The following is a 60,213-nucleotide window of genomic DNA, read 5'->3' as shown; positions in this document are numbered from 1 at the left end:
CTGAGCAAGTGCGGGGCAGAGGCACCCCAGCGTCTGGGCTACTGACAGGGTGGCCGCTGCGCTGAGCAGGAGGGATGCCCCGCAGGGGACTCAGTCCCCACGAGATGGGATGTCTGGGACTTCGTCTGCACGCGGCCCTGCAGCAGCATCCGGGTCAGAGGTCTCTAATCCTGACAGCGTCTGCTTTTTGGAGCAAGGGCTCCGGGGGGCGGCGGGGGGGGCTGGAGGGTGGGACAGAGCTGTGGGCAGGATGGAAAAGGAGATGGGGGGGGAGGTAGGGAGGGGCAACTGCTGGAGGAAGGGGAGCCCAGCACCCGGGGCAGCCTGCGGAGGGCGTGGGCAACGACTTCCCGGCACTGGCGCCGCAAGAAGCTGGGGAACGTCCCCGGAAGTCAGCACTGGGAGGAGCTGGCCCTGGGCTGCTCCCCTTTGCAGGGCGGGGTGGGGGCGCGATGGGCTGCACGGGCGCCCGTCGAGGACCCAGCAGAACCTGGGCCCCCTGGCGCCTGCCCCCGGTACCGCCACCCCCAAGCCTGCAATGCAGCTGCCTCAGGCCGCTGTCCCGTCTCCTCCGTGATGGGGCGGCTCCCTCCAGAGCTCTCTGGGTTATCTTTGGGATCTTAATGCCCCGTGTGTTTTCCTGGGGCTGGGCACCCGCAGGGCAGGATCTGCACTGATTGCCACCGCCTGCCCTGCGCCAGCCCCTGCCAGCCCCTGCCAGCCGGCGGGCGGAGGCAGAGCCCCTGGGTGCAGCAAGTTTCCTCCACCTCAGGGCGCACAGACGGAAATGCCCTCCCTGGCCCTGGTCTGGGGTCACGGCTTGCCTTCGGAGACGTGTGTCCTCCCTGGCTGTGGACCCCCAGGGCAGCCCCACCCACCTCAGTGTAACACAGGGTGGGCCGAGGTGGACAGAGTGTTGCCCCAGAGCTCCTGGCCCTCAGAATGTCCTGGCGGCCCCCTTCGCTCTTTGAAAGGGAGCCAGGGAGGGGACAGGGCGGGGGGCCTGCACCTCCCACCTTCTCTCCGTCTCCTCTCCCCAGCAGGCTCACTCCTGTCCTGTCAGGCTGACCTCTGTCCTCTGTCAAGAGGCAGGAGTCCAGGCGTCCGGGCGATAGGCTCTGGGCTTGGCAAGTCCCTCTCACTCTGGTTATTGCTGGAAAACTGGAAACGGGGCCAAGGAATTGCCGCAGACACCACCACCCGCCCGCACCCTGCGGCACCCAGCCCCGAGGTGTCGCAGCCCCAGGCAACGGCCTCAAGGCAGGCGGGAACCATGGGCCACCCTCCGTGGTCACCGTGGCCCACGTGGCCTAGGTGCTGCCCCTCCTGCCCACCGATGGCTCCTGCCTGGCGCCCCTGCCTCAGACCCGGTCCCCCAGAGGCGGCTGCGTGCAGGGACCAGGCAGGGGCCAGGCAGGGGCCAGGCAGGACAGCCTTCTGGTACCCGCACCCCCGGGTGCAGCACAGGCCTGCGGCCCCCCAACCCGAGATCGCGCACGACACGTACAAGCGTGTACAGACCCAAACACGTGTATAAGCACACACGTGGGACACCTGGGGGGCTCAGTTGGCTGAGCGACTGCCTTCAGCTCGGGTCGGGATCCTGGAGTCCTGGGATCGATTCCTGCGTCAGGCTCCCTGCTCACTCGGGCTCTGCTGCTCCCTCTGACCCTCCCCTGTCATGCTCACTCGCTCTCATTCTCTCTCTCAAATAAATAAAATCTTTTTAAAGACACACGTGTGCATGCACAAACAGCACATGCAACGGACACGTGTGAACACATTCACATGTGAACACAGGCATGCGTGTGCACACTACACACACGCACATGCTCGCAGTCCTCCTCGGGCTCTCGGAGCCTCCCCACCAGCAAAGACACGCTTTTCACACCAGTCATGGGCGCCGGCGGCTGGACTGGAGCCGGGGGCTGCACACCAAGCGGAGTGGGGGCCCCGGCCTCAGAGAGCTCTCAGCCCGCCCCCGAGGCCCCGGGCCTGGGGAAAGGAGCTGCCTCGGGGCCTCGGACACCCTGCTCCCGGGATGGCACATGGGTCCGCGTGCCCGCCGAGTGCACGAATGTGCTAGAGCCTCCAGGGTGTCTCGGCCACCAGGAGGGACCCTGGTGAGGCCTCCAGGGTGTCACGGGGTAGCAGCGAGGCGGGAAGTGGTGCCGGAAAAGGCGGAGAAGGAAGCCTGTGCGGCTCTCGCCGTCCTGCATGGGAAGTGATTCACCACAACTTAGACAATAGGATCACTGAGGAGCTGGCGACTCACCTGCGGGTTCAAACTTGAGTCTAGATTTTCCAATGACAGCTTTACTGACGAAACTCACATGCATACAATTCACCCATTTAAAGGGGAGAGAGAAGTCCATGGGCTTCAGCCTATCCAGAGTCAGGAAACCAGCAGGACCACTGACGGTAGCGCATTTCGTCGTCACCTGGAGAGAAACCGCGTACCTGGGGGCTCCTGGAGGGCTCAGTGGGTTAAGCCTCTCCCTTGGCTCAGGTCATGATCTCAGGGTCCTGGGATCGGGCCCCGCATCGGGCTCTCTGATCAGTGGGGAGTGTGCTTCCCCCTCTCTCTCTGCCTGCTTGTGATCTTGGTCACACACTCTGTCAAATAAATAAAATCTTAAAAAAAAAAAGAAACCTTGTACCTGTCAGCCGTCACTCCCCCACCTCCCCCGCCAGCCCGGCGACCTCTCATCTACTCTGTCTCTAGGGCTTTGCCTGAGTTTGAGGCTCATCCGTGTCACGGGATGTCAGTATGTCCTTTCCTTCCCTCCTGGGTCTCCCCCTGGACGGAGGTCCCATGCCCTTTCCTCAGCTGATGGACCTCTGCGTTGTTTCTACATTTTGGTGTTTTCAGGTGATGCTGTGTGAGCATTCGCGGCAGGCTTGTGCATGAACATACGCTCTCATTTCTGTTGAACCCAGGTAGGAGAGGAGAGGACGAGGCTGAGCGTGGTTGTCTGTGGCCCCTGCGGGGGCCCCGGTCCCTCTGTCCCCGCCCCCGCCCCCCCCCCCCGCACTGTGGGGTCTGTGACAGCCGCCGGCGGGCGTGGCTGGCCTGGCGGCTCCCAGCTGGGTCTGGATGCGAATATGAACATCTCCGCGGCGCTTGCCGTCCGTCTGCTCCTTCAGAGAAATATCCGTTGGACTCGAGCTGTAAGAAGGAAGCCAAGGGAAGTACCTCCAGCAGGGGGGGAGGCGAGGGCGCTGGGGCCACTGGTGGGGCCCCACGGAGTGCACTGGCTGGGCGTTTCTGGGAGGGCCGGCCGGTCACGTCACTAGACCGAAGTTTCACTTTTGGGTCTGGGCTCCGGCAGCTGTGCACTTGCCCGGACGCTTCCCAGCTCTGGTCTGCAGAGTGGACTTGCTTCCCGTCGTGGGCCCGGAACCTGGGGTGACCGTCGCGGTGAGCTGCAGCCCACGCCCAGTGCCATCCCCACTGCCTGGGGGGGCAGGGAGCTCAGGCTGTGTGGGGGCGATGCCGGCTCCTTTTGAGGGACCATGTGGTCCCGGCACCCTCCTAGGACTCCCCAAAATCCTAGACCAGCTTAGGGAAGCCTGAGGCCTCTGGGAAGCCCATCTGGGTTTGGGTTTGACTGCGGGGGCGGGGGCCCTTCCAGGTTCCCCGTGGCCCACTCCAAATTCAGACCAGCACCGAGGCTCAAAGGTCTCCTGCTGGCGGGAGTGGTTGGGGAAGGCTGGCTGCTCTGCCTGGGGCCCAGGCCTCCTGTGTCCCGGGTCAGGCCTGCTTTGGCCTCTGGTCCCTGAAGCCTCAGCCTCAGGCTGGGGGCTCGGGAACTCTGGACACAGAAAAGGCCTTAGAGGGCATGCCTGGAAGCTGGGGACACTGTGGCAGAGCCCTGCTGTGGGCCCCTTGCCAAATCCCCAGAAGCTCGGTGGCGCCCGCCGCTTCTCCTGCCCTGTGAACACCTCACCCAGGGAGGTGCGGCCGCAGCAGCCGGAGTGTGGGGCTGGGGGCACCCTGAGAGCCCTGCCTTACCGTGCGCTCCCCCTGGGGCTGCTTTTCATGAGTGGCTCTAAGCCTTGTTGGCTGACAAAGTGGCAAAGGTCTCTGTGTGTGGTTGGAGGCCGCCTCGCCCTCCCCTGGCCCCCTGCCCAGCAAGCCCTCAGAGTCCCGGGCTCTCGGGGCCTTCCTCTGAGTACTCCGGCCACAGGACGGAAGGCGCGGGTGGCCTGAGTCCCACGGAGGGCCGCGAGCCCCATCCCAGCCTAGAGGCGCTCACCAGCCCCAGGCGAGGCCGCGGAGTGGGTGACGGGGCGGACGCTGTTCCTGACTGACGAGCTGGAGCTGGAGCTTTCCGCCCGTCAGAGCGCCCCGGCCGGCCTGCGGAGGAAGAGAGCCCCCCGCCGTTGGAGGCATCCAAGCAGCGGCGGGTGCCCCATCCCCCACTCTTCTAGCCCTGAGGGCAACGCGGCTGGCCCATCTGTCCTCCTCAGGAGCCATGGCATCTACCTTCGAGGGCGTGGTCAGGAGGGTGGTCCAGGAGCTGGACCGTGGCGGCAAGCTGACCCCCGTGCACAGCCTGCGGAGCTCTGCCGGCTTCCAGCCCTACTGCCTGTTGCGCAGGACGCGCTCGAGGTCTCGGTTCTGGAGAGCCCACTACGCGTGCATCAACCTGTCCATCAGGGACATTCTGGAGCCTGATGCCCCAGAACCAGGTACCCCGGCCGCCGGGAGGGGAGGGGACGGGCGGCCTGCTGCCCGATCTGCGCCTCTGGGCTTTCCGCCTTCAAACAACAGGGCCCTGTCAAGCCTCTGCGCGGGCGGGGCGGGCGGCCGGCGGGGGGCCGGGGCCTCAGCTCTGGTCTGGCGCTAGATGTGAAACAAAGCACGCCTATCCACGTCTTCGACTGCACGGACGGGGAGGTGCAGGGCGGTGGGGAGCTGGAAGCCGCAGGACAGGGGAGGCTCGCGGGCAAGGCGTCCGTGTCCGAGAACTTCAGGATCTCAATGAAAGTGTGCACACGGCAAGTGGACCCCAACGTCTGGGACGCCATGAAGCGAGAGAGGTGAGCCCCCAAGCAGCCACTGGGTCACCACCCAGGGCATCAGGAGTCACCAGGTGGCCGTGCCAGGCCAAGGGTCAGCACGGTGGCCGGGGTGGTGGGAGTACAGGGCCCAGGGGCACGCCGAGCCGGGCAGAGGGGGAGGAGGCTGCCGAGGTGATGGGCGACGGCATCCCGAGGTCAGGCATGGTCGGGCAGAGCCGACACGGGCACGGGGTGAAGAGGAACGTTAGTCCAGGGTAGAGATTTGAAATTTCAACCCAGGGAGGGGCAGCGAATGGGGGGAGGAGCCGCTAGATAAGCAGCGGTTGAGGGGGTGGGTATCTCCAGGGCTCTGCTGGTGTCCACGTAGCACTCCTAGATCTGGATCTTGTCCCTCCCCCGCACCATGGCCCACCCCCCTGTTGGGAGCCCCCAGGGAGGGAATGACAGGAATCCTGGGCCTGGGCCCCCCCCGGATCTCCTGGGCTCCTGGGTCACAGCAGCCCCCCAGCAGCGTGGCCCACAGCGGGGGAGGGCAGGACCCCCCCCCCCCCCCGCCAGCTTCCAGATCAACCACCTGCCACAGGTGCCTGCGGCGGCCCGAGCACAAGGTCCTGCGGCAGCTGCGCAACTGCGGGAGCGACGTGTTCGTGGTGACAGAGGTGCTGCAGACGCAGGAGGAGGTGACGGTCAGCCAGACCCAGAAGCACGAGGGCTCCGGCCAATTGGCGCTGCTTGGAGCCTTATCTTTCCAGGTGTGCGGCGTGGGCCGTGAACTGGGCAGGAGTCGGGGAGGCCAGCAGGGTGTCCCCAGGCAGACCCCCACCACGAGCACACGACCTACTCAACCCATGACCTAGAGCCCAGTCCCCAGCCCCTCTCCGCCCCTCAGGGCCAAGGCCAGGGCCACCGGAGCCGGAAGAAGATGGTCAGCATCCCCTCGGGCAGCGTCCTGGCCTTCCAAGTGGCCCAGCTGCTCATTGACCCTGACTGGGGTGAGCTGGGATCGGGGTGCCTCCCTGCGGCCCTGGCAGAGAGGCGAGGAGGCCCAGCTTCCCGGGCGGCCTAGGAGCCGTGGTCCAGCCTGGGAGGGGGCAGGGTAGCCCCCGGGGCTGAGGCGGAGGCTGCGGGCACTGGTCGACCCGCCCACCCTCTCTGCTCCCACCGGGCTCCAGACGTCCTCCTCTACTGGGACAAGAAGCACAAGAAACAGAAGACCTTCGGGCCGCCCGAGAAAGGTGAGGGGGCGCCTCCCGCCCAGCCCGGGGCCTTCTGCGCGGCCCAGGTCAGCCAGCGGGCCCTGGGGTCCCGGGTGCCCAAGGAAATACACACGCGCCGGGGGGGGGAGGGGAGCTCCGTGGCCACACCAACACCAGCCCCGCCCAGCTTCACCCCAGCCTCACCCCTGCGTCGCCCCAGCCTCGCTCCTGCCCTGGGCTGCCGGTGTTGGGTGGTGGTGATGGCGGGTGAGACCCAGAGGCCTGCTCCCGGCCTTGACTCACCCTGCCCCACCCAGACCCCCAGCGGCATTCTGGAAGCAGCACAGGCCACCGCCAGCTCTCCGGAGGCTCGAAGTTACAGTCAGGTCAGTACCTTCTCGACAACCCCGGGAACGTGGGCGGGCACCCCTTTCTGCCCCCCGGGAGTCTGCCCTTCCCGACCAGGGTTCTCCAAGGTCAGTCCCAGTCCTTTCCCCGCAGACGGGTTTGCTGAGGTCTGTCCTGCGTTCACGGGAGACTTCCAGGGCCTGCAGGCAGAGGTGGGGGCCCAGGCCCAGGTCCTGCGGGGCTTGTCCCGGGAACTGTGCGGGCAGCTGCTGGCGGGCTTGGCGCAGGTGCTGCGGGAAGAGCGGGCCTTGCAAATCCTGGAGGACGAGGTGAGCAGCCCCAGGGCGGGAGGGCCAGCGGGAGAGGCCTGCGCCCGCCGCTTGGACTCACCGGCCGGCCGCACGTCCCCAGCTGGAACAGGGCCTGCGCTGTGGGTTGGTGCCCACCCGGGATGGCCCAGCGGGCGCTGTCCTCGAGTGCCTCGTGCACAGCTCCGGGGAGCTGGAAGGGCAGCTGGCGTGCCCTGTCCTCTACCTGACGGAAGCACTGGCCGGTAAGAGGCTCCTGGGGTGGGGCCGGGAGGGGCAGGGGTAGGGGCTTGTCCAGCCAGGCCCTCTGGAACCCCTTCTGAGCGGAAGTCTCCCCCAGTGCTGACTGAGGCCCAGCGTGTAGTGCTCGTGACGATGCTGGAGACCGGAGAGCTGTGTGGGCGGCTCAAGCTGGTAAGAGCACGTGTGGGTGGCCGGGCGCGGGGGGTTCCTAGGAAGGAGCGATGGGGGGTGGCGGGCACGCGCAGCTCACGGCAACCTCCCTCCCCATTCTAGCAGGTGGGGAGCGTCTTGGCGCAGAGCAGCCCCTGGCAGCAGCGTAGGGAGGTGTCCCTGCCGCCGGAGCTCCTGGGGAGCAGCTGGGGCCCGGAGACGCCTGCCTGGGTCCTGCTGGAGGAATGCGGGCTGGAGGTGCGGGCAGACGACCCCCAGGTGCGCTGGGAGCCAGAGGCCCAGGACCGCACCTGCGCGCTCTTCGCCTGCCTGGCGCTGCTGCTGGGGCTGAGCCCGGACAGCTGCTGGGGCTGAGCCGCTCACCGGCTCCCCTGGGCAGCTGCAGGGGCACGGGGGTGGGACACAGCTCAAGCCCACACGGCCACCCACCCCGGGGGCCGAGAGCCCCAGCCAGCCTGTGGCCAGTTCGTCCCAGGGCCGGGCGTCGGGAGAGTCAATAAATGTGGTGTACAAGGGAGAGAGGCTCACGGAGTTTAGAGGCGGCCCCAGATCCGGGCAGGGAGCACGGGGGGCTGCTCCGCTGTTCTGCCGTGGGGCTAAGGGTCCTGCCAGGTGTTGGGACCCGGCCATGCCAGAGAGGACGGCCAAGCAGCTGGGCCCCCGGCCCTTCCCCGCGGGCTGGCCTCCTGGAGCGAATGCGGCAGAGCAGTTTGCCCGAGGAACTTGAGGACGTCCCGCTGCGGCCGCGAGGTCGGAGCGGGGACCAGAGCACGGCTGTCTGACAGGCACACGGACTGGTCCTCCCGGGGCTGCGTGGACCTAACCCGAACCTTCGTCTGAACGGTCGGGTCTCATCCAGGCACATCTGCTCAAGGCTAAGAGTCTGTCCCTGTGCGTGGGGTGTCCTGGCCCCCGAGGTGCAGATCCCTGGGCACTCGGCGGGCCTCAGCCACCCATGGCAGAGAGGGACCCGAGTGCAGGCACAGGTGGGAACCGACACGGCCTCATCGCCAAGAGCGTGCACAGCCGGGAAATCTGCCTTTCCTTGGTGGGAACCGCAGTCGACCTTCCTCTGCGTGCTGGCAGGTGGGCGAAGCGGGGGTTCCGCCACGGCCCGCCCCCGAGAGGGGGCTCCAGGACTCACCAAACAGGAGGGACAGTACTCTCAGAGCTAGGACCTTAGCCGCAGAGAATATCTAGTGTCCCAGCCCGAGAGCGAAAGTAATGCTAGAACAAAGGCAGGCTGCACCCCACACGTCCTTGATCATCCCACCTGGTGGGCAGAGGGTCTTGGGGGGCATAGCAAGCTGGGGGTGGCCACAGGACCACAACCCAGTGGATGCACTGTGCAGGACACAGCCTGCACTCCTGTAACCGGGAGGGTTGTGGGCACTACGGACCTGGGGCGGCAGGGGCCGGGTGCTGCCTGCCCGAGCCCTCCTCGGAGCCTGGGGCCTTCTTTCGAGAGAGCATCCCTGGCCAGCCGTGCTCTGCTTGGGGATGGAAGTGCGCAGCGAACGCTCAGCCCAGGTTTCGGCTCCTGGGCAGCGGCCCTCGGGGGCTGGGCCTGCTTCTGACCTCAGCGGCCGTTACTGACGGGAGCGGGACGCTCCTGCTCAGCCCAGCCTCGGGCCCAGATCAAATCAGGGGCTCTGAGGACGGCCCCCGCACACACCCACTGCCTCGAGGGAAACCGAAGACGGACACCCAGCCCTGCCCAGCGCCCCCATTCTGGGAGCTGTGGTCCTGCCGGACAGGTGACTGGCTTGAAAGCCCCCGGGCCCCCACGGCCTCCCAGGACACCCCCAAACAATCCTCTCCTTCCCTCTCCCATCCTCCCTCGGGAGTCTGAGGGCCTCCTGGCTTGTCTGGAGGGTCTGTGACGCATTTCGTTAGTTCTAAACTGAGACACCAGCCCATATCCCCTGCCTCCACACCGACCCGTGTGCTTGGCCTGGCCCCGCTTGGGCCTCGAGAGACCTAACGCCCTTCCTACCTGAGCTCCGGAGCTTTCTCTCTGTCTCAGGCGAACCCGTGCCTTCCCCGGCCATAAACATGGGCCCTGAACCAGCCTGACTCTAGCCCCCCGCGGGCTGGCCCGTACTCCTCGCTCGATACTCACTGCCTCATCTATCATCCCAGCCTGAGCCAGATGCTGGACCAGGCCAAGGTCATCAGGACTCCATCCTTGGCCCAGACCTGGTTCCCAGACTCATGCCAGACCCCTGTAATCCACCTGTGTTTATTTTAACCACTTCCCACAGGGGACAGGCAGGACCCCAAGGGGGTCCCCAGACTTGGCGGGACGGGTCCCAGCCCTCCAAGAGGTGGCATGAGCCAAGGCCTCTCTGAGGAGATGGCGTTGGGGGGTGGGCCTTGAAAGGCAAGAGAACGGTTCAAGACAGGCATTCCCGGTGGAGGGGCCCGCCAGGACCCAGAGCCGCTTCCTCCCAGCGCGTGCCGTCACGCTGTCCTCGTTGCAGCCCAGGGAGGGCGCTGGGGAGCCACCTGAGGGCTCCGTCTGGTGGGGGCAGGAGGCGGCACACCTGAAGCCCACCCCCAGCCTCCGGTGGGGAAGTCAGGGGAAACCCAGAGAAGGCTCAGGTGAGATCTGACGTGATGCACAGGACTGTGGGGGGGTGGGGGCGGTGACAGGCCAGTGAGGAATGGGACATGTGATGGGGGACTTTGGGCCACTGGGGAGGACAACCCAGACAGGCAGGGGAGGCTGAGTGGGCCATGCGTGAAGACCCAGCAAGCAGGCAGCCTCTCGTGGCACCAGTTCCCAGGGTTGGGCCAGGGTCACCGTGTCCCCCGTTGGACCCCAGCTAGGTGCCAGGTGCCATCCGAGCTGGGGGGTGGGGCACACGCAGGTTGCTGGGAGAGCGGGAGGCCTGAGTGGGCACAGATGGACCCACGCGGGCAAGAGGTAAGGTGGTGAAGGCAAGACAGTGCTTGGACAGAAGGCACCACTGTCCTGGGTCTCGTGGCTGTCGTGGCGGTGCGTCCCTAGAGAGGGAGGGTTGGTGTGCATCCAGGCCCGGGCCCAGGGGTAGGGGCCGTCAAGAGGAGCCTCTCCTGCACACCTGCCCCTGCCAGGACTGGCCACGGAGCGGAGCGCTGCCGGTCTGGGACCCCGGGGACCCTCCAGGCTGGCTCGGACTCAGGCGCAGCCGGGTCCCAGGCAGCCCCAGCGGCCTATGATGCTCCGGGGCTGGAATGGGCTGTTGGGGTAGACTGGTGGGGGCCGGGGGGGCCGGCTGTGGTGCCAGAGGCCTGGGCGGAAGAGACGCAGGCGGAGGAGACGCGGGCGTTGGGGCCGGGCCTGGGCGCGGGCCAGCAGCGCCACCTGTTGGGCGGACGCATGAGCCGCGGCGACCACGGCGGGCTCTGGGTCACTCTGCAGCTGTCCCAGGTCTGCAGGGACAGGGCAGCTCAGGCAGGGCCAGAGAGCTCTCAGAACCACAACGTATCCCAGGCCCCTGGCCCTCCACCCGTCCACTCCCATCCACTCCGACCTAGCGCCCCCAGCCTCTCCAGGACCCCACATGCCGGTGAGCGAGCTGGGTCCTCACCCTGGAACAGGGAGTCGAGCAGGTCCCGGTTGACACGGCCAGGGCTGGTGTGATGGACGAGGAAGCCTGGACCGAGACATGCCCGTGAGCACTGGCCACCGGCGCCCATCAGGGAAGGGCTGGTCCAGCTCCCAGAGCTCTGAGCACGAGGGACAGATACCAGGACTGCCTCACCTAGGAGCACGGCCGCCGCCCAGCGCAAAGGGGTCTGTGGGCTCCGCAGGTAGCCCTGGGTCTGGCTCAGGAAGCTGGGGGTGTGACTTGGGTACTGCTGAACCTGGGGGCAGACAGGGTCATGACAGTATTGCAGGACCCATCCCACATGGAAAGCAGGTGGCAGACGTCAGCCCAAGGCCTGGGGGCCTGGGGGAACCCCCAGGGCAAGGCCTCAGGGCCAGAGGTCTTAGACCTGCCACCACCTTGGCTAGGAGAGTGAGGAGACCGAGTTTTGGGGGTAGTGCCCTGGTGCATACTGGGCCAAGTGGGCAGCTGACCACACCCCATCGCTGTCACCGTCCTCCCCCTACTGACCAGGCAGTGGCAGATGCGGCTTAGGGCCTCAGGGCTGTCGTAGTGGGCCACAGTGACCATGTCCTCCAGCAGGCCCCAACACAAGGCTTGGTCACAGCGGGCCAGGGTCCACTCTGAACTCTAGGGCAGGGGAAGGGAGCAGGGTTAGGGTCCAGAAAGTGGCTGGAGGGAGCCGGCGTGTGGCCAGGATGAGAGGTAGAAGAGCCCAGGGCAAGTGGTCCAGGAAAGACCAGGAACCCGGGAGCCCTGGACACTCGCACCTGAGGTCCTTGTCGAAATATTAGGAGCTGCGCAGGGTGGGGACGGGTGGGGGTGGGTGGGCACAGCAATGGGACAGTCTTGGGGGGCAGCTGACCTCAGCAGCATCCCGGCTGGGATCTTGCAGGCGCAGCAGCAGAGGGACGAGGCTCTGGAGCACCAGCTTCCGAAGGGGGCCGCGGAGCCCCACCCGGAGTCCGCCCCGGCCCCGCCGCACCAGCGTCCCGAGAAGCCCCACGGCCGAGGCGCGGACCGAGTCCCTGGCCTGCGTGGGAGGGCGCGGTCAGGGCCGACGGAGAAGGCTGCGGTCCCGACGGTGATCCGGGGATCCGGGGGCCTGGTGGGGGTCGGGGGGGGTGGGGGGCTGGGCGGGGAGGGATGGGCCAGAACGGGGGTGGGGTGGGGGCGCGGCCTGGAGGGGCGGGGCTTACGTCGTCCAGCAGCCGTGGGAGGCGCGGCCCCAGCTGGGCGCTCAGGAGCCGCACGGGCGCCCGAGGCTGCCGCAGGAGCCTCCCCAGCGCGCCCAGCGCGGCGTCCACGAGCCGCGCGTCGCCCTCGCCCAGCGCACCCAGCAGCGCGGGCAGCAGCCTGCTCACGTGCCGCACCTGCGGGGGCAGCGACTCGTGGGTCGCCCCTCGCGGCCCCGCCCGGTGCCCCGCCCGGTGCCCCGCCCCCAGCCCTGTCCCTCACCTTCCCGCGGTTCAGCGCCAGGTGGCCGAGGCCCAGCAGGCCCAGCCAGCGCACGGTGGGCTCGGGGTCGCCCTGCCAGGCCCGGAGCCGCTCCAGGATGACCTCTTCCCGCAGGAGCCTCGCCGTGGGCCGACTCTGCAGCAGCTGAGCCCGGGGCCACGCGGTCAGCACGCGCGAGGGCCGCACGCCGCCGGCGCCCCTCCCCGGCCCGGTGGGAAGCAGGCTCACCCCCGCGAAGAAGGCCATCGCCGTGAGGCGCTGCGTGTCGTCGGGGCTGCGCAGCTGCGGCAGCAAGTTCGCGAACAGGCCTCGCAGGTGGTGGTCCGCGTGGGCCACCATGGCACTGGATGGGAGGGAATGGGGTGCTCTCTCCTCTCACCTCCCGCCCCTGGAGGAGCCTCCGCCCGGCCCCGCCTCCTGCCCCCGCCTCCTCCCCAGCGCCCCCTCCAGCACCTGGCCAGCAGCAGGACGCCTTCTAGGTGGGTGTGGGCTCCCACCAGTCTCCTCCAGCCTCCGGCCTGCTCCATGCACGTGACTACCATGCGGCCCCCATCCCCGGTGAGCAAGGCCTTCAAGGCCTCCACCGTGCAGCTGGGTAGGGGCAGGCAGCGGGTGGGTGGCAGGGCCGGGAGGGCACCGGCCCCTCCCCCCTTCCCTTCGATGCGGGCGCTCACCTGGCGTGGCTGTGCGGCGGCCCTCGCTGCGAGGGGCCCCACACCTTCGGGGAGCCAGGGGCGCGCACACCCCGCGCTAGCTGGTGTAGCTGCGTGACCAGCAGGAGCAGGAGGTGTGGGTAGAAGCCCCGCGTGGCACCCACACAGCCGGACACGGCGAGCATCTCCCCAAGGGCCCGAGTGGCCTGCGGAACAAGCAACCGGCTCAGGCTCGGCCGCCGGAGAGCTAGGAGGAAGCCTCGGACCCTTGAGGAACGTGATGAATGTGCCGGGCCTGCCGCCCTTGCGCCCCCACCCCGGGGCCAGACCCTCCCACCCCCTGGGGGTCCTGGGGGAGGCCCCCGGCTGCGTGGGCCCCTCACCCACCGCCAAGGCCTCCAGCTCCCGCCCGGCTTGGTCCTTCAGCGCCCACAGCAGCTGGACCAGCACCTGCCCGTTCACGCACTGATTCCGGCTTAGGCTGGGCCACAGTTCAGCCGCCGCCCTGGGGGTAGGAGCCGCTGAGACAGAGTCTGATGTGGGGAGTCCCCAGGTTAGGGTGCGAGGCGGCCACAAGGACTCCAGCCTGGGGTGGAGTCAGTAAACCATCCCCCGGGCACTCCACCCGCAAACCCCAGAGGAAAAATTTAAGCCGCCCGTCAGGGGCCATTCAGGGCTCCCTGGGGCCACCAGCAGAGCGACAGACCTGGTGTTGGGCACAGTCACTGTACAGAAGGAAACCCGAGATAACTTCTGGGCAGATTGACCAAAGAGCCAGGGACGCTGGGGAGAAGCCGCCACCTGGCTCGCTCGTCCCACCTTGGAGCCCCAGGCTGGGCTCCCAGTGACCTGGAGAGGGAAGGCAGGCCCCCACGCCGGGACAGCCCTGAGGACCCGGGAGGACCCCCGAGGCGCGAAGGGTGGGGAGGGGATGGAGGACGGGAGTCTGGTGGGGGCGGGGGAACCCAGAGGCTCCGCCCCCCCCAGACTCCACCGCCAATCAGGAAGGGGGAAGGAAGCTCCTTGGGGGCCTTGGGGATGTGGCTGCTGGCCTGGGTGAGGCGGGTTACCGGTCTGGGGGCAGCGAGCTGCGCAGCAGCGCACGCACCACCTCCCGAGCGTGCTCCCGGGCCAGCGCGCTCAGCACCCGGAGGGCCGCCCGCCGGGGCCTCCCTTCGGCCAGGCTGGGCACCTGCGCCAGCAACCCGCTCACCAAGGCATACACCTGTCGGGGAGGAACAGATGTCAGGGACCTCCCGCCCCACCGCCGCGGGGCAGGTGCGGCCATGCCCCAACCTTAGAACTCAACAGCAGGAGCTGGGGGCAGGGAGGGGGCGATGGCTTACCTGCGCCTCCAGAGGCTCGCCCCGGGCCTCCGGAGCTGAGGACAGTGCGAGCGCTGTTGCGTTCGTCCCCACAAAGCCGGCCTCCTCCAGGCAGGCGGCCGTGTACACCGCCAGGTCCGCAAGGGCCCCCTCCTCCTGGGAACTCTGGGGGTCCTAGGGCAGGGTGGGTGAGATGTACCAAGTGCCCTTGACTCTCCCAGCTGTCTTCCCCAGCAACCCCATCTTCCTTCGTGTGGTCCCTGCAGTCTCCCTTCCCACTCACCTGACAGGGTCCCTCAGGGGCCTCACAGCCCGTGGCGGGGATGGCAGCCGCACTCTTAGGCTCCAACTCAGGTTCAAGCCCATGTCCGGGCTGACGGCCAAGGGCAGAGCGACTTGGGGTCTGCCCCTGGTTGGCCTGGATCCCTTCTGCCAGAGCTGTCAGGGTTAGAGCCCCCAGAGGGCCCCCACGGGCCTGGCCCCACACCCCCCAAGCCATGGCCCCCAGCACACCCCAAGCTGCGCGGCTGGATCCAGCAGCGCCTGCCACTGGTTCTTCTGGGAAGTCGTGCCCGGGCCTGACCTAGAAGCTGGCCCTGGGCAGGCAGGACCAGGGGCAGGTGTGGTGGCGCATGCGTGTGTGCTCATGCCCTTCCTGGGTGGGGGCTGGGGCGCTCCCCAGACGCACCCCAGCTGTGCGTATCTGGGGCGCGTGAAGGGCCCTCCTGCCCTTGCTGCTAGCAGTGAGTAGCTGGCCTGAAGCTGGAGTGTGGGGGGTCTGGTCTGCCCTCAGGGCCCCGGGGCAGGGATAGGATCCCTGGGATGGTGGTTCTGCAAGAAGAGGGGGACGACGGCCCTTCACCCTGACATCCGACCCCTCTGGGCTGGTGTGGACAGCCCTGAGGAGACCCCAGCAGGGCCCAGGTCCAGAAGTCAGGGCCCAGCCCTGAGCTAAGGCACTGCCTGGGGCCCGGAGCTGGGCTGTCCCCACGGCATTCCGACCCAGCCAGACATCTTGGGGATGAGGATGGTTGAGACAGGTGTCACCACCTCTGGGTTCCGGCCGGCCTGGGGTGGAGCAGAGCTGAGGGGGCGGCCCCACCGCCACCCAGGTGCCCTTACAGGGGCCTGCCACCGTCGGGGTGGGCCTTCTGGGTCCTAGCCCGTTCTGAGGGTCCCCCTCCACCCAACCCTGGAGTACAGGGCTCCTGGGTCCTGGCACGAGGAAGTGTGCAGCTGGGCAGCGGTGCCCCATGGGTACCTGGGCCTGATTCTGCCTTTGGGTGTTTGTGAGTCTGTATCTGTCCGAGCCTCGCGCTCCGCAGGGCTGGCCTGACCGGGCCTCTGTCCCAAATCCTGTCACCCTCCCCCAGGGACGCCGGCCAAGGCCCCGCCTAAGCCTTGGGGTCCGGAAGAGCCAGTCTGGCCACAGATGCTTGAAGAGGTGAAGTGTTCTCGGAAGCACCCCAGGAAGCCAGCACCCCGCCTCGCGTGCCCTCGCCACCTGGTGCTGCCAAGGCCAGAGAGGCCTGGCTCCCCCACCCCACAGGGCCGAGAACATCTCTCCCGGCTGGTTCCGGTGGAATCCGAGTCACCCAGGCCGGCGGACACCTGACCAGCTTTGTCCACACAGCAGCCGGACCAGCCCAGAGCTGTTCATCTCTTCGCTGGCTCTAACACACACCCTGAACCTTCCTCTCCTCCGTAAGGCTACAGGGTCTGGAGCTGGCTTCCCCCAAGGCCGGCCTGGCTGGCCCCGTGGCAGGTGGTGGCGCCCACGAGCACAGCGCCCCCGCCGTAGAGTCCTACAGGGTGGCCACAGCAGCGGCCAGGGACGCCCGGGCTTCTCCTCGGCTTGGCGAGCCTGAGGTGTCCTGCTGACTCCTCCATGGAGTGCCCTTGGCTGGTGTGGGAATCTGGGGCCATGCCTGGACCCAGGAAATCCCCAAGACCCTCTTGGTTCCTCATCCCCAACCTGTGGCTCCCCCTCCCCAGCCTCTTGCAATAACCGCACCAACTCCTAGGTGGGCACTGAGCCCCTTCCCTCCAGCCTCAGACCTGGCCCCACAGCCCAGCCGCACAAGCCTCCGACTGCCAGCCTTGGCCTAGCGCCCGGCCACCCTCAGACCCCAGCACAGGGCAGCCTCCCCACCCTGGCGGAGCCTGGGCCTCCCTGGGAGCTTGAACCCAGGCGCTGACCCCCAAGTGCAGCCTCCCTTGCAGGCCCTGGAGGTCCAGTGAGCGGCAAGATGGGTAAAGAAAGACACGTGACAAGGTGTGCAGGACAGTGAGTGACTCATGTTGGTCTGAGGTGGCCCTGACCCTGTGTTCATGAGGACGCTCCGGCCAGCAGGCTGGCCACCAGGGCCTGGAGCTTATCAGACAGCGCCACCTACAGGAAGGAGAGAGGATGATGGGTGGCCACAGGGATGGAGGGGAGGCGGGCCGACAAGGGGGGGCGCATGGGGGTGGGGAGCACATACGGGGTAGGGGGCAGGCTGCTCCAGCCGCTTGTGCTCCGGGCTCAGATGGCTCAGGGACAGCTGCGCGAAGGCTCTAGATTCGGCCAGAGATGGGAGGGGCTCACACAGCTGGGGGAAGAGGGAAGGCAAGGGCTGGGTCAGGGTCAGGGTCAGGGTCAGGGTCAGGGTCAGGGGCCAGGGCTCCTCTTGGGCTGAAGGAGCAGACTAAGGGAGGAGGTGCAGGCTGCTACCTGTCCCCGCTGGACCCAGAGTCTCAGCAGGGGCTCCACACGGGCAGGCTTCACGGTCCAGGCTTCCCGGGCCCCTCGAGGCCAGACCCTGAGCTCTCGGCCAGCCTCGGGGGGTTGCTCCTCCGCCAACTGCAGCACGTCCAACAGCGGAGACCCTGAGTGTGTGCCAAGAATAACGCGGGGGGCCTGGGGACTTGAGGAGGACCACGGAGGAGTGGGAGGCGTGGGACGGGCCTCACCGTCGGCGCGCAGGAGCCGGAAAGCGGCCTTGCTCCCAGGGAGCGTCTGTTTCTCGGGGTCCTCGGTCAGTTTCATGCGCGGCTGGCCTCCCACGGACACCAGCTGCAGAAACGGGCTTGCCGGACTTGCCTCCCCCGGCCAGTGGTCCCTCAGGCCCGCCCCACTGGGTCCCAGATCCCACCCCTACCTTATAGACGCAGCCCAGGGAAGGCTGGCGGGGACACGTGACCACGCTGGTGCCGATGCCAATGACATTGACCTCACTGCCCTGGACCAGGAGAGAGAAGGCGGCACTGAAGCCTGTTAGTGCCTGCAGGTCCAGGGCCCTCTGAGCCCCCCTCTGGCCCACCCCTGCCCTACCCCACCTCCTGGGCCAGCCGGGCCAGCTCCTCCTCGCCAATGTTGTTGCTGACGGCGATGGAGATGGATCCCAGCCAGGGCATCTGGAACCTGTGACGGGGGCAGCCCCTCAGATGGTCCCCGATGCACCGATCAACTCCTCCTCCCCAGTTATGTACCCCTCCCCCACACCGGACCATCTGCCTCTGGCCACATGGGCCCTGGCCTTTTGCTTATGGGCCCCTGGGTGAACCCATCCCTGATTTCCCTGCCGAAGTCCCGACATCTCTACTCTGGCAGCAATGAGACCAGACCTCCTCACTTTAGGAGAGACAAACTGCTCCCTCCTCGGCCCCGTCCCAAGGCTCCCGCCCCCAAGAGGATCTCTCAGCAGGCATTAGCCGCCCCAGGGGACTCACTGGGCCGAAACAGTCCTGAAGACCGTGCGGATCTCACGGGCCTGCTGGAGCAAGTCACCGCTGTCCAGCCTTACACCCACCGCTCGGTAGCCCAGCTCTCCCAGCGCCAGGGCCACTGCCAGAAAGTTAGGGAGACCGCTCCTGCCGGCAGGAACGACGAGGTTCGATGAGGGCCACAGCTGCTCTGCAGGGCCCACCCAGGGGAGAACCTGGGCCTCACCTCTGCACACTGTACGTGTCCAGCAGGCCCTGAAAGGCCCGGGGGAAAGCCAGGGCATAGGCCACAAAGGCCGCCCGCTCCCCCCGGTGGGGCTCCTGCACCCCCAGTCCTAGATGGGCACACACGCGATCCAGCCACGCCTCCACACAAGCAGCCAGATCCACTCTGGGGCCCTGACCGGCAGCTGGGGCCAACATCTATGGAAAGGGCTCAGTGAAGGCTGGGCAGCCCCTGGTGCAGGGTGAGGACTGTCTAACCCCTGGCTGAGGGCTGCCCACTCCCAACGCAGTACTGGGGCTACCTGCCAGGGGGGCTCAGGTGAGCCGGGCCTAGCACCTCCCTGTGCAAAGCAGCGGCCAGACCATCCCTCCCCGGGCAAGGACTGGTTTTGGGGTCTGCCCTCTGGGGCGCAGCAGCAGGGGAGGGAAGTACTGACCGGGTCGGGGGGCACCTCGGTGCCCAAAAAGGAAGTGATGAAAGAATGAGCCAGGGTTCCTGCCACGGGCACGCCCCGCAGCTGTCCTGCGAGCACATTGCTGCTGCCATCAAAGCCTGCGCCAGGGTCAGGAGGATGTCAGGCGGGGCTGGAGGGCTTCGAGGGAGTCTCCTCCTTCCCGGGCCCCTGCCTCCCTCCTCGGGCTCTTACCGCCCAGGTAGCTATAGGTAGAGGCTGTAAGACCCCCATCCGGGCCCTGGGCTCGGCGCAGCCCCATCTCCAACAGCCGCTTCTTCGGACCCGCGATCAGGCGCAGCCGCGCAGCGTTGGTGGCGATGAGGCTGTCCCGGGGCAAGGGAGCAGGGGACCCGCGTTGAGGGTCACGACGGCCCCGCGGCCCCGGGACCCCTTCGCGGTCCGCAGGGGCGGGGAGCGCCCTCCACAGCCCGGGGCCACGCGCTCCGCTCCCCGGGCAGAACCACGCCCCATCCCGAAGACCCGCCCCCCGGAAGTCCCCGTTGGTCCTCCCGGGGCCCAGCTCGGTCCCGGCCCTCAACCTCCAGCTGGGCGGGGCCCCACCTGGCGTAGCTGACGAGGCAGAGCAGGGGCGTCTCCAGCAGCTGCACCACCAGGAGCGGCCCGCCCACCTGCAGCAAGGGCACCTGCACCGGGGTCAAGGCCGGGGGTGCGGTCAGCTCGGCGCCCCCCGGCGAGCTCGGCCCGCGCCCTCTGCCCCGCTCGGCCCGCACTCACGCCGGGGAAGGCGAGGGAGCCCTCGGGCAGGGCCCGCACCGTCACGTCGGAGCAGTCGACGGCACGAAGGTACTCGAAGAAGGCGGGGTCCGTGTCGGGCGGCAGCACCGAGGCCAGAAACTGCACGTCTGGGGGTGACAGAGGCCCCGGTGGGCTGGAGCTAGCGCCGGCCGTGGAGGGCTCGTCGGGGGTCCGGGAGGCTCGCCGGGCCACGGGGGACGCGGGGCGGGCGGAAGCCTCGTCCGGGCTCTTCAGCGGGGAGTGGGGGTGGCGGAGGGGCAGACGCGCGGGGGGCCGGCCGGGGCGGGAGGCGGGGGGCTACCTGCGTCCCGCAGGCGGAAGGCGCGCAGGAAGCGCACGCAGTCGCGCAGCCCCGCGGCCAGGGCGAAGGCGCCGCCGAACGGACAGCCGCGGAAGAAGAGCTCGAACTCGGCCTGGTCCCGCGCCCGGCCCGCGCGCCAGTAGCCCAGCGCCATGGTGGCCTGGTAGAGGTCGGTGAGCAGCGGCCGAGCCGCCGCGAGCGCCTCTGGGTCCCGCTCCGCCGCCATCTCGCCCCGCCGCGCGGACTCCGGACGCCGCCCGGTCCCCGCCGGGTCCCCGCCCGGCCCCGCCCCCACCCCACGTGACGCCCCCGCCCGCGGAGCGAAGTCTGCTGGGGCCCCGCCCCCTGACCCAGCCTCGAGCGGGGCGGCGGGGCGGGGACTCGCGAACCTGCTCCGCGAGGACACGTAGGTGGTGCGACACTGTGGCTCAGGGACCAGTGTGGTGCTGACACACAGCGAGGGGGCTGCTGGACCACCCTCGGCAGGCACCCAGATTTTTGCACCTACAGGAATCCACCCTATAACGGGGACAGCCTGTACCCAGGCCCCCCCCATCAAGGCCCCCCCCAGGACACCAGCTCTGACCAGAAGTCCCCACAGCGCACACCCTTTGTCCCCAGCTTAGAGAATGGCCGTCTCACCAGGCACACTGGCCAATAGTCCAGGGAGGGGCCGCCAGGGCCAAGTACTGCCCAGACAGGACCGCAGGCCCAACTCCACAGGGCCATTTATCCCGGGCCTGTCCAGGGTCCAGGTCGCCAGGAAGGGAGGGACGGGCAGGCCACAGAACAGACTGGGCGGCACACGGAGGGCCTCATCTAAGGAATCAGCCAGGCTTTGTGAGAGGCCTGGCACGGTCTCCCCCAGGTCCCACTTGGGGGGCCCATGAATAGTCACAGCAGCAGGGCCCGGACTGCCGCTGGAACCCTTCTTCCCCGATGCTTCTGCTCCCATGGGGTCAGCTGGGCAGGGAATGGAACCCAGAGGAGGCAGAGTGGGGGAAGGGCCTCCCGTGCCTCAGACGGACCAGCAGCCCCCGCAGAGGGGGGGACCCACGCGGTTTCTGGCTGCAACAGCTCGAACTCGGCGTGCCCCTTGTGACCGACGGTGGAGTGCAGTCAGGAGGGCAGTCGGGAGACAGAGAAGGGGCAGATGGGAAGTGAGGTCACACAGCCACAAGAACACCATGCCAAGAAAGGGGAGGGTGGGATTGGCCCCTGGGGTCACCGGTGGAGCGGCAGCAGGACAGGGGCCCGGCTGCGACACTCAGGAGACGCAGGCCGAGTGTGAGGCCCGGAGCCCCGCAGTGCTGCTCACTGAACAGGCCCGCCCCCCGGGGCCCAGACGAGGACAGGAGCCAGACAGTGCACTCTCAGTCTTTAATGGCTGTGGGGCCTCACACACCCAGGCCTGAAGCCCGCGCTCAGATCTTGTTGAAAGCAGCTATGTCGACACTCTGCACCTGAGGAGGAGGAAGGCCACTCGTCACAGGGGGGCCCAGTCTCCCAAAGACCCACCCACTCCGGCCGCCCACCAGGCCAGGGGTGTGCGCGGGGGCCTGGCCACTCACATGCTCCTCGAACTTGGTGATCTCCTCCTCCAGCAGGTCGGTCCCCACCTTGTCATCCTCTACCACACACTGGATCTGCAGCTTGCGGATGCCATAGCCCACGGGCACCAGCTTGGAGCCCCCCCAGACCAGCCCGTCCAACCGGATGGAGCGCACGCAGGCCTCCAGCTGGGCCATGTCTGTCTCATCGTCCCACTGCGGGGGAAGGGGGTGCAGAGGCCGGGTCAGGGGCAGCAGACCCCAGGGAATGTCCCATCCCCCCCCCCCCCAGCAATCTAGGTTTACAGCCCACGGTTCCAAGGCACCGTGGGGGCGGAGGCAGGGGTGGGCCACTCACGGGCTTGACGTCCAGGAGGATGGAAGACTTGGCCACCAGCGCGGGCTTCTTGGCTTTCTTCTCGGCGTACTGCCGCAGCCTTTCCTCTCGCAGTCGCGCGGCCTCCTTGTCCTCTTCCTCATCGCTGCCGAACAGGTCGATGGCATCGTCCTCATCGTCCTCCGCAGCAGTAGCGGCCTTCCTGGCAGGGGGCTCCACTTGGCGCATGGGGGACACGTGCTGCCATGGGGGGTGGGAGGTTGAGGCCTGTGCCACAGGGGCCCCAGCTACGGCACCCCAGCTAGGGGCCTCGAAGACGCCAGGCCCCCATGGGGGTGAGGGCCAGGAGCACCTTCTGTCCCCCCCACCCCCACCCCTGTGCCCAGGCGGAGGGCCCCTGGTCTGAGAAGGGTCCTCACCTGGGTCTGTGGGGCTGTGGCCCGGTGGGTGGGGGAGCTCTTCTCCAGCACGCTCAGCCGGGCCTCTAGCCGGCAGACGGCCTGCTGCAGGTCCTGCACCACTGTGGGGGCGAAGAGGGTGTTGGTCCAAGGGCGGGAGACCAGTGGGGGACCAGGAGGCAGGGGAGGGCGGGCATCCCACCCGTTAGGCTCAGGGACTCACCTCCTCGCAGGCTCTGATTCTCCACTTCCAGGCTGGCAATGCGGACGGCAAGCTCGCCGTGATCCCCGCTGGGTCCGCTGGAGGCCCCAGGGCCTGAGCTCTGGAAGGCAGCGGGGAGGTGAGGACGTGCCCCCCACCCCCAGCCTGCTCCCAGGGTGCCCCGGTTCACAGCCACCAAGAATCAGAACCCCAACGCGTGGGGGGGACCGGCCGGACACCAGGAAGCAGCTCCTGTCGGCCCCGCTCAGTCCACCCGCGATACTCCAGCCCAAGTGGGCAGGAGGCCCTGTGAGCACAAACCCAAGCAGGAAGCACAGGGCCCAGGGGAGCCGGGCAGGGGGTAATGCCGAACCCACAGCTGGCTGTCACTGCCCATAGCCCTGGGACGGCCAGGGCCCTAATGGGGCCAGACAGCACAGCCGGGAACTGCAAATGGCACAGAAGAGAGTTGAGGGCCCAGTGAGGGTAGAAAAAGAAGCTGTTCTGTGCCAGGCATGGACACTGCATAGCACCTTGCCTCCCCCAGGCCATACACCTGTCACCTGGCCCACGGGCTCAGCCCTTGAAGGCTCTGGGTGACCTGGGGCCGCACAGCTGCCTGTCAGCCTCCCTCGGGGTCCTCCCTGACCGGGAACCTGTCACCTGACTCAGCAGGGCGCCGCATCTCAAGCCCATGTTACACCTCAGGGGCCGACACACACACCCCAACAGAGAGGACAGGAAGCCCCTCCGTGAGGGCAAGCCCACGGCCTTCTCCTGTGTTCGATGCACCCCAAATCACAGATGGGCTAAAGGGCCCCAGAAAGGACAGGCTGGCAGGCGCCCGGCTCCCTACTGGGGGTCGGTGAGCAACGCAGCCCCCGTGACCCAGCAGCACCCACCTCTGGCTCCTAGCAGAGCCGGCCGGAGGCAGACCAGCCGCCATGCAGCTGGGGCTGCGGCACGAGTACCGGCACTCCCTGCCTTCAGCTCAACCCCTTGCCCCACCCGCAGAAAGCTGGGCAGGGCTTCCAAAGCCCTGGCTGCTGCCACCTGGCACATGGCCCCCTCTCCCGCCTGTGTCCCCAGCACTCAGCTCCCACTGCCTTTCTCAATAGCATTTCCCAAGAGTTTCCATCACATGGGGATGAAGTTCTGGCCGTCCCCTCCTGTTCCCCCAGCCCGCACAGCCAGGCCTGGCTCCCCTCTCCTGGGGGCTCAGCACCGGCCGGGCAAATCCATCAAGGTCCGGCTACAGGCTGAGGACACCACTAAGTGGGGGCTGCCTGCTGACAGGTCCCAAGGGGGCAAGCTCCAGGCAAGCCCCCCCCCCCGCCCCCCACCGGCCACAAGGCTAAGGGAAGTGACAGGCAAAGCCCCGGGGGCTGGTGGCTACTGCATTACCACCACCGGGCCCTGTGTGCGCCCCCGCCCCCGGCCTCTCACTGACGTCTATGCCCTGGGACAACCTCACCACCCTGACCCTGAGCCAGGCAAGGACTGAGGACGCCAGGCCGTCTGGGACCCCAGCCCCAGCCTGTGAGGCAGCCCGAGGCCACCCTGTCTAGTCCTAGCCTGTGACAGTGACAGTGGGCCACAGCGGACAGTGCCATCTTCCATCCCCACGTCCAACCCTACCCTGGCACCACGCACAATGCCCAGGAAGCTCTGGGTTCTAACATCCCAGCTCTCTCCGACCCAAATCCACGCCTGGGGCTGGGCCAGCAAGGTCTGTCCTGGGTCCCTATCAGCAGCTGAAGGGCAGACCTCTAAGTCCCCACCACGGCCTCAGAGCACATGCTCATCTGGAGATCGGGCCTCCACAGTGGCAACCCAGTTACCGTGAGCTCCTTAGGATGGCCCTGATTCTGACTACTGTCCTCACAGAAGGACAGCCAGACAGACACCCGGAGGGAAAACAATGACAGCACACAGGGGAACAAGGGCCACGCACATGCCCAGAAGCGGGCTCAGAACCTGCTACACCTTGACCTTGGACTTCTAGCTTCCAGACTGAGGAAATAAAGTTGGTGTAAGCCCTCGGTCTGGGCTGCTTTGTCACAGCAACTCAGCCCCCAAGTCCTAGTAGACGCCCACATGCTTTCCCCAAGACCAGGACCCAGCAGTCAACCCCTAACCCGGCCAGAGAGAGTTCCCGCAGCCCAGGAACTCCCCGGGCAGCCGGCCCAGAGCCGCCCAGGTCCCCGGGCCTGGCCTTCCGGGGGCTGCAGTCTTGACACACGGGCCTGGGGCAACAGCAAGTGGCGGCCAAGCAGAAAGGAGGGCCCGGCAGCGGCAACCGCCCCTGGGGTTTGTCAAGAGCTTCCTGCCAACGGCCGAGGAGCCGGGATGTCCAAACCAGCCGTGGCAGGCAGAGGCTCCCAAACCTGCCCATGTACTAATCCCCAGAGCTGCTAGAAAGATGACCAGTGGCAAAAGGGACTCTGCCCAGAGAACAAAGTGGAGGCTCTGGAGACGGAAAAAGGCTACTGGGGGATGTGGGCGGTCCCTGTGCCCGTGAGAGGCTGAAGAGAAGGAGACGTGAGGAAGCAGGGTCTTGAGTCCTGACACGGCTGGCAAGAAGCCACGGGCCAGGGATGCAGGCAGCTGCTTTGGGGTGGAAAAGGCAATGAAGAGTCTTTCCTAGAAAGTCTCCAGAAGGGGGGTGCCTGGGGAACTCAGTGGGTTAAGCCTCTGCCTTTGGCTCAGGGTCCTGGGATCGAGCCCCGAGTTGGGCTCTCTGCTCAGCGGGGAGCCTCCTTCCTCCTCTCTTTCTCTCTCTCTGCCTATTTGTGATATCTCTCTCTCTCTCTCTGTCAAATAAAAAAATTTTAAAAAAGGAAGAAAGAAAAAAAAGTCCCCAGAAGGAACACGATTCTGATCATACTCGGCTTTTAAACACAGGACAGCACCTGTCGCAAAAACATGACGACCTGGCTCTGCTGGCTCGGGCAGGCAGAGCAGCGGGTCTGTCTCCTCCTAGGGACACAGCTGCCCCACCAGGCTGGGAGCGGAGCTGGACAGGGCCCTGCCCTCTCTTGGTCCCCTCTGGGACCTGGAGGCCAAACCGGTGGCACAGCCCCTCTCTGAGCCTCAAACTCTGTCTGTTTGGACGGTACACAGCCCGGGAACCCATCTCGCTAGGGAGGCGGGGCCTGGGGAGCAAGAGAAAGGGGCAGCAGCCGCCGCCGCTCAGGCTCCTCCCCAGGCAGGGCGCCCAGCGAGGCGGCTGTGTCCAGGCCTCGGCCTGTGGAGCGAGCGCGCCAGAGGCCACTGGTATGGGCCCAGGGGTGGCACTGAGCAGCAGCCGGGGTGAAGGCAGGAAGGAGTCCGGACAACCCCCAGCAAGCAGCCCAGGGGCCCTGCGGGGCGGGCTCCTGTGGGGGTGGGCGTCTCCCAGCACTGCACACCTGGCCCTGACTTGTTTCTGAGGGCCTGATGCTCGGCGGCAGGGCCCGGGCCAAGGTCAGACATGCCGCTGGGCGTGAGGCCAACAGTGCCAGGCAAGCCCGCAGGTACTCACTCCGGCCAGGGATTTCTGGATGTTCTCTCTGGCTCTCGCGATGTCTCGGAGGATCACGCTGGCACCGTTCTCCTGTAGACGGTGCAGAAAGAACCAGTGTTTTTCCTTTTTCCCCCATTAAAACAATTTTAATTAAAAAAAAAAAAAAAGAGCGAGACAAAGCCTCCTACAGAAAGCCAGCAAGAGCAGCACAGAACGAAAGCCCGGCAGAACCGCAAGGAGCGCAAGGAGCTGGCGTCTGCCAGAGTCCTGCAGCCGGGACAACGGGGCCCAGCCCAGGCCTACACCTGATCGGCACCGGTGCGTCCGGCGCTCTGAGCTCTGAGCTGTGAGCTGTGGAGGGGAATGGTCCATCCCACGCAGGAGCGCACAAGCAGGCCCTATCCAGGGCCAGGCCTCCAAAGACTCCAGCCCAGCCTCTGGCCAACCCCCATCATGCTCCGAGTCCACCCCTACCTGGCGCGAGGAGCCAGCCACAGGCCCGTTCATCTGCTCGTAGAATTTTCTTTCTGCATCGTCGTATTTGAACTTGTCAAACCAGATCTTCTCGTGCACTAGGAAGTTTGTAGCCATTTTCCTGCTACAAAGGGAGGAGAAACTAAGATGGTCCGCTGGAAGGAAAAGGGGCAGCCCCATAGGCCCCAGGCCTGGCCCGCACGAGCACCCCGCCAACAGCCCAGGTACCAAGGGTGGAGGGTGGCCAGGGGTCCGGGTCAGAGCACAGATGGTCTTGGCATGGCTGAACCCAGTCTGTAACCAGCCCCCTCACGCACACCATCCCTGCTCCCACCCCTTGGGTCCTCGACTAGCAGTTCCCAGGCTTGTCCCCAGAACCAGCGGCTCTCCAACTGGGGTGGGGAACTTCCAGGGGTCCCCAGGGCCTTCCTTTCCAACCACGCATCTGTGCGAGGCTCAATTTATTATGTCCATCAAACAATTCACGTCAACAGACCGAATGCAGAAGCAAGTGTGAGAATCCAGCTGCCTCCTCTTAGGCAACACACTAAAGAGAGTTTCCGAGAACGTCAAACTAGGTCACTCTGCTCGCCCAAATGTCCTCACAGAAAAACCAGCAACCAGTAACAAACTTATTTTTCAACGAATAAAGTACTTCCAGCATTTCTGTTTTCAAAGCTAACACGGCAAAAATCAACAAACACAAGGGACGCTCCCCGAGATCCAGAGGCCAGGAAGCTTGAGAACGCCCAGCTCTCTCCAGGACCCTCACTAGGCTTGCCTGCTGCCCTCCCTCCACTGAGCCCCTCCCGCTCCTGACCCAGGGTGAAAGAAATGGACCCAATCTCACCAACTCTCTGTGCCAAGGCCCCAGGCTATCACTGGACCTCATCAAGTACGCCCATGGTGACCGCAAGGGGACTAGGTCCTGTGACTCTCCTCCCTCCACCCGTCAGGGGGAGCCAGGTCACTATGGAGAGTTTTAGCTCCAGGATCCCCCACATTGCCGATGGGGACACTCCCGCACAGGGGGTCCTACACCCTGTCCAACAGCATATCCAACCCCACCGAGGCGATGTGGGGTTGCCAAAGGGAACGCGGGGCCGGGGTGGCGCGGCTTCCCTGGAGGCCTGACCCACGCAGCCACCCACGCCCCACACCGTCCCGCTGGTGTGAGTGCACCGTTCTCTTGGAGCTGGTCATCTCTGCTGGGCCACCCGACTCTACCCCCACCCTTCTCCAGGCCCAGGCACCCAGGAACCACCGCTGGTGCCACATGGAACCCTCCTGGGTCAAGCCCTGGGTCCCCGAGCTAGAGGCGAGCAGGCCTCTTCCAGGGTCTCCTTCAGACCCAGGGTGCTCAAGAGACGGCAGGCTTGAGTCCCAGACACACTCACCTCCCCTCAGAGGTGGTTCCAGATGATGGAGGCGGGGGTACGTGCCGGCTCCCACGGGTCCCCCAGTGGGGTTTGGGCCGGGAGCTTTCTCCACGCCCCTGCCCTGCCCTGTGACAGCCACAAGGGCCTCTGGGAGTTGCCCTTAAGGGAAACCCTACACCAGGCGGACTCAGCCCTGTGCTCACCCCCTTCCACCCCCTACAGCCCCAAACCTTGGGAGGACTTTGCTGCACGGCCCCAGGAACTACCTCTGCCCAACCCACTCCTGCATCCCACTTGGCCGGGTCCAGGAGTGCTGGGGAGGCTGTGCCGGGATGGGGGTGGGGAGAGGCGTAGGCAGGGCCCCAGCCCAGGAACCCGCACGGCGTGTTTCTCCTACTTGGGTCTCAGGCTGGGCACGGACGGGCCCGAGCGGGCGCCGGGTCGGTGAGCCAGGGATGCGGCCTCGAGGCGCCAGGCCACGCGGAGGGCCTCGGCAGCGTGGTGGCGGCTCTCCGCGCTGTCATAGGCGGGCTTGCTGAGCCAGGGAGCCTCGGCGTCCCGGTGCAGGAAGTACCAGTAGGGCACAGCAGACGAGGCCTCCCCGTCGACCCGCCGAGGCCCGGCCCGCTTGCTTCCCACGGCGTTTCGGCCCCGCCGGTCTCTGCGGCCCCGCCGGGCCCCTTCGGCCGGGCCCGCTCGCTCCTGCAGACGCACCTTCCCCGGGGGGTGGCCGTCAAACATGGCCTCGTAGAAGCCCCTCTCGGCTGCATCGTACTGGGGCTTCTCCAGCCACACCTCCCGCACCAGCGCCTGCAGGCTGCCCAGTGGGGACGGGCCGGCGGCCAGCGGGCTGGGCTGGCGGGCGAGCGCCAGGTCGGGGCCGGCGGCCTGCTGGCCCGTGTCGGAAGCCCCCGGCCGGCTGCTGCCCTCGGCGGCCAGCAGCAGGGCCTGAGACCATTCCACAAACGCCCGCTCGGCCTGGTCGAAGGCGGACTTGTTGACCCAGATGCCCCAGGTCACGTGGTGGCAGGCCACCTGGCTTCCGTGCGTGCAGGGGCCCCGGGTGGCTGGCTGGGCTGTCTGAGCGGCCGCGGCCGCCAGCCTCTGGCGGTAGGAGCTCTCCGCCCGGTCAAACACGGGCTTGTCCAGCCACACGCGGTCGGCGGAGAGGCCCACCAGGGCCAGGTCGGCCTGGCCCAGGCCGCTCTTGGGGGAGCGCTTCCTCTTCTTCTGCGGCGGCTTCTTTCCGTCCAGGCTCTTCCTGGGGTCACTCGTGCCGCTGCCGTCGGGGGCACCTGCCTCCTCGGCGTCCTTGGCCTCCTCCTGCCCTGGCCCGTTCACGGCTGGCCCCTCCGCCGGGAGCTGCCGGGTGGCGGCGGTTCGTGTGGCCTCCTGCTCGTAGAAATGCCGCTCGGCTGCCCCATGCTTCTGCTTGTCCTCCCAGACCGTCTCCAGGGCACAGGGGGCCTTCCCGCTCCTCATCTTCCGCACAGCGTTAAAAAGCAAAGCACAAGAAGGCAGTTGCAACACAGCGGGCCCCGGGAGGACGGCCCCACCCCCCTCCTCGGCCTGACTCGAGGGGCTGGTGGGCCAGGGAGTGCTCCCCAACGGGCGTGCCATGCGGTAGCAAGCAAGGACCTAGAGTCAAGTCCGCGGGCAACTCAGGGAAGCCAAGAGCAAACACGTGTGCGTGCTCCCTTCACTGGAAAACTCATCTTTTCTAAGGCACCCGGCTCTGCACGGGGTCTAGACAACACCGTTTCCCAGCTTCGGCCACAGACACCTCCTCTCCTAGAGCCTCCGCAGAGAGCTGCAGCGCGACACACAGGGTGCGCGCACTTAACGTGATTCTAGAAACAACAACAGATCGTTCTTAGCACGAGCATGTTCCACAAAACAGACACTTGTGCTGAAAAATCGCTCACTGCTCATCTACAGTTCTCACCGGACGGCCTTTGATTTTGCTACGTTCGGCCACGTGCCCACAGCACTGCCGGTCCTGGTTTCCTGAGTCGCTCCGGGGGTCTCTGAGGCTGGCCGACCTGCCCCGGGGCAGCACACGCTGCTAGGGCCCGTCCTGGCAGGGCCACATCGCGGAAGAACCAGGCTCCCCCGTCAGCGGCAGCCGCCGGCCATCCGCCCACCACTCTGGCTGTGCTTACAGCTCGGGGAGGCCACCTGACCCTCTCTGGGGCCCTAGGGTGTCGTGAGGACGCCCACCCCTCCTTTCAGCGCCATCTGACTCAGGGGGCCCCTCCCCAGGCCAGTGGTGGAAGGCAGGCTGGGGGCTCTGGGTCCCGTCTGCTACGGTGGACAAGGCCTCAGCTTCCTCACTACAGGTGCTGCTCCCTCCGGTTTGGAGACCACGGTCATCTGAACCACGGGTCAGAGCTACTGCCACCATCACAGCCTCTGGCCAGCAGCGGTCCAGCCCAGAAAGGCCCAGAAACCAGTGTGCTCTTAAGGCGCACCTAGTGGTCTGAGCTCACACTCTGCTCCCAGAGGCGCGGAGGCAAGTGGCAGAGTCCTTCCAGCCACAGACCTGACTCCGGGCCCTGCTCCCCCAAAGCAGAAGGACCCCCACCAGCCGACCAACACCCAGGAGCTACTCTGCCCTGGGGGCTGAGCAGCATCCCCTCAGGATGTGGGGTCCCCTGCTTCTGTGGGGTCACGCAGTGACCTATGCGGGGGCACCCACGTGCTGGGCCCTCATTTCCAGGAGACGAGGTCTCCGCAGGCAGGACAGCAAACTGTTTTCACCACCTATATAGGGTCGACATCCCTTTCCTAACAAAACCGAAACCTGGTTCTTGTTACCCAGTGGGACATGTCAGCGGTCTAAGCCCCACAGTCACCGGGATTTGGGGAAGAATCTCCCTTGTACTGTGAAGGGACATGCTGGGGCCCTCTGATGGCACAAGAGCCCCAGGCGTGGACAGAGCTCTGAACCTCCCCCCCCACCCCGCCTCGTGCCTTCCTCCCTAGGCTGGCAGCGGTACTCACCAAGGCCAGGCTGGCGGCAGAGGCAGTGGTGGGAGGCGGGAGCGGGTGCCCAGGAGGCAAGGCATTGTGACATCACCCACTGTCCCTGAGGGAACGGCAGGCCAATCGGGCAGGGCTTGTCTGCCCTTCAGCCTTTCTGGCACCAAGCCCCTGGTAGACCCTCACCAGGACAGCCCAGGGCTGGGCTGGCCAGACCCCTCGAGCTGCACCCACCAGACTGAGCCCCCCAGCGTGGAGGCCCTGCCAGCCCCTATCGGCCTCAATGTTGTCCCTGTCTCCCGACATCACTGCAGGCTCCGCCCAGAGGCAGAAGCTGGCCAGCCACTCCTGGCCTGCACGGGGGGTGCTCCCTCCGCAAGGCAGGGACGGACTCAGTCCAGAGAAACCCGGAGACGCGCAGCCCCGCCACTGCCCTACCGCACAGGACCAAAGCCGAGCTCCAGCAAACCCAGCACCTCCATGTTGGAAACAAGAAAAGGGAGGCCCGCCGGGCCCCGCATGCCGTGACAAGCGGACCAGGGGCTCCCCGGCTGAGGCGGAGGGGTCGCCGCGGCAGGGGACAGGGGTACTTACTTTTACTCGGGCCTCCTGGGACGGCATGAAGAGAAAGCAGCAAGGTTAGACGCAGTCAGAAAGGACGGCACAAGCAAGCCACAAGGCCGTTGCAGAGGCGTGGAGGAAGGGGGCCGGAGGCGTGGGGTGGGGTGAACTGAGGTCGAGCACCCGACACACCCACCACCCAAACCCCAGCAGGCGACAGAGTCCACCCACTCAGCTGCCCCTCGAAATGAGCAATTCTCAGGTCTGTCGCTATCCGGAGCCCAGACAGGCCCTGGGGGACGCATTCTGAGCACCCTCCCACCTGTTCCAACCTGCGGAGGTCAGCCAGCACCGCAGTGCCCCCTGGAGCTATACAGGGGACCCCCACCCAGCCCCACTGTCGCGCCCACAAAATAACCACGTGCGGTCCACGGGCCTCAGCAGCTACGGACCCGGGCCCGTGCGGCATCAAACCAGGCATGAACAAGACAGTCCTGTTGTGCACGCAAGGACGGGGCTTTCGCCCAATCCCAGGTGGGAAAACAGGCCAAAACACCCTGTGCCCCACCCCAAACCCAACAGAGGTGGCAGCTCAGGAGCGGAGGCAGCCAGACCCGGCCCTGCCCCGGGATCCCCCCAGCAGCCCCCTCAACAGAGCCCTAGAGATCTGCCTCCTTTCTGCAGCAGGAACTCTGCCTCACGTGCAGAGGCACGAAAGCATCAGGTCCCTGACAGACGGGGACTTTCGGAGACCCTCGGGATGTGTGTGTGTGTGTGCGTGTGTGTGTGTGTGTGTGTGTGCGTGCGTGTGCGTGTGCACGCGCACAGGCATCAGACCCAAGGACAGTCAGCGACCCTGCAGGAGCACAGGCCACGGTGAGCCACTCCCGCTGGCTGTGTCACCCGGAGGCAGCGAAACCAGTGTTGGGACCAACGACCCCCACGGGGACCCTGGAGGACCCGCCGGCAGGGTACTCCCCCTGCCCCCCTCTCAGATGCAAGAGCCCAGCCCCGCGGCCTCCGTCCCCCATCTCCGAGAGCTCCTTAGTTCCGTGAAGAGCCGCGGAACTGGAAACCCGTCTCTTGCAGGAGAAAAGCAAGTGTGAGTCTGAACAATCACCTCAGATAAGCCAAACACGCCTCCGGTCACACAGCGGGGACCCCAGGCTGCCGAGGAACAGATGCCCCCCCCCCCCACCATCTCTCCCAACGGCACAGCAACGGCTAGCCAGTAACGGGGCAAGACACGGGCCGACTTGAGAACACCAGACCCAACGCGCAGAAGGAAAGGCCCTGCGGTGTCCCCACCCTCCGCTCCTGAAAGCGGACAGGACTGCCAGTGTCTCCCTGTCCACTCACCCGCCCGGCAATAAAGCCAAGTGACCACCACTCAGGCCCAGCCCCGGTGCCTCAGGCTGCCTGCACTGCTCCGAGCGGGCGTGGTCCCTCTCACCGGCCCAGGGGGCCCCAAGGGCTGGAAGTGCAGGAGGCCCCGGGGGATCTCACCCCACCCAGCCGCTGGGGTCTTCGAGAAAAGCAGCCAGCAGCAGAGCTCGTCCTGGCTATAGACGGGCCCCTCCTTGGCCACCATCCCAGCCAGGCGCTGTCCGCGCTCACGACCGCACGCACTCGGACCCATGCTCCAGGCGTAGGTAGGCACAGCTCTTCTCAGAGCTGGGAAAGGAACCTGGCAGCAGACCCCCAAAGGACACCCCTGGCTGGAGGGCCTTCAAAGAAAGGGACGATGTGGCCCACCATGGCTGAGCCCACCCAGGTGCCAGTGCCTGTAGGTCTCTGAGAGCCTGGGGAATGTTTCTGGGAAGGGCTGCCCCCCTCCCCCAGCTCTGCCCTCTATACCACTCTCCCATCCCCTGGACACCATCCTGCCAGTCACACACGGAAGAGCTCCCCAACTGTCCACCCAGGGCTCAAAGAGCCCATCTTCCCGGGGAAGAGGGACCCGACATGAGGACTATGGGGAATGGGGTGGGGGGGGGCGGGGCGCAGGCCAACTCATCTCCTCTGGGCCCCCAGGGTCAGACCAGTGCTTCACCACAGAGCGTCCCGTGGTACCTCCCGTGTCTGAGGCACAGTGACAAGCACCTGGCATATCCGCATCCGCAAGAACAGCTGCACGGAGCGGTGGCTGCCCAGGACGGCACTGCTCCACACAGAGGCTAGCTGTGCAAGGCAGGAATGCCGCCTTGCGCCGGGGGAACCCCAAGCCCCACTCAGAAACATCAACCTGTCCCGCTGGCAGAAAAGGGGCCCCCCATGCCATCAGACTCAGGGCTCCCGCTGCAACTGCCCGCATCACCCCAGGCAGGCACAACAATGTCCGTACCTCCAATGCCACAGCCTGTCATTCTATTCTGTCCCAACTGCCAGAACCCGGTCTAAGCTACTCGGCCTGGTCCCCGCACCCCCTTCCCTCAGAGTGACCCCAGTACCGCACATGCTTCCCCAACCTCAAGTCCTCGTGTGCGTCCCCAGGCCTCCCACACAGTGGATGGAGGGAGTGGGGAAGGGAAGCCCGAGTCAGGGAGGGGAAGAACTGGGGACCCGGGTCTTATGCCACACACCAGCACGACGTAACCACCTACTCTGAGCACCTACGTGTCCTCTTACACTGTGAGCACAGGGCTACGGCTCAACACACACCGTTGCCAGCATTTCTGCAGTCCCCGAAAAACAGCAGTACACCAGCTGCCAAAAATAATTTTTTGGTTAATCTTTAAAAAAAAAAAACCTAGAAAGCTGCCGTCACAAAAACGTGGGTCAAGCCCATTTGACCACCTGTGCTGACCCTGGTCCCCTCAACGGCGCTCCCCAGGAGCAACGCTGCGGAGGTGGCCCAGCACCAGCCCCTCCAGAGGGCAGCTGTCTCCGGCCATCAAGGGCTCTCCCTGGGCAGTGAACCTCAAAGCAAGCCCCACTCCAGAGAAGGAAAGGGTGGCCTGGAGGGCACTCCCCAGGACTGGCAGGAGGCCCAGAACGCGGACTGTCCTACAGCGGTGACAGGCTTCTGTGTCAGTCCCTCTGAAAGACGATGCTACCCACAGGGCTGGGCCCGGAAGGTTCAGGAAGCACCAGGTCCCCTCTGAGCCAGCACGCTCACAGGCTCAGGATACCCAGAAAAGGTCGGGGGGTCAGAGCCGCTCCAGCAGACGCCTCCTAAGACGTGTCCCTCCCAGCCGCAGGCCAGGGTGAACTGAAGAGGTGCTCCCCGCTGGGCCGGGACCTCCCCCCCACCAAGTTAAGCCAACGACTTCCCCTGCTCCAGGGTGCACTTCCTTCTGGGAACCCTGACACTCAGCCTCCACCGCGCCCCGCCCCCTTAGCTCCACGGCTCCAGGAGGAGCCCTTCCCTCTGCCCCGCACTCACAGTGCCCCCGTCTCGGGGAGGAATCACCCACACCCCTTCGGACACTGGCTCCCACGGCGCCTCCTGCCGGGGCCACCTTATCCCAGTCATGGCTCCCGGCCGCTCGGAGAGCCCTGCGCGTTTCTTCCGAGCCACTCAGCAGACGCGTCCTTGCTCTCTCCCGCGTCCACGAACCGCCAGGGTTCCCCGAGGGTTGGGCCGGAACCTGACCCCCAGGTCCAGGACCCGCGCGCGGCAGGTACCCGACGAGCGCGCGCTGGACAAAGGAGGGGCGCCTGCCCCCCACCCCGCGGCCGCTGTCCCCCACGCCCGCGCCGCGGCGGGGCCGGGGGCCTGCGGCAGGGTCGCCCGGCCACGTGGCCAGCGCGCCCCGCCCCCCTGCGCCCTCCGCCCGCACCGACGCCGTAGAGCCGCGGGCGCACCCCGGACGCCCCCCGCCGCCCCGCCCCGGCCCCTGGGGTCTCCGCGGCGCGTGCGGCCCCTCCGGGCGCGGGCGGCGGTACTCACGCCTGCCAAGGACGCGGCGACCAGCGAGGAGCGCTCGTGGCCCGGGACGGCGGGGGAAAGGAAGCGGCCGCCCGGCCGCGCACGGGAAATGAAGCAGCGGGCTGGACCACGCCGCGGGCCGCGCACGGGGGGAGGCGGCTCCCGCGCCCCGCCCGCCTCGCCGCCGCGGCCCTCGGCGCGACGCGACGCTCCCCGCGGCCGCCGAGAGACAGGCAGTGCGAGAGCACCACGGGGCTCGCCGTGTCCCCGCGGGGCCGCCGCGGGCCGCCGGGGGCAGGACTGCGGCTCGCGCGACCCCTCCGCTGCCGGCGCAGTGGGCGCGTCGGGCCGGGGCGGGGCGGAAGGGCCCACACGCGCCGGAGGAGGCGCTGCGCGCGGGGCGGGGCGGGGCCGGGCGGCGCGCGGGGCGGGGCCGGGCGGCGCGCGGGGCGGGGCCGGGCGGCGCGCGGGGCGGGGCCGGGCGGCGGGGCCTGCGCGCCTGCGCCCCCGGAGCTGGCTAGACAAAGGGGAGGGCCCGGTCGGCCCCGCCCCCAGCGCCCCGCCCCGCGCGGCCGGCCGGGCCGGCGTGTGGCCCCCGCGCCCCCGCCTCCGCCGCCGCCGCCGCCGCCGCCGCCGCCGCCGCCGCCGCCGCCGCCGCAGCCATGTACCCCGCGGGCCCCCCGGCCGGCCCGGCTCCGCGCCGCGGCCGCCACCCCCCGCCCGGGCGCCCCGCGCAGCCGCCGCGGCTCCCCGCGCCCACCCCGGCCCCCGCCGCGCGCCCGCCGCCGCCCCCGGCGCCCGGGCCGCGGCCCCGCGTGGCCGTGAAGATGGCCTTCCGCAAGGCCTACTCCATCAAGGACAAGCTGCGGGCCATCGAGCGCGTCAAGGGCGGCGAGCGGCAGGCCAGCGTGTGCCGCGACTTCGGGGTGCCGGGCGGCACGCTGCGCGGCTGGCTCAAGGACGAGCCGAAGCTGCGCTGGTTCCTGGAGCAGCTGGGCGGCGAGGTGGGCACGCAGCGCAAGAAGATGCGGCTGGCCAACGAGGAGGAGATCGACCGCGCCGTCTACTCGTGGTTCCTGGCGCTGCGCCAGCACGGCGTGCCGCTGTCGGGGCCGCTCATCCAGGCGCAGGCCGAGGCCTTCGCGCGCCAGATCTACGGGCCCGAGTGCACCTTCAAGGCCAGCCACGGCTGGTTCTGGCGCTGGCAGAAGCGCCACGGCATCTCCAGCCAGCGCATCTACGGCGAGGCCGAGCCCCTGGCCGCGGGCCCCGCGGCCGGCCCGCCCGTCAAGCAGGAGCCCGCGCAGCCCCCCGGCTCCGGCTCCGGCGCCGGCCCCCCGCCCGCCCGGGCCCCGGCCCCGCCGCCCCCCGCGGAGGGCGGCTACGGCGACGAGCAGATCTACAACGCGAACGTCACTGGCCTCTACTGGAAGCTGCTTCCGGAGCAGGCCGCGCCCCTGGGCGCGGGGGACCCCGGCGCGGGGGGCTGCGGCCGGCGCTGGCGGGGTGACCGGGTGACCGTGCTGCTGGCCGCCAACCTGACCGGCAGCCACAAGCTGAAGCCGCTGGTCATCGGGCAGCTGCCGGACCCGCCTAGCCTGCGCCACCACAACCAGGACAAGTTCCCCGCCTCCTACCGCTACAGCCCGGACGCCTGGCTCAGCCGTCCGCTGCTGCGGGGCTGGTTCTTCGAGGAGTTCGTCCCCGGCGTGAGACGGTACCTGCGCCGCAGCTGCCTGCAGCAGAAGGCCGTGCTGCTGGTGGCCCACCCGCCCTGCCCCAGCCCAGCAGCCAGAATGCCCGCCCTGGAGGACAGCGAGGACACCCTCCGGCGGTGTCGGCCGGAGCCCCTCAGCCCCCCAGAAGAGCTCCAGACCCCGGACGGGGCTGTGCGCGTGCTCTTCCTGTCCAAGGGCAGCAGCCGGGCGCACATCCCGGCGCCGCTGGAGCAGGGCGTCGTGGCCGCCTTCAAGCAGCTGTACAAGCGGGAGCTGCTGAGGCTGGCCGTGTCCTGTGCGGGGGGCTCACCGCTGGACTTCATGCGCAGCTTCATGCTCAAGGACATGCTCTACCTGGCCGGCCTGTCCTGGGACCTGGTGCAGGCAGGCAGCATTGAGCGGTGCTGGCTGCTGGGCTTACGGGCGGCCTTCGAGCCCCGGCCCGCCGAAGAATGTGCCGGGCAGCCCGCCGGCCAGGCCGAGGAAGCCGCGGAGCACAGCCGGGTGCTCAGCGACCTCACGCACCTGGCAGCCCTGGCTTACAAGCGCCTGGCGCCAGAGGAGGTGGCCAAGTGGCTGCACCTGGACGATGACGGGGGGCTGCCCGACAGCTGCAGAGAGGACGCAGGTCCTGGCCGGCCCCCTGTACTGGTCCCTGCTGCCCCTCCCACCTTGGACAGCCTACCCTCTGTCGTGGGGGGTGGGGAGGAGGAGGAGGCCGCCGTGCCCACAGCTGGGGAGGCTGTCCGGGGTCTGGAGACAGCTCTGCGGTGGCTGGAGAATCAGGACCCCCAGGAGGTGGGGCCCCCCAAGCTGGTGCAGCTGCGCTCCCTGATCAGCATGGCCCGGAGGCTGGGGGGCATCGGTCCCTCTCCTGCAGTCCCCGAGGACGGGGTGTGACCGAGCCAGCCTTAGTGCCCCCACGGTGGCTGTTCTGCTGCTGCACTTGGAGGGAGGGGACACACACAGTCTTCCATTTCCTCTCCCTCCCTCCTCTGGGATGGCCCACCCCGTGGCTCAGGGGGCTCCAGGAATCCCAGCCCCAGGCTGGCTTGGAGGAGCTCTGTTAGGCTCTGCTCCACCAGTCCCCATCTTTCTGGGGGGAGCTAGAAGAGGGGTCCCGGGCTCCTACATCTCCTCCCTGGGCAAACACACTCGTGAGGTCTGTGGTTTTAGCCAGGGTCCCTTGGCACGCACACAATGTGGCGCGCTAATCAGAGCCGCTCTCGGTTTTCCGGCTCTGGCCCTTGTGGGGCTGAGACCTTGAGCCCGGTGCCTGTACCTCCTCCCTCCTCCCTCGTCCCGGGCGGCCCATCACATGCACTGGACAGGGGCCGGCACTCCCGCAAGTCTGGAGCTCTGGTGCTTCACGGTTCCCATGCCTGACCATGCAAGTCATCGCGGAGGCACGACGCTCCGTTTTGGTTTTCAGCACGTTACGCCCATTTTTACAGATGCCCTGCCTGGCGGCCAGGATGGTGTCTTATTCTCCAGCCTGGGGCTGGTCTTGGAGGTTGGCTCCACAGAGGCTGGGGAAGGAGGACGGGGCCCAGTGACTGGGGACCCCGAGGTGCTGGACGCAGCAGGGAGTGTAGATTTCTCTTCCACTGGGATTGTTAGTTTTCCTTAAAATTCCATTCCCAACCCGCTGTCCTATTCTCGGGGTTAGCAGCCTTCTAGATTTGGGCCCCTGGTGACTTGACCAGGGACCGAGCAAGCTCCCTGGACTGGCCACGCCATCCACCTGGAGCGGGCCTGTGGTACTGACAGCCACGCGGGGACAGCCCGACAGTGCCTTAGTGCTCCTCTGAGGCCGCCCCACCGCTCCCGGCACTGCCAGGGGTGTGGCTAAGGAGCCGCTTCCCACAGCCCAGCACCCAGGCTTCTGCGGGGCTCCGTTTGGGAGAAAGAGCGCAGTGCTCGTGCGTCCCCACCCAGCTCTAGCTGCAGACCGGCTGCTGGTCCGAGGCCCAGCCCGTGTCCCCCAGGGGCGGCCTTTCTGCCCTCCCTTCACCCCCACCTGCCTCACATCCTCCTGCTGTAGGTGGACGGTGTGTTCGTGGGAGGCAGCCATGCACTGCGGAGGCAGCTGGAGGGAGCCCCCAGAGCAACTTCCTCACGAGTCTGAGAACAGAAATATCCCGTGGAACTACACCGTTCGCGTGTGTGTGTTACACACATATATCTCAAATCTGGAAGCCGAGGGGGGTGTAAAAAATCTGGGGGCAGGGGCTTGACTCGCCAGGCCCAGGGCAGCAGCCCCCAGCTGGAGACTGCGCCCACTTAACAGCTGACTCAAGCCTGTGGCCCTGGAGGCCCCTCTGGCCGTCTGGCTGGCCCTGGGACTCGAACCCAAGCAGGTGGCACGGGGTTTTGGGAGGTCTTACCTTTTATAACATCTGATGGCAACTCAGGGACCTAGGGCCGGGCTCTGCTCCGCCAGGCCTGCCCCCGGGGTGGTCTGGAGAGGCAGACCTCAGGGCCCACAGGGGCACCGGGCGAGGGTGCACCTGGGCCCGAGTTTCTCTCTGCTGAATGGCTGCATACTCGAAGCAGCTGCTCTTCCAAAAAGTGGCTCTCGGTGAGGGTCCTTGTTAGGGCCTCCGGTGGGCTTGGCAGTGGGCTGGGAAAGGGAGGTGCGGGAGATGGAGACACGCCAGTGTGCAGGTTCTGCTAAAACTGCCCTTGACCTGCACCTGTTGGGGGGATGAGACCAAGCTGCAACCAGGAAAGGGAGCCCGTCTGAGAGGCGCGGCCTTGCTGAAAGGGGCTGCAAGCCTGGGAGGCCAGCCCCGGCCAGCCAGTGCGCTGCGGGGGCCGAGTCGGCACGTGGTGAGGGGAAGCGTGTGCCCTCCAGCCCGGCTCCCAGCCCAGCGAGTCAGGATCGCGGTGGAGAGCTGGGCGCTGTTTGTCCTCAGATAAGAGGGCCTACAGGTGAGGCTTGACTCCAGGAGCGTGTCCTGAGCAGACCAGGGGCTTTCGGGGTGCACACTCTGTTGAGGGACCTTTTCACACCTATTCTTGCTGATGGGGCAATTCACGCAGTCAGATGGGCCCAACGTGCATTATAATAAAGGTTCGTGTCAACTTCATGTGTCCCTGTTCCAAGGTCTTATTTTAATATATTTTTTTGAGTTTTGGCGTCTATTTTACTTACTTACTTACTTTATTTTTTAAAGACTATTTGCAAGATAAAGAGCACATGAGAGGAGAGGTCAGCGGGAGAAGCAGACTCCCTGCCGAGCAGGGAGGCCGACACAGGACTCGATCCTGGGACCCCAAGATCACGACCTGAGCTGAAGGCAGACACGTCGCCAACTCAGCCACCCAGGCACCCCGTTTTACTTATTTAAACAATCTCTCCGTCAAATGACTCTGAACTCATGACCCTGAGGATCGAGTTCCATGCTCTATGCCCTCAGCCAAGCAGGTAGTTCTGAAGTCTTAATTTTGTAATTTCTGACGCAATGCTTAGATCTCGAACACCTCATAATCTGAAAACGTGAGGGAGACACGAACACTGCTGAAAGGAGAAGTTCAAGTAACCTGAGCGTGGACTACGAGGGGAGCTGTGGGCAGCTGGTGATGAGGTTGCAGCCTGACCCCCAAAGCCACTCTCATGACTCCTGTCCTGTCCAGGGCACGGCTGCCCTCCCGCCTGGGCTGGCCAGAGGTGCGTCCCCTGCCCCACGAGCCGACCCAGCCAGGTTCTCGGGCTGTATGAGAAGGCGCACAGCTGAACCCACCACACACCGGGGGGAGAGGAGCAAAGGTTCCAGCCCACAGGGCCAACAGCCAGGAGCGGTCACCGGTGTCCCCATACCACCTGCACCCTGCTGGCTCCCAGGGCCCGAGCCTCAGCTCACAGGTACCTCTGGGCCCCTGGACTCTGCTTTCTCAGCCCAAAGATTGGTCACTCAGTGTGATCAGACACCACCTTTATTCCCACCTCCCAGGTCGGTCAGGTGCAGAAGTTGTCTGGGGACGTGCGTGGAAGGCCAGGCTGGAGGCTGGGGATGGAGGGCGGGAACAGGGGGAGCACTGCTGCAGGGAGTCACCAGCCGCTGCCCGACGGGACCGACTGGCTGCAAACCGGAGGTGGCCCACTCCCACCTCGTGGGGGCCTGGCAGGTGGGAGCGAGGGGAGTTCCGGCACTCCAGGGCCTTGGTGGGGTGGGAGAGCTCCAGGAGCCATGGGGGTAGTGTGGGGGGACAGCGGTAGGCAGCCCACCGTCCACCCAAAGGCCCCATGGCCTTGGTTTGGGACCTGAGTTCCCGGCATTCCCAGCTCGTTGCTCCATGTGGGGATGTGCCGAAGAGCCACGTCCTGCAGTCAGAGGCCAGGCCAGGAGACCCTCGAGGATGACCCAGGGATCGGTTGTCAGGGTCAGCTCTGCCTGCCACCTGCCAGGAGCTTAGTGTGGGGGGGGGGAGGGCGCCCACACGCAGCTGAAGCCAAGTACTTGCTCTGCAGTAGGCTGGGCACGTCCCCTGGGACCTCCCCTGGCCTGCTGGGGACCGGCACTGCAGCAGACCCACCCAGGGCTCTGTTTGTGGGGCTCCCCAAGGGAAGGACCCGGTGCGGCTCCTCCTCAGCCCCAGGGTCTTCTCAGGAGCTGGCAGGTTCAGGGCGCAGCTCCCTGCAGCTGACCTGCCGCCACCCCACACGTGGCAGATCAACCTGGGGACAAGATAGATGCGGTGGCCTTCCAGCGCTGGCTTCAGTGAGGAGGAGCCTGTCTCCTGTGCGGTGTTCAGGTCCTCCCCCAGTCCCCCAGCCGTTGGAAGGGCCGACCCACCAGCTGAGCACGCGGGGCCCCTGGCCCACACTGCCACAGCTCCAGCCCTCCGAACCCGTCACCTGTGATGGTGGGCCACTGCTATGATGCCTCTGCCCTGCGCGGCCGGGTGGGGGGGTGGGGGGGTGGTGGTAGGGGTGGTTCCCATGGTGAGGGATGCCCCGCTTATGAACCCCTCTAGTCCTGCCCCTTCTCATTTGCTCCCTTGGAGGTTGGGGGGGGGCAGCCCAGGAGGCTCCTTCACGGTAGGGGAGCTGCAGTCCAGGGGAGGGGGAAGGGAAGGCTGGGACTGGGGGCTGGGACGGGGGGCGGGGGGGCGGCCCACAGCCCGTACCTGTTCCCTACTTCCCGCTGAGCTCCCTGGCCCGACAGGTGGCGGCCTCCACGGCGCTCATGGCGGCGGCCCGCAGCCCACCCCGCTCCAGGGCGTGGAGCCCGTAGATGGTGGTGCCGCCTGGCGTGCACACGTCTGTCCGCAGCTGAGCTGGGTGCTGCCCGTTCTGCTGCAACATCTTGGCTGTCCCCTGGGGAGGGGAGCCCTGGGGGTGACTCGGGGGAGGCGGCCAGCCTCTTCTCCTCTGGTGCAGCCTGCTTCAGCCTGCCCCACGCCCCACGCCCCACCCCCATCCCAGATCTCCCTCCAGGCTTCCTGGGCCTGCTGTCCCTCCTCTGGCTGCTCCTGGGAGACAGACCAGTGCATGCCCCCTCCCACAAGCCCTCAGGGGCTGCCCTCACTCACCAGCAGGGTCTGAGCGGCGATGCGGTGGGCCAGGCCGCCCGGCATGCCCATCTTGATGGCACCCTCCGCCAGGGCCTCGGAGAAGGCACACACCTGCAGGTGGGGGGGTGGGGGGTGCTGTCAAAGCCAACACTCTCCCGCACGTAGCTCCCAGTCTGGAGAAAGCTTGGAACCTTCAGGAACACAGCCCAGAACACTGGCCACCAGTGCAGGAATTTGGCCCGAGGCTTGAGCCCAGGGGTCTGACTGGACAAAGGCCTACGAAGGCAATGACATAGCGCAGAGTCGAGCTCACAGGCAGCCCAAGAACCATGTCATCGAATCCCAAAGGCTGGAGTCATTGCAGGGACAAGGCAACACTTACGTAGGCGACACCGCTGCCACTGAGGCCGGTGTGGATGTCCACATGGGCCTCAGGCACCTCCTCGCACTGCCCGCAGGCCTCCAGCAGGGCCTGCAGGAGCTTGGCCTCACTGCTTCCGGCGTGGCGGCCCCGTGCCATCACCATGGCCCCCTCCTGAACCATGCAGGGCAGGTTGGGTGAGACCCGCAACACCCGTGCCATCGGGGGCAGCAGCTGGTCAGAGAGAAGCCGGAGTCAGGGGTCATGTGGGATTGGCCCTGCAAGGCAGGCTCGTGCCTCAGCCAGCTGTGGGCTCCCTCCCCTGCGTCCCGAGTGGGGTGCAAGCAGGAACCTGAGTCCCAGCCCCCTTGGCCACCTGGCCATCTCTTCAGGCTGGGGCTGGTCTGAGAGGCTGCCAGTAGCAGATGTCACCCATGCCACCTTCCTGAAGGGCTGAACCCAGGCTGCCACCAGTCTGGGATGGCAAAGGGAGGGAAGTTCAGACCAGCAAAACGGACTCTGGGGTCAGACCCTTAGCTCCCACATAACCTCCCCCCACCCACCCCGGGCCACTCACCTCTTCCAAGGTGCTCAGAGAGACCCCGGCAGCCACAGACACCAAGATGTGCTCAGCTGTTACCAGAGGGGCCACCTCTGCCAGGACAGTGGGCAGGACATGGGGCTTGGTAGCAAAGAAGACCAGCAAGCAGCTCTTCAGAACCTCCTGGTTGGAGTGAGTGGTCTGGCAGCCCAGAGCCTGCAGTGGGGACAGTGGGATCGGGGCTGGGGTACATGGGACACTCCCAAACCTTGGCCCTACCTGCGGGAGGTCACCCTGCATCCCCAGGGGCCCCCAGGGGCCCCCACGGGTCTCTCCCATTGCAAGTGCCTGCACCACCCGACATCCAATGGCCAAGACTCACCCAGACCACCATTCTCGCTCAGGACCAACTCTGCACCTCTCAGGACCCCTGATGTCAGCATTTCTTCACACCCACTGACCCCAGTGAGTGCCCACAACCATCTCTGCCCTCCCCCAACACATATGTACACATGTGCATGTACGTGAGCACACAAACCCTTCACTGTGTCCTAGTTGTCTGCAACTTTGACTTTTCTTCTGGTCTTTGGCCTCCCCTTTCCCAGTCCAGCCCAGCCAGTCTCAAAAGTTTAGCACTTCCCTGGCCCCAGGAACTGTCTCAGAGGAACAGGGACCAAGAGCCACCATGAGCCCCCCACGAAAGCCTCAATTCAGAAGAGCTGGGGCCCAGCTCACCTGGAAGTGGCAGAGGTTCCTGTCGGTTGGTGCGCTGGCCAGGATGTGCCGAGCTTCTACTTTCCCTGGAGAGAGGCAAAAGCAGAAGGGTCAGTGCAGAGGTGGGGCAGAAGGAAGGGAGAGCGGGAACCAGCCCGGCCTGTCCCTTACTGAAGGGCGTGTCATGCTCAGCCATCCGGGCCACCCTGGCCCGTAGCTGGCCTGACACTCTGTGAGAACCCAAGTGCTTGGCAGGGGCGTTTGAAGCACCCAGAACCAGAGACAGCCCCGTTCTATTCTGCTTGTCAGTCGTCACCACCTGCCTGCCCTGCTGAATCCGCAGGGGGCTAGACGCGGGGCCCAAGAGCTTGCCTAGTCTCATGAGGACACAGCACTCAGGGATGGCAAGTCTGGGGTGGAGCAGTGGGCACAGCGGGGAGGGGGCACAATAGGGCCTGGGCTTCCCTGGGTGTTGGGGTGTGTCTGTGCTGGGATGTCCAAGCAGAGGCTATGAGCCCCCCTGGTAGAAACCACCTGCATTTGCGGTGTACAGGGCTGGGGAGATTAAGTTTCTGTACCGTCTAATAGAAAGGCAGAAGCGCATCCCACAACCAGAACGCAGAGCCGATTAGTCATGACAATGACACCAGCACACGTGCCTACACGCACCAGTGCTGTGTTCCACACTACACCTGCACAGCCCTGGGAGGAAAGCCATACAGCCAGGTTTTACAGGTGAAACACCTGCGACGTGCACTCAACTATTTTCTGATGATTCTGACCCTTCTGAACCCTGACTGTGGCTGGAGGCGGAAAGCCAGCCCATAACGTGCACGTAAAGCTTTCCAAACCCGGTGGCGTAAGACCAGGACGGCACTGCGGTCCTCCACCCGAGAAGTTTTGCCCCTCAACCCCAGGGGACATGTGGTAACCTCTGGGGACAGTTTCGGCTGTCCTAACTGCGGGGATGCTAGTAGCATCTAGTGGGGCGAGACCAGGGAAGCGGCCACACACCCAGCAACGTGAAGGACGGAGAAGTCTCTCTCCCCAAAGGGCCGCAGTGCCCTCGGGGAGGACACCTGCAGCCTGCGGCGCAGTGGGGCCCGCACACAAACAGCACAGAGTCGCCGTCTCAAAGGTCAACCCCGGGACCCAGGCGGCGGCCCAGAAGTTAGTGGGAGTCCCAGCTCTGCGGGGGTGCTGCCCGAGGGCAATGCCGCCGCCAAGTACTCCACCTCACAGTTCCTAGCAGTCACGTCGAGCGAGTAGGAGAGGAAGACAAAGTCGCCGCGAATACGTCTTATTTAACCGAACGCAAGCGCAACGCCCCCCGCGCCACCGCTAAGCACCACGCAGACACGCTACTTTCTCGCTCGCTGCGCGTCCCCCGTCTTCCCGGCCACACGCGGTTCTCCGTCTCACGTCGGACCGCGCACATGTCCAGGGCTCCGCGGCCCCTCGAGCCCCACGGCCCCCGCGGGCACGGCCAGCTCCACGCGCGCTCGCGCACCCCGGCCGCCGCGCTGAGGAAGCAGAGTCCGCGGTCCGCCCCGGCCCACCCTGCGGACCCGCGCGGAGGGCTGGCCTGTGGCCCTCGCTCCTCGCCCAGGGGCTCTGCGGGGCGCATCCCCCCGGGCAGGTGAGCCCTTCCCTCGCACGCCGGGCGCGCGTCGGACGCCCGCTGGCTCGACCCGGGGACCCACGCGCCCACGCCCGCGGCGCCCCACCTGCTCGGATGAAGCCCTGCGCGATGGCCTCCGCCATACGTCCCGCGCCGACAAAGCCCACGCGGAGCGGGTCCGCCCCCGGCTCTGCCACCGCCGCCGCCATGTCGCCACGGCCCGAGCCGACCGTGCCCCGCCCCACGCCCTCGGCCCCGCCAACGGGCTACGCCCCCTCGCCCCTGTCCTCGTCGATTGGTTCCCGGGGCTTTACGCTCCGCCCACCCCCTTCCGGGCTCCGCGCTCTGCGCTCGCTCAGAAGCGAGTCCCTGCCCCGCCGCTCAGGGGTCCGAGAGAGACCGAGAGCGACAGAGAGAGCGCGAGAGAGCGCGAGAGAGCGCGAGGGGCGGGGGGCGGGGCACCCGACGGTCCGCGAGGCGCTGCGCGGCGGGCGGGAGCGTGGGCCGCTCGCTCCGGGCCCGGGCTCGCCGTGGCAGGCTGCGGGTGCGTGGTGGAGACCGCTTGAGAGGCTCCATTCAAAGGCGAAGGGTCGGAAAGGGTGGGGGTTCCTCCGACTCCGTCCCGGCGGTCTGCGGCCTGGAGCGTGCCCGGTGGGTGTCCCTCGCGGGGACGCTGCAGAGGCCGGGAAAGCTCCGGCGGGGGCTGCTGGGTAGCTTAGTTTCCAGGAGGAAGCGTTCGCCGTGACTCTGATGAAAGGCCGGGGCCGGCAAGGCCCGGACCCCGGACCCCACACCCCACATCGGGACACGTCAGGAGCTGGGGAGCGGAGCCCGGCCAGCCTTTGGCCGGTGTCTCTGGGTGGGAGCCGCGTCCTCGGGGCGCCCTGGGCCTCTGGAGCCGGGGAGTGGACTCAGGTGCGGAGGGCAGGGCTGCCCGGTCCGGGCTTGTGGTCAGCCCCTCTCCAAGCCGCAGCGGGTCCCGGTGCCAGCGTAACGCGGGCGCTGCTAGGGGAATGGGAGCAGCGGCCTGTCGCTGAACGGGGTTAAGAAGCTCCAACAACCAGCTTGGATCCCGGTTTTCCTGGGCCTCCCAGGCTGCTGCAAGAAGGCAGGAGAGGCCTTCCTGAGGCCTGGGTCTCCAGCGGAGACTCGGCCCATCTTGCTGGTCCCAGGGAGTGGGTAGGGGGGCGATGGAGTGCTTGGCGGCGGCAAGCGGCCGTGTTAGAAACTGACGAGAGAGTAGCAGTGGAGTACTTTAACTTTTAATTGACACGGGTAAAATAAGGCTTGAAAATCTAAGATTGTGGGTTTCTTTAAAGATTGCATTTAGGGGCGCCTGGGTGGCTCAGTGGGTTAAAGCCTCTGCCTTCGGCTCAGGTCATGATCCCGGGCCGCTCACCACCAGCTGACCAGCCACCACCTCCCCCCTGCAGGCGGCCTGCTTCTCACCTGCACACATGCTTTGCCGGCCGCTGCTGCACTACTACTCCAGGGACAGTCAGCCGCCCTGGCCCAGCAGGCTGAGCGATCAGCAGATGAATGGTTAGCCTGGGGTTAGTCTGGCTCAGGCAGACAGTGCCTGCGGGGGGAGGGGGTGGCATAGAGCTGCTGGGGCCAGGCCTGGGAAAATGGACTTTATTACCTCCCAGGGAGTGGGAGAGCAGGATTAAGAGGGGACACACTCAGGACCCCAGGACTGGCATCGGGGAGCAAGGTGCCGGGCCTGGCCAGCCCTTGGTTTCCCTGAGGACATGAATGGCAGCCCCACTGCACAGCTGCCCAGAGCCACCCTGGCAGAGGAGTAGAACGTGAGCCCAGATTGCCAGGCAGTGCCCTCCACTCTCGCAGGGTCTGAGGCTGCTGTCTCCGAGGCCTCGGAGGCTTCACTTCCGGGCCTGCTCATAGTTCTGGGTGAACCAGGCACAGGTCTCCTTCACAGCTGCAGAAGTGGGTCGGAGACAGGTGGTGGCAGGTGAGGGCTGGGGCTGCATTATCTCCGCCGGAGGACAGGGGGAGGCCAGAGGCCCCAGCGACACAGGCAGTTACCCCTTCTGTGTCCTGCCTCCCCCACAAGGGTTTGGACACCAGACCCTGAGGGGGTCTGCAGCTTGAAGCAGGGACACCCAAGCCAGGAAGGAGGGGATAGGAGGTCGTGAGGGATGGGGTGGGAGAGCCGTGGGAGGCCCAGGGGGCTCACCCTGCTTGAAGGGTGTAAACCGGAAGTTGGGCAGGTAGGTCCGAAGCTTGCCGTTACTGGCCGTCTTCTTAAACTGCCCATCCGATTTGGTTGTATCAAACTAGGTGCCTGGTCAAGGCCGCAGCAGAAGGGGTGACCCTGCTCCAGCCTGCCCTTGAACCTCTTCTGCCTTTCCCAGGGGGAGCCTTGGGGCCAGAGCACCACCCCTCCTCTCCAGCCGCCAGGGGAAGAGCCATCTTGGGTGCGTCAGAGCCAAAGGATACGGTGACCTCCCCACGGAAGTCCATGGCCTCCGCCACAGCTTCGGCTGCCTCCTGGATGGAGACCTCATCCTCTTCGCCCACTGTGGGGGCAGCGGGGGCGGGGGCCAACAGCCAGGTCAGGCCTCCTCCGCCTGGCCTCGCTGTCACCCAGTCCCCCACGATACTCATTCCCAACCCTAGCTGCTCCCAGGACGGACACCGCGCTGCCCTGCCCCAGTGGCCGCGGCACCAAGGGGGACCCACCTGACAGGATGATGGGCTCCACCTCGTTGTACTCCCGCAGGACCCAAACAAAGAGCCGGGCCAGGTCCTAGAAGTCACACAGGGTCAAAGGCCACAAGTTACGGCCACATGGGCCCAAAGGCCACCCCTCCTAGGTGCCCTGCTCAGTGAGGGCACAGCCCGGGCTCCACTGGGGCCAGAAGTCTCTCCCTTTGGGTGACTCTCAGCAAGCTCCCCCCAACAGAGAGTCACGTCTCTCACTGAGCTCAGTGCTGCGCCTGGCGAGGCCCAGAGAGCCAGGTGCCTATAGGGACCCAGGGAGGACCTGTGACTGCTCAGCCTGGACCCCCGCTCCTTTCCCAGGCTCCCTCACGCTGTGGCCTTCCCACAGCCAGCATGGCCAGCAGGAGACACTTGGGAGGAGAGCTAGATGCCGTCGCACACCAACCCGTGAGTAGATGAACTGCCTCCGTGGCCTCCCGGTGCCCCAGACCGTCAGGGCAGAGCCGCTGCCTGCAGATTCAGGGAGGGTGCAGGTGTTGGGGGGGCTGTGCCAGCCACCACGCCTCCTCCCAGCTGAGGCCCTGGGGCCCCACAAGCAGGCACTCACTCTTGGCCAGGTGCACCTTGTGGATAAGGCCGGGCAGCACGTGGCCGTCCTCGATGTTGAAGTTGTCGTGGGGCCCGAAGACGTTAGTGGGGATGACAGCGGTGAAAGTGCAGCCATGCTGCTGGAAGTAGGCCCTGCGAAGTCCCAGCGTCTCCTCCGGCCCTTGCCTTGGGACCACCACCCACCACACCCACCCTGGCCTCATGGATGGAGAAACCCAAGACCCCGGAAGAGGGCTGTGAAGGGTGGGAGCCCTGCCCGGGGAACCCACGGGGCCCTCCACCCTTTTCTTGTCGGGTCCCAGCTGGGCACGTGAGCGGAGGACCTGTTCTGCACGTCGATCATCCTCTTGGCGTAGGAGTAGCCAAAATTGCTGCTGTGCGGTGGCCCATTGTGGATCTAGGGGAGCAGGGGAAGCCTTTGCTTTCCTGGCCCCGCCCCCGCTGGCCCCGCCCCCGCTGGCCCCGCCCCTCACCATGGTCTCGTCGATAGGATAGGTGGTCTTGTCCGGGAAGATACAGGTAGACAGGCAGGAGACCACCTTACGCACGCCCACCTCGAAGGCCGAGTGCAAGACGTTGTCGTTGATGTGCACGTTTTTCCTCTGGCGTCGGGGGGGGGGGGGCAGGGCAGATGCAGATTCAAGCCCCTCCAGAGACAGAGCTGGACACACTCCGGTCCCTCCCACGAGGGCAGCACCTGAGCCAGCTCACCCTAACTGCTTCCTGGGACAAGCCAACACCTCCCAGCATAGACCTTCCAGAAACCACGGCCCCTCCAAACCTGTTACATCCTCCCCATCCCTACCCCAGCCCTGGGGCTCTGGGAGGAGGCCGGAGGGCAGGACCACACCCCCTAGCTCAGGGTTGGACCTCGCCCACACAGATGCTGAGGGCAGGCCCAATCTGGCCCAGCGGCAGGGATGGGGAGAAGGGGTCCCTCCATTCCTTTACCCCAGAGGAGCCTACCCAACCACACCACCCAGGAGCAAAGAAGCCTTGGCCAGCCCCACTCCTCCCCCAGCCCCCCTCTCCCTGGATCCTGGGAGGAAACTGGGCATTTGTACCACTTTTAGGAGAGGGAGAGACGGCACCCAGTCAGGCTTCTGGGAAGATGCTACTGAGACAGGGAGATCTCTGGCGTGACAGGGGCCTTGGGCAGAATCTGACCTGAGCCTCTGCCATCGCTGTGCCTGATGCGGGGCTGAATCACACCAAGACCAGATGCCCAGAGCTAGTGGGGTCAAGCCTCAGGGGAATAGCCTGGCAGGAGCAGGGCTGCAGGCAGAGAGCTCTGCTCTCCTCCTGCCCCTTCCACCACACCTCACGTCCCCAGGCCAGATGCCTCAGACCCAGAGCTCAGCTCACATCTCTGCACCCCAGGATGCTTGGCAGGCCTGGTTCAGTGCGGCTGGACCAGAGAAGTCCAGGAGCAAGAGGGTCTAGAGGCCCAGAGGGCTCAGGGGTAGAAACCAACCCAGGGTCAAGAGGCAAATACTGGGGACGCCTGGGTGGCTCAGTTGGTTAAGCGGCTGCCTTCAGGTCAGGTCATAATCCCAGGATACTGGGATCGAGTCCCACATCGGGCTCCTTGCTCAGCGGGGAGCCTGCTTCTCCCTCTGCCTCTGCCTGCCACTCTGTCTGCCTGTGCTCACTCTCTCTGACAAATAAATAAATAAAATCTTAGAAAAAAAAAAAAGAAGAAGCAAAAACTGGTGTGTCTTGGTTCCCCCAGGCCCCTAGTCAGCTCCACGACTTCTCCTACTGGGCCCACAGGCCCACCAGCTTGCCTGTCTACCTGCCAAGCAAATGTGGATCACTGGGGACTCCGCAGGGACTGCCCCCACCCGGTTGGGCCAAGGTTGACCTTCAGGGACTTCCTGGGGCCAAAACATAAGCATGGGAAGCCAACCAAGAAGTTCCCAGTGCTGCACGGGGCCCTCACACTCACCCAGAAGTCCAGGTTGTATTTGATATTCCGGAAGAGGCCCCCCACCATTGCCGCAAGGTGGATGACATGTGTGGGCCGGACCTTTTCAAACAGGGCTCGGGTCTGTGCAGCGTCCCTGGGAGGAGCCAGGCCATCAGAGGCCCCCTGGAGGCCTGAGGGAAGGAACTAGCACCCTGGGGTTGGGGTACTGGAGGCTGGGGGCAGGGCCGATGGCAGGAGGTGCTGCCAAAAAGGAAAGTGGCCAGTTCGGGCACTGGCTGTTATGAGGGCGTGAGCTTCCAGGAATAGATTTGAGGATGTTTGCTGAGAAGCAGAGCTGCACACACCCAAGCCAGGCCAGCCACCGGGCAGGAAGGACCCAGACATGAGGCTACCAGGCTCAGGGACAGGGCTGGCCTGGAGCTCTGGGTCTGAAGGCTTTGCTCCAGGGATGGGTCCACTCACGTAAGATCCGCGTCCTTGGAGGAGACGAACACCCAGTCCTCTCCAGGCAGTCCAGCTCCATCTGCTACCACCTCTTGGATGGCTCTGCCCACCAGCCCAGATCCCCCTGTCACTAGGACTCGGACTGACCCTCCAGGCTCACTCATGTTGGCTGCACCTGTGGAGGCAAATGGTGGGAGGCAGACAGAACCCCACTCCCTGGAGATGCCCCTGCTTCGGGTCACTCCCCTTAGCACTGCATCCCATAGCAACCATCCACAGGCTAGCCCAGGGTTCCCTGTGGCGAGTGGAACGGGATGAGAACCACCCCCTGCCCCTCCGACCACAGGGAGAAGAGAGAGCCTGCTAAGGACCACAGAGACCCAGATGGCCCCAGTCTTCCTCTCGCAGCCCCGTTCCCTAGGGAGCCCGAGATCTGCACAGGGGCCTTGGGGCTGCCACCCAACCAAGAGAGCCTGGTCCCAGACTGTGCCCTGCAGGCCCAACCCAAGACCCACACTGCACCAAGAAAGAGGACAATCGGCACACCTCGAGTGGACAAGTGGTTAGGCAGACGATCTTGGGTTTGGGGGCTCCTGGCCCATATCATGAAGGTTACTCCCAGCCAAAGTTCACACGCCACAGGCAAGGAAGGAGCAGCGCCCTGTCTGCGGTTCAATGCCCACCCTCGCGGCCAGCTGGTCCAGGAGAGCCTTTGCCAGCCTAGTTCCTCCTGGGCAAGTGGCGCTTCCGGCTCAGAACCGGACAGGCCTCAGGGCACCACCACCCTTGAGGACTCTATCCTCGGGCCAAAAATCTGCTCGCGTCCCTGCAGGATGGCTCTGACCCGGCGGCAGGGCCCCATGGCCAGCATCGCCGGGAGGGGACACTGCCCCGACATCGGCGGCTCCCGACCGCGCGGGCAGTCGAGCAGCAGGCTGGCGAGCTGCTGAGGACTCCTCCCACGCCACTCCCACGGCCCCGGGTCCCCTTCCACGCCCTCGGATCCCGCCACCCCTCAGGACTCTCCGGCTGTCACGGAACAGCCAGGGCCCGGGCCCCGGCTCGCCACGCCGGGTTTCCCGCGGGGACCCTCGGCGCCCCGCGCCGTCTCACCTGCGACCTGCCCCACTTGCCCGTCGCCTGGAGAGCGGCTTCCGGCAGGGGCTGGAGCGTCCAGCCTCGTGCGGCTGCCAGGTGGAGGGGGCGGGACCGGGAGGGTGCCTACGGGCCTTCCCTCGGCACTCTGGGAAATGCAGTCCTCGGGGACGCCCCGGGCGCCGCTGGGAAGTGGAGTCCGGGAACGCGCCGCAGTCTGGGAAATGTAGTTCTCGCGGCTCCGCCTGGGCTGGGCGGGTCCCGCCGCGGCTGCCTCCGGGTGCTGGGCGGAGACTCCGTCCTCCCAGCCCGGGAGGGTGGGGGACGCTGAGACTCCGCAGCCTCAGGGCCGGGGGGCGGCGGGCGCTGGCCCGCGGCTCCAGGGACAGCGGCCGTCCGTGGGCCGGCCTCAGGGGCTGAGGTGCCAGCTGCCGGGTCCGAAGGGATGACGGCGGCCAGGGCAAGGTCCGGACGGGTCCTTCGGGTCCCCGGGTGACAAGCGCTGCCCTGTCCCTCGCCCTTCCCCCGCCACCGTGATGGGTCGGCCGGGTCCGTAGGGTCCCCCGGGGACTGGTCTGCCCTGGACCCGCGGGCCTTCCCTGTAAACGCGAGCGGTTCCCGGCACCCGGCCTTGCTCACGCGGGCGAGCCGTGCGCTGCGCTCCGGTGTGGACGACGCCCCGCAAGAGGACAGCCCGCAAGAGGGCACGGCCCTTGAGAGCTCGCCGCGCGGCTGGGCGTGGCACCCCCGGGGCCGCGCGTCTGGGCGCTCGGGGGACGGGGCAGGGGTGACCCCGAGGCCGCCTCTTCCCGGGCTGCCGGGCGCTGCCCCGCACGCCCTCCTTCTCTGGCGAGCGTTTCACCGGTTACTAGTTGTGCTGTTACAGTCAAACGGCGTCACCTGATTTGCATTCGAGTGACCCTGAACGCCAGGGGAGACACTTCCCGAAGTCGTTACCGTTCCGGGTTGCTTTATTGTCTTCACTCTGCCTCGACGTGCCGAAGCCGCTTTGCTGAGGCGCCTGGGATCGCGCGTAAACCCCAGCGCGGTGCTGGGCCGGGAAAGGCGCCGCGCGCCCCGCCCGCGCCGGCCCGCGCCGCCCCGCCCCCGCCCGCGCCCCGCGCCCCGCCCACCCGCGCCCCGCCCGCGCCCCGCGCCCCGCTCCCGTCCGCGCCCCGTCCGCGCCCCGCCCGCGCCCCGCCCGCCCGCGCCCCGCCCGCGCCCCGCGCCCCGCCCACCCGCGCCCCGCCCGCGCCCCGCGCCCGCCCGCGCCCGCCCGCGCCGCCCCGCCCGCGCCCCGCGCCCCGCTCCCGTCCGCGCCCCGCCCGCGCCCCGCCCGCCCGCGCCCCGCCCGCGCCCCGCGCCCCGCGCCCCGCCCACCCGCGCCCCGCCCGCGCCCCGCCCGCGCCCGCCCGCGCCCGCCCGCGCCGCCCCGCCCCCGCCCGCGCCCCGCGCCCCGCCCGCGCCCCGCCCGCGCCCCGCCCGCGCCCCGCTCCCGTCCGCGCCCCGCCCGCGCCCCGCCCGCGCCCCGCCCGCCGCGGGGAGAACCCGGCGAGGGTTCGGACCCGGACGGGAACGCCCGGCCCCCGCGCCGCGGCCTGTGCGTGTGGCCCCCCTGCGGCGCTCGCGCGTTTCCCTCCCGTCCCATTTCGGAGGGCGGCAGTGGGAGAAAGAAAACCTCGGTTACGTACGACTCTTCTCGGTTGCCCTCGTGCTTTCATCAGGAGCGGTCGGTCGTTTTTATCAAAATCGCTTCTGGGCTTTATAAACACGTTTATTTTTTCATTCCAATTCAGTGAATGAACACGGTGCGTCCTTCATTTCAGACGCGGCGTTCAGTGACCCCTGAGTTGCGCGCACCCGCACGGCCCACCCCGGCACCCCAGCCCTCCACGCCCTCGCTCCGGCAGCCCTCAGAGTCGCTCGCGCCTCGTCTCCGTCTGGTTTCCTCTCGCCTTACTTTGCCTCCCTTCCCCTATGATCTCTGGTTTCTTTCTTAAATTCCGCATACGAGTGAAATCAGAGGATAGCTGTCTTTCTCCGATTGACTTATTTCGCTTAACATCATATCCTCTAGTTCCATCCATGTGTTGCAAATGGTAAGATTCCATTCTTTTTAAAAATATTTAATTAATTTATTTATTTGACAGAGAGAGAGAGAGCACAAGCAGAGGGAATAGGAGAGGGACAGTCTGTCTCCCCGCTGAGCAGGGAGCCCGACGTGGGACTCGACTCCAGGACCCTGGGATCATGACCTGAGCCGAAGGCAGAGGCTTAACCCACTGAGCCACCCAGGTGCCCTGATTTCATTCTTTTTGATGGCTGAGTAATACTCCGTTGTGTATATGAACCCCATCTTCTTATCCATTCATCTGTCAATGGACATCTGGGCTCTTTCCACAGTCTGGCTGTTGTGGACATTGGTGCAGAAAGCACTGGGACGCAGGTGTACACTGGGGCTTATTTGTGTGAGAATTTTCTCCCTCGTGGTCATACATTTTTGTTTCTCATTTTCTCAACATCACATATTTACTGGAACATTACTCTTGCATGTTTTTATTTTATTTATTTGTCAGAGAGAGAGAGAGGGAGAGAGGGCACAAGCAGCGGGAGCAGCAGGCAGAGGCAGAGGCAGAGGGAGAAGCAGCCCACTGAGCAGGGAGCCCAATGAGAGACTTAATCCCAGGACCCCGGGATCATGGCCTGAACTGAAGGCAGATGCTTAACTGACTGAGCCACCTGGGCGCCCCAAAGTTTTTGTTGTTGTTGCTTTGTTTCATTTTTTAATTTTAATTTTATTTTTAAAATTTAATTTCTGCCTAAGCCTATGTCTTTTTTTCTTTTTTAGATTTTTATTCATTTATTTGAGAGAGAGAGACAGAGATAGTGAGAGAGAGCATGAATCGGGAGGAAAGAGAGAAGCAGGCTCCTCGCTGAGCAGGGAGCCCGATGTGGGGCTTGATTCCGGGACCCTGAGATCATGACCTGAGCCGAAGGCAGACGCCTGATGACTGAGCCACCCATGTGGCCCCCCCAGTGTTTTGTTTGTTTTTTTGTTTAAGCTTTTCACTTAAGTCAAAGCCTGTACCACTTTACAGTGAGTAAAATCCGTGAAATACTCATCATTTTTTTGTTTTCATTTTTGGAAACTCGTCATCATAGGCAATAAATATTGGTCGTTCATGTCTTCACCCTGGTGCAGTCTCATGAAATGTGCTTGTAACAGTGACTGGTTTGGGTCCAGCCATTGGATGTGGGCACGGCTGGCCCCCGGCTCACAATACTCCAGCATTATTTCTTGGGAGAGTCTGTTTCAAGGAGCGAGGGGGCAGGGAGCAGAGGACTACTGAGTAACGCAGAACAAGTACTAATGCCAGTTTTTACTTCTTGCAAAAACCATGCATTTGTACCTCACACCGTTTAGGATGGCAACTGTCAAAAACATGGAAAACAACCAGTGTTGCCAAGGTGGACGTATCTGCGCCTTTGTTCCCTGCTGGTAGGGCTCTGACATGGGGTGGCAGCTGCTGTCCCACGTCTGGCTGTGTACCCCAAAGAATGGAAAGCAGGGACTCAAACGAATATCTGGGCACTGTGTTCCTAGCAGCGTTATTCACAATAGTCAAAAAGTGGAAGGTTTTCTCCTTCATAAAAAAAAAAAAAATGCTGTTTGTGACTTCTTCACTTAAAGCAGGATGAAAACCACCCCCTCAATCCTTGTGAACTATTGGGCTGGGAGGAAAGAGGGGCAGAGGGTTTGAACCTTGAATAAGCAAACGACAAAGGGTAACCATCTAAAATGGGGCCGTCTGCGCAACTCTCTAAGGAAGATCAGAACAAGCCTTCCCACATTCCCCACAGGGCCCGCGTTAACCTCCCCACACTGACCAGCCCTGGGAGGTCATCGTGTGGGCATGCACGAGATGGAGGGCCAAAGACGGAGTCAGTGCGGTCGGCACTCCTCCACCCACCCTCAAATTCACATGGAATCGCAAAGGGCCCAGAAGAGACAATACAGTCTTGAAAAAGAAGAGCACAGCTGGCGGGCTCACACTTCCTGAATTTCAAAAGAAACTACAAAGCTATAGTAACTAAAATACTGTGGTACTGGCAGGAAGACAGCCATAGAGACAAATGGGATAGAACTGGGAGTCCAGAAATACATCTATGATCAGCTGATTTCCGGCAAGTTTGCCAAGACCATTCAACAGGGAGGGATCGTCTCTTCAACAAGCAGGGTTGGCACAGCTGCACGTCCACATGCAAAAGAAGGAAGCTGGGCCCCTACCTCACACCACATACCAGAGTTAACTTAAAACGGATCAAAGACCTGAATGTAAGAACTAAAACTTTTTAAAAAACCTTAGAAGAAAATAGGGGTAAATCTTCATGATCTTGGTTTGGTAATGGATTTTTAGATATGACATCAACAAACAACAAAAGGAAAACAGACAAATTGAATTTTATCATTTTTTAAAAATTTGTGCATCAAAAGGCCCTTATCAGATATATGATTTGCAAATATTTTCTCCCATTCTGTGGGATGTCTTGTCTTTGTTTTGTTTTAGTTTTTAGTATTTATTTATTTATTTGAGAGCAAGAAGGATAGGTGGGAGGAGCCTTAAGCCCCATAACAAAAAGATAACTCAATTTAAAATCGGGCAGACTTTAATAGACATTACAAAAGTATATATCAATGGCCAACAGGCATATGTCCAACCCCTCTAGTTATTAGAGGTGCAAATCGCAACCACAACGAGACATCACTACACCCCCAATGGTAATACTCCTGCTGATTGGGGAACAAGTGTTGCCAAGGATGGGAAGAAATAGGGGCCCTGTGCGCTGCTGGTGGGAATGTAAAACGCTGCAGTCACTGTGGGAACCGGTATGGTGGTTTCTCAGAAAGTGAAGTACAGAATTACCTTACGACTGAACAGTTCTACTCCTGGGTATATGCCCAAGAAAAGTGAGACGTGTCCACACAGGAACTTGGACAGGGATGTTTGCAGTAGCAGTATGTACACACCAGACAAAGGGTGGAAGTAACCCAAATATTCGTCAATACCAAAATGTGGCGTATCCGCACTGCAGAATATTCTTTGGCCATAAAAAGGAATGAAGTACCGATTCTCGATACGGCATGGATGAGCCTGGAACGCATCTGTTAAATGAGGGAAATCAGACGGAGAAGGTCATCGCTCTATGATTCCATGCACAGGAAATACCTAGAATAGGTAAATCCACAGAGACAGAAAGCGGACAGTGGTTACCAGGACTCGGGCTGGAGAGAGGGCAATGGGGAGGGACTGCTTCATGGGCGCAGGTCTCTGGGGGTTGAAAATGTTCTGGAACCAGATGGTGGTGATGGTTGCACAACTTTGTGAATATATCTGTGAATTCTATACTTCAACGTGGTTAATTTTATGTTATGTGAATTTCAACTCAGTAAAAAAAAAAAAAGTAAACAACAGCAAAAAAAAAAGTCAATCTCGGGGCGGGCGCCTGGGTGGTACACTTATTCTCTGTGGAACGATCGGCTAGAAAAGAACATTTTATTGTATTTTATTTTATTTTTTAAAAAGATTTTATTTATTTATTTGACAGACAGATCACAAGTAGGCAGAGACAAACAGAGAGAGAGGAGGAAGCAGGCTCCCCGCTGAGCAGAGAGCCCGACTCGGGGCTCGATCCCAGGACCCCGGGACCACGACCCGAGCCGAAGGCAGCGGCTCCAACCCACTGAGCCACCCAGGCGCCCCCCCTATTTTATTTTTTAAAAAGACTTTATTTATTTGAGGGAGAAGGAGGCTCCCCACTGAGCAGAGAGCACAATGCGGGACTCAATCCCAGGACGCTGAGATCATATCTGAGCCAAAGGTAGATGCTTAACGGCTGAGACTCCCAGGCATCCTAATAAAGAACAATTTCAGCAAAATGCACACCTTTAACATTTCATACCACCTGACTTAAGAAAAAAAAAAATATCGGCCCACACCAAAGTGACTGCAGGACGTCAGCTCCTACCAGTGTCTGGGGCTCACCTGCCCAAAATGGAACAATCACATCCTGTGGCAATGAATCATCTGAAAAGAAAAAGCCAGAACCGAGCGAGGACGCGAACCTTGTCTTCCACGGATGCGCTTGGCCAGGTGCTCGTGGGGCTGTGGGATGAGACGCTGTCCGAGAGCTCCAGAGCCCATCTGGGTGCAAACGGCCTTCAGAGCCCACCTAGGTTGCAAATACAATGACGTACGTTTTCAAAATACAATCCAGATTCCTTCGAAAATGGTAGTTTTCAGAGCCTCGGTCTGTCCAGGGCAGCCGGAGTGGGCAGCCCAGTGGTTTCCTGTCCTGGGAACGGCACGGAGAGGCTGTGTGGCCCCTGCACTGCCCTTGAGATTTTATTTATTCATTTGACAGAGAGAAAGAGAGAGCGCGCGCAAGCAGGGGGAGCGGCGGGCAGAAGCAGGCTCCCCACGGGGCAGGGGGGACTCGATCCCAGACCCTGAGATCATGACCTTAGCCGAAGGCAGAGGCTTTTCCCCACGGAGCCCCCCAGGTGCCCCTATATTTTCGATGAAGTGTCTGTTCAGATCTCTTGTGTTCTAATTAAATCATTTTTCTTTCTTTGTTCAGAGAATTTGTCACATATTCTGGACACAGATACTTTGCTGGATGCGTGATTTGCTGGTATTTTCTCCCACCTCAGGGGCTCTGTCTGGAGCCTGAAAGTCTGTGGGTTGTGCAGGGGAAGGTGAGTGGTAGAGGCACCCGGTAGGAAAAAAATTAACTTACGGGTCAGATCTTCTTGCTTTTCTTCCTGTTTTGATCTGCCGTTCCAGAGGTACTCAGAAATTAGTGTAGTATTTGCAATAGTGGCTGAGGAATATATTGCAATATTAACTCATATTCTCTTGAATTTGTATATATGTAGGTCTAGATGAAACGTGCATTTGACTTAAGGGAAGAACTGGAATAAAGCAAGAAACAATTTAAGGCACTGATTTACAATATTATTGAGGGCAAGAAGATGACCCTGGCGCTGAGAAGCTTGGAGAAAAGTGAACAAACCAGAATTTTTGGCCAAAAATCCATAAGCTTTTTTTTTTTTTTGATGCCATGTATCATGTCCTGGGAGACCTGACTTCAGTTGTGCTGATCATGATCACATCCTCTAGGACAACTAGATCACAGTATTTTCTGGATCTGCCCAAAGATGAAACATCTTGGAAAAACACATCACATTCGCCCTTGGACCCGAGATGGGAACGCTAAGTGCTTTGAAGCAAGTAGATTTAATTTGGATGCCGGAAGGCCCTGTCGAGCTACGCATACATTGGATGATTCTCAGGGAGCAAACAGTGGTCTCCCGTGGAAAATGAGGTCACTCTTGAATTTGCACTACCCACAGATATTGGAGATGGACTGTTGCTTATTAATAAAACTGACCAAAATTTTAACCAAAAAAATCCAAGTTTGGCTATTTCTCTTTAAAAAAAATTGATGAGCCAGTATTGATACACTGTTATTAAGTCAGTGCATTTCTTCTGTACATCTGTCAAAATCAGTTGGACGTGGCTCTGTATCCAGCTCGAGAGACCTCAGTATCTGTCCCTCCACCAGTGCCACACATGCTCGATGACAACAGCAGTGCAGTAGGTCTTAGTATCAGGGAGAAGGAGCCTCTCACTTTATTCTCCTTCTTCAAGATTGATTTATTGTTTGTTGATTTATTATTTTTTAGCTACTCTAGGGCCTATCCTGTGCATATTAGTTTAATAAGTTTATCTGTGTCTATTAAAATTCTTTGAGATTTTGATGGGAATTGCATTAAACTTTTAATTTTGGGAGATCTGGCATCTTTTTCTTTCCTCAGGCTAAGCGCAGTCCTTAATCCCCATCCCCTATTTCCCCCATCCCACTGAGCTGGGAGCCCGACCTGGTG

The 60,213-nt window shown here is 64.6% G+C and overlaps 7 protein-coding genes across 10 annotated transcripts; 2 read left to right on the top strand and 5 right to left on the bottom strand.

Annotated features, from left to right (window-relative positions):
- The first annotated feature begins 3,066 nt into the window (after positions 1 to 3,066).
- On the top strand, positions 3,067 to 7,810 carry GSDMD (gasdermin D). Its single transcript, XM_080801853.1, has 11 exons — positions 3,067 to 3,421; positions 4,474 to 4,695; positions 4,854 to 5,046; positions 5,612 to 5,780; positions 5,918 to 6,020; positions 6,201 to 6,263; positions 6,542 to 6,610; positions 6,726 to 6,901; positions 6,984 to 7,125; positions 7,221 to 7,294; positions 7,397 to 7,810. Exons 2-11 carry the CDS (start codon positions 4,479 to 4,481, stop codon positions 7,646 to 7,648), a joined length of 1,458 nt encoding a protein of 485 aa, XP_080657979.1. The 5' UTR covers positions 3,067 to 3,421; positions 4,474 to 4,478; the 3' UTR covers positions 7,649 to 7,810.
- A 2,612-nt stretch (positions 7,811 to 10,422) lies between these two features.
- Positions 10,423 to 14,825, bottom strand: MROH6 (maestro heat like repeat family member 6; the record flags this gene model as incomplete). Its single annotated transcript, XM_080800182.1, has 14 exons — positions 10,423 to 10,711; positions 10,870 to 10,935; positions 11,044 to 11,146; positions 11,401 to 11,520; positions 11,756 to 11,923; positions 12,090 to 12,263; positions 12,349 to 12,492; positions 12,577 to 12,691; positions 12,802 to 12,939; positions 13,023 to 13,207; positions 13,389 to 13,506; positions 14,072 to 14,226; positions 14,348 to 14,500; positions 14,610 to 14,825. The coding sequence occupies 14 exons, from the start codon at positions 14,823 to 14,825 to the stop codon at positions 10,458 to 10,460; spliced, it is 2,109 nt and encodes a 702-aa protein (XP_080656308.1). The 3' UTR covers positions 10,423 to 10,457.
- Positions 14,826 to 16,603: 1,778 nt separating this feature from the next.
- On the bottom strand, positions 16,604 to 20,052 carry NAPRT (nicotinate phosphoribosyltransferase). Its single transcript, XM_080801084.1, has 13 exons — positions 19,769 to 20,052; positions 19,447 to 19,574; positions 19,273 to 19,355; positions 18,904 to 19,034; positions 18,694 to 18,809; positions 18,258 to 18,454; positions 18,038 to 18,178; positions 17,645 to 17,729; positions 17,467 to 17,547; positions 17,279 to 17,381; positions 17,040 to 17,194; positions 16,810 to 16,917; positions 16,604 to 16,718 (listed from the first exon to the last, which is right to left on the bottom strand). Exons 1-13 carry the CDS (start codon positions 19,992 to 19,994, stop codon positions 16,656 to 16,658), a joined length of 1,617 nt encoding a protein of 538 aa, XP_080657210.1. The 5' UTR covers positions 19,995 to 20,052; the 3' UTR covers positions 16,604 to 16,655.
- A 1,082-nt stretch (positions 20,053 to 21,134) lies between these two features.
- EEF1D (eukaryotic translation elongation factor 1 delta) lies at positions 21,135 to 35,342 on the bottom strand. 2 transcript variants are annotated; one of them, XM_080801265.1, is made up of 8 exons: positions 35,049 to 35,342; positions 26,235 to 26,358; positions 25,779 to 25,850; positions 22,277 to 22,376; positions 22,075 to 22,175; positions 21,677 to 21,895; positions 21,340 to 21,534; positions 21,135 to 21,231 (listed from the first exon to the last, which is right to left on the bottom strand). In XM_080801265.1, exons 2-8 carry the CDS (start codon positions 26,349 to 26,351, stop codon positions 21,193 to 21,195), a joined length of 843 nt encoding a protein of 280 aa, XP_080657391.1. In that variant the 5' UTR covers positions 26,352 to 26,358; positions 35,049 to 35,342; the 3' UTR covers positions 21,135 to 21,192. The 2 variants fall into 2 exon arrangements, with proteins under 2 accessions (XP_080657391.1, XP_080657390.1); XM_080801264.1 differs by lacking the exon at positions 35,049 to 35,342 and adding an exon at positions 28,011 to 29,549.
- Positions 34,630 to 37,645, top strand: TIGD5 (tigger transposable element derived 5; the record flags this gene model as incomplete). Its single annotated transcript, XM_080800181.1, has 3 exons — positions 34,630 to 35,361; positions 35,765 to 36,355; positions 36,404 to 37,645. The coding sequence occupies 3 exons, from the start codon at positions 34,630 to 34,632 to the stop codon at positions 37,643 to 37,645; spliced, it is 2,565 nt and encodes an 854-aa protein (XP_080656307.1).
- Positions 37,646 to 40,666: 3,021 nt separating this feature from the next.
- Positions 40,667 to 45,792, bottom strand: PYCR3 (pyrroline-5-carboxylate reductase 3). 2 transcript variants are annotated; one of them, XM_080803045.1, is made up of 7 exons: positions 45,609 to 45,792; positions 43,903 to 43,967; positions 43,204 to 43,383; positions 42,648 to 42,860; positions 42,284 to 42,376; positions 41,879 to 42,068; positions 40,667 to 41,426 (listed from the first exon to the last, which is right to left on the bottom strand). In XM_080803045.1, the coding sequence occupies exons 1-6, from the start codon at positions 45,709 to 45,711 to the stop codon at positions 41,886 to 41,888; spliced, it is 837 nt and encodes a 278-aa protein (XP_080659171.1). In that variant the 5' UTR covers positions 45,712 to 45,792; the 3' UTR covers positions 40,667 to 41,426; positions 41,879 to 41,885. The 2 variants fall into 2 exon arrangements, with proteins under 2 accessions (XP_080659171.1, XP_080659172.1); XM_080803046.1 differs by having other exon boundaries at positions 40,667 to 41,149; positions 45,609 to 45,763.
- Positions 45,793 to 46,748: 956 nt separating this feature from the next.
- Positions 46,749 to 53,356, bottom strand: GFUS (GDP-L-fucose synthase). 2 transcript variants are annotated; one of them, XM_080803177.1, is made up of 11 exons: positions 52,284 to 53,356; positions 51,189 to 51,345; positions 50,745 to 50,859; positions 49,270 to 49,398; positions 49,120 to 49,193; positions 48,795 to 48,928; positions 48,633 to 48,697; positions 48,206 to 48,272; positions 47,963 to 48,042; positions 47,700 to 47,799; positions 46,749 to 47,441 (listed from the first exon to the last, which is right to left on the bottom strand). In XM_080803177.1, exons 2-11 carry the CDS (start codon positions 51,332 to 51,334, stop codon positions 47,386 to 47,388), a joined length of 966 nt encoding a protein of 321 aa, XP_080659303.1. In that variant the 5' UTR covers positions 51,335 to 51,345; positions 52,284 to 53,356; the 3' UTR covers positions 46,749 to 47,385. The 2 variants fall into 2 exon arrangements, with proteins under 2 accessions (XP_080659303.1, XP_080659304.1); XM_080803178.1 differs by lacking the exon at positions 52,284 to 53,356 and adding an exon at positions 51,717 to 51,918.
- Positions 53,357 to 60,213: the final 6,857 nt, after the last annotated feature.

The sequence above is a fragment of the Martes martes genome (assembly GCF_963455335.1).
Source record: "Martes martes genome assembly, chromosome: 4".
NCBI classification, from domain to species: Eukaryota; Metazoa; Chordata; class Mammalia; order Carnivora; family Mustelidae; genus Martes; species Martes martes.
The sequence above is the reverse complement of the archived record's forward strand: the minus strand, read 5'-3'. Positions and strand labels throughout refer to the sequence as shown.

What these genes read in the sequence shown, in the direction of transcription:
- EEF1D (XM_080801264.1), bottom strand. Translation starts at nt 29,233, where the DNA reads ATGGCACGCCCGTTGGGGAGCACTCCCTGGCCCACCAGCCCCTCGAGT. An exon ending in GTGCCCAGCCTGAGACCCAA is followed by an intron (nt 26,359 to 28,010) that starts GTAGGAGAAACA and finishes CTCCCTTTGTAG; the next exon opens with CAGGAAAATGGCTACAAACT. An exon ending in TCCTCCTGGACGTCAAGCCC is followed by an intron (nt 21,535 to 21,676) that starts GTGAGTGGCCCA and finishes CTTCCCCCGCAG; the next exon opens with TGGGACGATGAGACAGACAT.
- NAPRT (XM_080801084.1), bottom strand. Translation starts at nt 19,994, where the DNA reads ATGGCGGCGGAGCGGGACCCAGAGGCGCTCGCGGCGGCTCGGCCGCTG. An exon ending in TGCCTCGTCAGCTACGCCAG is followed by an intron (nt 19,035 to 19,272) that starts GTGGGGCCCCGC and finishes GCCCCGGGACAG; the next exon opens with CCTCATCGCCACCAACGCTG. An exon ending in CCCTGGGCTGCGTCTATAAG is followed by an intron (nt 17,382 to 17,466) that starts GTAGGGGTGGGA and finishes CCGTTTCTGCAG; the next exon opens with CTGGTGTCCGTGGGAGGCCA.
- PYCR3 (XM_080803045.1), bottom strand. Translation starts at nt 45,711, where the DNA reads ATGGCGGCGGCGGTGGCAGAGCCGGGGGCGGACCCGCTCCGCGTGGGC. An exon ending in GCAGGGCTTCATCCGAGCAG is followed by an intron (nt 43,968 to 45,608) that starts GTGGGGCGCCGC and finishes GCCTCTCTCCAG; the next exon opens with GGAAAGTAGAAGCTCGGCAC. An exon ending in GTGGCAGCGGTGTCGCCTAC is followed by an intron (nt 42,377 to 42,647) that starts GTAAGTGTTGCC and finishes CCCCACCTGCAG; the next exon opens with GTGTGTGCCTTCTCCGAGGC.
- GSDMD (XM_080801853.1), top strand. Translation starts at nt 4,479, where the DNA reads ATGGCATCTACCTTCGAGGGCGTGGTCAGGAGGGTGGTCCAGGAGCTG. An exon ending in TTGGAGCCTTATCTTTCCAG is followed by an intron (nt 5,781 to 5,917) that starts GTGTGCGGCGTG and finishes TCCGCCCCTCAG; the next exon opens with GGCCAAGGCCAGGGCCACCG. An exon ending in AGGCTCGAAGTTACAGTCAG is followed by an intron (nt 6,611 to 6,725) that starts GTCAGTACCTTC and finishes CTTTCCCCGCAG; the next exon opens with ACGGGTTTGCTGAGGTCTGT.
- GFUS (XM_080803178.1), bottom strand. Translation starts at nt 51,777, where the DNA reads ATGATATGGGCCAGGAGCCCCCAAACCCAAGATCGTCTGCCTAACCAC. An exon ending in ATGATCGACGTGCAGAACAG is followed by an intron (nt 48,929 to 49,119) that starts GTCCTCCGCTCA and finishes GGGACTTCGCAG; the next exon opens with GGCCTACTTCCAGCAGCATG. An exon ending in GGCAGTTCATCTACTCACGG is followed by an intron (nt 48,273 to 48,632) that starts GTTGGTGTGCGA and finishes TGTGACTTCTAG; the next exon opens with GACCTGGCCCGGCTCTTTGT.